Consider the following 60948-nt stretch of genomic DNA (forward strand, 5'->3'; position numbering starts at 1 on the left):
AGAAACATAGTTACCATTTCAGGTTGATTGCCTTACATCCCTCCATTAGTGAAATTATTGCACTTTCAACCTGATATAAATAAAAACAAACCGATAGCTATACCGCATGTATATTAAAGAACAAATACTGTTTACTTGCAATCCTGTTTCTGGTTACAGTAGAACTTGATACCAAACAACAGTAAGAGATGAATTTTTTTTGCATGAAATACAGAGAATTATAATGTAGTTTTATGTGCCTTATGGAATAATTCACCTGAAATGCTTTTGCAATCATATCTATCTTGGAAGTTCAATAACAGGTTTACTCAGAGAATTTTAAATTATAAGATAACTGTCTGTTGTTAATTATAATCACTGCATCAGACTGAGTCTTGCTGCTATAAGGCCATGCATGGATTACATGTTGTTGTTGCTGTTCCTTTTCATGCCTTGTGGTGCATTGGGTGCCATTTTTGCTGTTTCCGTCGCATTTGACTTTTTTTTATTAGGCCAAGTTGCTAGCTCAACACTCAACCCAGCATGGATGGAAAGCAGGCAAGGAAATGGTCAGATTCAAATTTGGGACCACTACACCACCGGCCAGCATGGATCGCATGATTCCAAAAAACGATAATGTGAAGTTCTCGCTGAACAGGTGAGTAACTTTCTGGTGATGTATGTTAAAATGATTGATGGTTAGCTGCTCTGTAACACAAATGAGAATTCTCGATAAGGAAATTATTATCATTAGCAGCAGAGAGACAACAGAGAATTTGACCATTACCTAAAAACAGCAGTTGGGGAAATTCAAGACTTTGTGATAGATTATGTTTAAGGGTTTCGTGCATCAAAATAGGTTACAATTTTGGAACAGCTGACATTTTCTTGACCCTGAGTCAGAAGGTTGTAATTTCAAGTACTGCACAAAATGTTGCTGCTAGATATATTTTTTCACTAATGTCTGAGCAATATATCAATATCACCGTGGAGTACCAGAGGATGTTGAGTTACAGTTTAAGTGTGTTTTTAGTTTTACCAGGTAGCTATCTTCTAGTAGCTTACTGCAGAGTGTTGTATAGATCTGTGGCCTAACCTTTAAAGGACTTTGCAATGCAGAGCTTCATACTCTAAGTCAGAAACAGTGGAGATAATTGATGTCCTAGGCTGTGCAGAATTTTGTTATGAAAAGACTATTTGAATTATCATGAGTGTGGCTGAGGGGAATTTCTGAAAGAAATAGCTGCTATACATGGCCTGCAAGCAGTGTGTTGTGCACCAAAGGAAATGTTTTCTGTGCAGAACCAGAGAAAGTAGCCATGGTGAACTAATTTTTAAAATATGATTTATAACATATATAGTCATATGAACGCAGTCAAGGATTTCAATGTGCAGTAATTGCAAAAGTATTTCAAACCACAATTTATCTAAATCTGATTTTTACTTCATCTGTTTCTGAAGTAATTCTTCTCCAAACACCAAATGTGACCACCTGCCAATAATCTTTCTGTTTGAGATGGAAATGGATGTCACTTATTAATAATGGGCCTGAAAAACCCTTCAACTTGCTGCAGCACTGCAAGTGAAGTGGACCAAGGGCTTTGTTCTGCTTTCTTTACTGCATTTGACATTGCTGAGGAATTTGGGCAATCGAATTTATATTTTACCATGAATCGGGGAGAGCTGGCACACTGGATTCATAGTTGGCTTGATGGGAGAAAGCAGAGGGTGATGGGAGAAAGTAATTTCTTGGATAGGAGGCCCATCATTAGTGGTATATCCCAGTGGTCGATGCCAGCTTATTATTGTTTGCCATTTATGTAAATGATTTGGAGAAGTTTGCAGATGACACTGGACAGTGGAGAAGGGTATCAAAAATTACAGGGGAGTCATAAGTAGGCAGGGTGATTTAGAGGGCCTTTTGGCACATGGCCTTCAGCATTCATGGCCTTGAATATGAAAATTGGGAAGTAATGATGCAGTTGGACAAGACGTTGGTGAGGCCACAGTTGGAATATAGTGTTCACCCTGCTATAGGAAAGATAGCATTTACAGTAATTGGAAAGAGTGCAGAAAATATTTAAATGCATATTGCCAAATGGGACAAGCTTGGTGGGCATCTTGGTTTGCATGGGCCTGTTTGCCTTCTGTATGACTCTATGAGAGCCCACTCTATATATTTTCTCAGCTGGAAGTTGGATTGTGTTGATGCTCATTTTTATATGCAATATAATTAATTTTTTTAAAAATCAGTTTTCAGTAGAAAATATGAATTTTCAGGCATTCATGAGGTCTGTGTCCTGCATCCCTGATTCTTTGTACATGCAACGTGCTAATTCATAGAACAACTCAAATTTGCTTGATAGGCTGATGGCTTGTCATTCATGTAGAGAGAGGCTTTCAGAAATCTTGTGAGGGATTTTTTTGAACTACTTAAAAGTGTCCTGTCTCTGTAGGCACTTCCATGTGCCCTCCATCTTTAACCCCAATTCCAGCCAATGACTCTGGCCCAATGCCTCCACAACATGGCATCTTTACCCATTCCAGTACCCAGCCCCTGCTGATTCTCAGCCGTTGATCTTCCTTCCCACTCTGTTTCCCTCAACATCATGTTCGACATGTGACTACGCCCACACCTATCTGATTTTCTTTATCTGTAAGACCACCTTGCATGCATTGCGTTTGGATGTCAAAAAATATATTTTTCAGGAGTGTACCCTCAAGAATCTATCAACATCTGCCTGAAATACACCAAACGAGCTGGCCTCCTGTGGCAGCAAACAGAAAGGTTGCTGGGCCACTGGATACTTCCCCAGCCAACCACCTGTGGTAAACTATGTATACCTGTCTGGACACGCCCCTCTGCTGACTGCTCCTGTGTCTCCTCCCAAAGATCCCTGTATAAAGGTGGTTGGCGCACTGCTCCTCACTCAGTCTTCGAGATGTTGTGCTTCCTTTTGCTGTTAATAGATGCCTATTGTTCTCTTCCAGTCTCTGAGAGTCACTGATGGTGCATCAATTTTATTGATGAACCTGCCTTACTCCCTTGAGGAAATCAGGACAATGACCAGGGACTGCCAAGTCTGCGCTGAGTGCAAACCGCACTTCTACCATCCTGAAAAGGCACAACTTATCAAGGCTACCCATCCCTTTGAGCGACTGAATCTCGACTTCAAGGCCCCCCTTCCCTCCACCGACCGCAATGTGTACTTTCTTAACATAATCGACGAGTACTCGCGGTTCCCCTTTGCCATCCCCGACCCGATACCACTGCCACATCTGTCATAAAAGCCCTGCGCCAGCTCTTCACTCTGTTCGGATATCCCTGCTATGCCTACAGTGACAGAGGGTCCTCGTTTATGAGTGACGAGCTGCGCCAATGCCAGCTGGCTAGGGGTATTGTTACTAGTAGGACCACGAACTATAATCCCCAGGGGAATGGACATGTGGAGAGGGAGAATGCCACGGTGTGGAAGGCCACACTCTTAGCCCTTGGGTCAAAGGGATTGCCAGTCTCTCGCTGGCAAGAGGTCCTCCCTGACGCACTCCGCTCCATCAGCTCTCTGTTATGTACGTCCACCAATGCCACCCCTCATGACCGACTCTTTTCTTTTCCCAGGAAGTCTGCCACTGAGACCACCCTACCGGCTGAGCTGACATCCCCAGGGCCAGTGCTGCTCTGGAAACATGTGAGGAGCAATAAATACTCCCCGGTGGTCGCGAGGGTTCACCTACTTCATGCGAACCCCCAGTATGCCTACATGGTCTTACCTGATGGGCGGGAGGACACGGTCGCCATTTGCGACCTGGCACCCGCAGGAGCACCAGACCCCCACACCGAACACTCCACGGTGACTATAAACCCTGTACCCGCCGACGGATATACCCACGAGACACCGCACACATCAAGCCCTACACAGAATCCTCACGACACTCCCATACCGGGCACCACGTACATCCATGAGGGGTTACTAATGCCTAACGGGCTGGCACCTCAAGTCAGGCCGGAGCCAGCACAACCACCGTCACCGGTGCAATCACCACCGGCACTGGTACAATCATCACCGGTGCTACGTAGATCGTAGTGACAGACTTGACTGCCTGATAGACTTGACCTGTAAATATACTTGTAAGAAACTTCGCCCCATGGGGACTCTCTTTTAAAACAAAGGAGGGGTGAATGTGGTAAACTATGTATACCTGTCTGGACACACCCCTCTGCTGACTGCTCCTGTGGCTCCTCCCTGTATAAAGGTGATTGGAGGCACTGCTCCTCCCTCAGTCTTCGAGATGTTGTGCTCCCTTTTGCTGTTAATTAAAGCCTATCATTCACTTCCGGTCTCCGAGAGTTATTGATGGTGCATCACCACCTGAACAGACAGATTCAATTTCTTTGCAAGTGGAACTAAAAATAATTAAAGTGCAAAACTTAATATCAAGTCCAATCTCCCTCAATTTTTATTGACATTAATTAAGGAAAGTAGGTTAATTGATCACGTGTGTAATTGGGTGGCACAGCTCATTGATCTAGAAGGGCCTGTTACCATACTGTGTCTCCAAATAAATAAAGTTGCAATTTCAGAACTATCGACAAATTCAATGCCATCAACAACATTTTGTCCGTTTTCCTTTTGTATATTTTGTGTGCTGCAACAGATCCAGTTTACTGTCTATAATAAACTTCAAAACATATACATGGTTTTAATATCTGCTATGGTTTATGGAATGGATAATGTGTAAGCTGAAAATCATTTGTTGAGAAGCACTTACTTTTACCTCAGAAAACAAAAAGCCGATAAAAATTAGCAGCTTCTTATTACAGATTTTGATAGTTTATTAGCTTTAATGGATAGTGCAAGAGTAATTAGAGTTTACATCCAGTGTGCATCATTTTGTAATTCAGGATAATTATTTAGACCATCAGTCTATAAGACATAGGAGCAGAATTAGGCCACTCAGCCCATCGAGTCTGCTCCGTCATTTCATCATGGCTGATCTATTTCCCTTTCTACCCTATTCTCCTGCCTTCTCTCCATAAGTTTCATGCCCTGAATTATCAAGAATCTATCAACCTCCACCTTAAATAGACCCAATGAGCTGGTCTTCACAGTCACCTGTAGGAACAAATTCCACAGAATCACCACCCCCTAGCTAAAGAAATTCCTCATCATCTCTGTTCCAGTTGGATGTCCTGCTACTCAACGGTTGTGCCCTCTGGACCTAGACTCCTCCAATATAGGAAACTCCACATCCACTCTATTTAGGCCTTTCAACATTTGATCCCACCTCATTCTTCTAAATTCTCGCAAGTACAGGCCCGGAGCCATCAAACGTTCCTCATGTGTTAAGCCTTTCATTCCTGGAATCATTTTCGTGAACCTCCTTTGAACCCCCTCTAATGTCAACACATCCTTTCTTTGATAAAGGACACAAAATTGCTCACAATACTCCAAGTGAGGCTACAGTGACACTTCATAAAGCCTCAACATTATATCCTTGCTTTTATATTCTAGTCCTCTCAAAACGAATGCTAACATTACATTTTCCTTCCTCAGCACTGACACAACCTGCAAGTTAACCTTCAGGGAACCCTGCAAGAAGGCTCCCAAGTCCCCTTGCACCATGGATTTATAAATATTTGCCCCATTTAAAAAATAGTCCTTATATAAATAAGCCTTTTTTTCATTCCACCGAAGTGCATGACCATATACTTTCCAACACTGTATTCTGTCACTTCTTCACCCGTTCTCCTAATCTGTCTAAATCCTTCTGCAGCTCTCTACTTCCTCAACAGAATCTACTCCTCCACCTATCTTCGCATTGTCTGCAAACGTGGCCACAAAGCCATCAATTCCATCATTCAAATCATTGACATACAATATAAAAAGGACTGACCCCTGCAGATCACCACAAGTCAACAACAGCCAATCAGAAAAGGCTCTCTTCATTCCCACTCTTTGCTTCCTGCCAAACCGGCAATACTCTATCCATGCTAGTATCTTTCCTGAAATACCATGGGCTCTTATCTCATGTGCAACACTTTGTCAAAGGCCCTTTGAAAATCCAAGTACATAACATCCACCAATTCTCCTCTGTATATCCTGATTGTTATTTCTTCTAACAGATTTGTCAGGCAAGATTTTCCCTTAAGGAAGCCATGCCTTTAGAATATTCCTCTTCTTTGGGATGTATCTATCCTGTGTTTTCCGAATCACTCCCAGTAACTCCAGCCATTGCTACTCTGCCATCATCGTTGCTAGAGTCTCCTTCCAATCAACGTTGGCCAACTCCTCGCTCATGCCTCTGCAATTCCCTTTACACTACTGTAATACAGGTACATCTGATTTTAGCTTCTCCCTCTCAAATTGCAGGGTGAATTCTATCAAATTATGATCACTGCCTCTAAAAGGTTCCTTTACTTCAAACTCCCAATTCAGAATAGTGGATCCCGTCATGTGTTCAACCACAAGCAGCTCTAAAAAAAAGCCACCTCATAAGTATTCCGCAAATTCTCTCTCGGGATCCAAAATCAGCACCAACCTGATTTTCCCAATCTGCATATTGAAATCCCCCATGACTATCATAACATTGCCCTTTTGAAATGCTTTTTCTATCTCCCATTGTAATTTGTAGCCCACATCTTGGCTACTGTATATAACTCCCATCAGGGTCTTTTTAACCTTGCAATTTCTTAACTCTACTCACAAGGATTCCGCATCTTCCAATCCTATGTCACTTCCTTCTAAGGATTTGATTTCATTTTTTACACCATCCCCTATGCCTACCTCCTGTCCTTTTGATACATTAAGCTCCTAACCATAATTTGCTCAGTGTTTCCCACAATGTCATACTTGCCAATCTCTACCTGCACTACAAGCTCACCTACCTTATTCTGTATACTGTGTGCATTGAAATTGAACACCTTCATTCCTGTATTCATCATGCTTTTCGACTTTGTACCCCCGTTACACAGCGACACACCCCACTGACTGCAATTTTACCCTATCATCTGCCTGTCCTTCATAACAGTCTCACTACACACTGCCTCTGCTCGTATACCAACTGCTCCATCCTTCACCCTATCACCTCAGTTCCCACCCCTCTGCCAAATTAGTTTAAACCATCCCCAGCAGTTCTAGCAAACAGATACCAGATAAGCCATTGTCCCTATTCTATTCCTTTGGTGATGCTTTATACTGAACTCTTAAATTTGTTTTAGTCCCTTATATCTGAGCATGAGGGTGTAAATGTCTCATGGTTTGCCACCAATTCCATTAATTTATTTTTCAATTAGCTTGGTCCAAGATTGTAGTGCTACACAAATATCTTCAATCTTGTAAATTTCCTTTCATTTTTCAGTGTCACTTTTGATATTTCTCCCCAAAATTTGGAGTTACGCCTGCTTAAAGACGTGACTGTAAAGGCAGCCTTTCTGTTCACAACATGAGGTAGATTTTGCCCTTTGCACAAAGCCGTCCTTTTTGACCATTACAAAAAAATAATATCCTAAATCCTCGCGATTATTTGGGCATTGCAGAAGCTACAGTTAGTCTTTGGTTGGCTGGGGGTTGTTGGTGTTGAAGTGGGGAGGAGGTGGTATGGTGCTACAGTGGATTGCAATGATTACTAACTCACAGTACACCGAAGTCATCCTGGCACACTGCCAGCAATATCTGAATACAGCACACTCTGATGATTCTTTTATTGTCACTTTTGAATTTTCTTGTCCTTAGGACAAGACATATCATGAAATTGTTAGCTCCCAGTTGTATTCAGCTTGTAACCATGTCTCTATGGTTACGTTATCCTTTTGTAAGCTCACCGTTTTACCTCACTTCTTATGCAATCCATTCCACTCTCTCATACAGTGGGACAAAGAGTAACTTCCTTTGCAATCTCCACCTTGATCGATTTTGCTCTTATAATCTTGCTATCCAACAGCGATATAAATCTTCTCCAAAGAAAATGAGAAAGCTATCAAGTTGTATCAGTTTTTCACATCACCAAACTAAGATGAGAATTGATACAGCTAACTTATAATTTTGAACAAAATTAGTCAGTAAAGCTATTTAGATAATATGCTATTTTGTTGATCAATTGTTTACTTACCTTCATACAGGACAGAAATAGAGTAATACTCGTCAATGTGAGCCTTGTGGCACAGACAAATTTATAGCACTTAATGCATTGGAAACAGACCATATGGATAGTAGCACCTTCAGATCTTAACCAATCTTGGCAACAATCATTTTAACATGAAGAATATTAAGTATAAGATTATGCGAGACATAGATAGAGTGGACAAGTTAATATCAAATAGTAAAAATAAGAGACACTGTGTATGCAGACCCCCCCCCCCCACCCCGCCTTTTATTCCGGCGTCTTCCCCCCTTCCTTTTCAGTCCTGTAGAAGGGTCTCGGTCCAAAATGTCAACTGTTCATTAACATTGAAGCTGACTGACCTGCTTAAGTTCCTGTAGCATTTTGTGTGTGTTACTCTTGATATCAGATGGAATGTTTGCCAATGAATGTAACAGAAAAAGAAAAAAGTTGGGGAAAAATTCTCTAATTGTATTTCTTTCCGGTTTTGAGCCGCTGACAACGTTAAGACTCCAGGCTGGAATAAAGGAGAGTGCGCCTCTCATTCGCCACCAGATGGTGGTGCTTTCAAGTGGAGCGGTTCTGCAAGAAGCGGTACAGTACTGTATTTTTTTTGGTGTTTATTGAGGGGCTGTTTACCAGCAGACGGGAGCCATGGCCGTATGGCATCTGTTTACAGTGGTCTTGCTAGCTTGGATGGTGCACCGCAGCCGCTGCTACGTGATCGTCAACTCCGTGTCCTGGGCTGTCACGAACCAGGAGGAGACGGTGTCCACCGAGGACGAGGAGGAGGAGGGGGAGGTCCTGCCCAACCGCCTGTTCCAGAGCAGCAGCAACGGCGGCAGCATCTGGAAAGCCCCCTACCCCGCCGCGGTCTACCAGCCGCAGCCACAGCAGCAGGGTGACAGCGGAGAGCCCAGAACCGTGGCAAAACTGCAGAGTCACAAAGAAGCGCACGGCTTCCCCTCCAGGATGTTCTCCTACCGCAGAGATGCGCTGAGTGTGAAGGGGTTCGGACAGACACCCTCCGAGTCGCCTCATCGGAGGAGAGCACGGGTCGCACGCCACCTGCTTCAGTCCAGTAACTGGGGCTTCCTGGCCACCCTCTCCAGCCTGGAAAAGGTAGAGGCAGCTCCCCGTTCCCCTCGTACCCTTTCATGCCGAACAGATTGCGTTGCTTTTCAAAGTTATTTGACAATGCTGATAGACACAACCACGACCACGCTGCGGCAGAGTTCGATAACTTTGAAAGATTATTCCCCTTGAATGATACAAAATGCAGTTAGTTTGAGTGTTGTACCCAGCTTGAAAAAAAAACTACAGGTTTCCAACACTGCAGTTCCCCGCAGATTTCTGCACGGTTGGAAGAATTGTTTTAGCAATGTTGTTAAGTGTGGAGGAATGAATCATATCAATGAGAGGCAGATACAGAGCCAATCATCTATCTCGAGTACAACTGCTGCATATTATGTTAGTAAAAAGGTGCAAGTACTCACTGGGGAGAGAGATTTCAGCACCTTGTTTCAGGGAAAAAACATTTTCACATACAGATAGTTTGGTGTATAGGAAAGACTATTGGCCATCTCATTTGTTTAATTTGTGGAGTAATGGTTTTCATAAACAGAATAAGGCCAAGTACAACGTTAGCCTGTATAACATACAATGCAGCCTTTAAACACGCATTTCAGACAAATTGGTCCAATCCTACTAATGTATAACCTCTTTGGTTCCAAGAACATTTTTATCCTCAGTAACAGTGGGGTCCAATATTTGTGTTCTGAAGATCAGGCTGAAACATTCAACCAGAAGTGAGCCATCTCAGATCCCCATCATCACAAGTTGATCTTCAGTCAATTTTAGCTCATTCCACACAACTCTGAGAAAGCAGTCCTGACACTCCATGGGACCAGACAACATCCTGGCTGTCATACTGAAAATTTGTATCTATGAATTAGCTTTGCTCTGGCCAAGTTGTTCCAGTATCATCACAACACTGGCTTCTCTGACAATGTGGAAAATTGCCCAGGTTTGATCTGTTTCCAAAAAGCAAGACCGTTCCAATCCAACTAGTTATCACCCAATCAACATTAACAAAGTTATGAGAGTTATCACTAACAGTGCTGTGAAGCAGTGCTTATTCACCAAGTAACTGCTCAATCATGCCCTTTCTGGGTATTGCCAGGGCTCACCCAGACCGCAAGCCTTGATCTACACATAAACTATTGATCAACAGAGTTGATATGAGAATGACTAACTTTGACATCCAGGCAATGTTTGACTATGGTAAAACAGAAGTCAAGGGGCATCGGAAAGAAAGTAGTACAGTAATTGGAGTCATAGTTCGCACAAGGGAAGATGATGTGGTTGTTAGAGGTCATCATCCCAGTCCAATATGTCACTGCAGGAACTTCTCATAACAATGTCCTCGTCCCAACCATCTTCAACTGCATCATCAATTATCTTCCTTTAGTCATATGGGCAGAAATGTATATGTCTGATAACAATAGCAAAATATTTAATTCCATTTGCAGCAGCTCAACAAATGAATAGGTCTCTGCCTGCATACATCAAGATGAGACAACATTTAATGCTTAAGTCCACAACTGTCTACAACAAATGAGTCTTATCACTTACTCATGGCATTTAATGGCATTACACTGCTGAGTCATTTATCATGAACATCCCAAGAGTAACCACTTACCAAAAACTCAAATTGGGCCAGTAAAACTTGAGCAGGCAGAAGCTTGGCACATTGTAGTGAGGATCTCACCTCCTACTGACCCAAACCCTATGCACTATCTACATGTCATGAATCAGAAGTTTGATGGCATCCACTTGCCTTGTTGAGAGGGAGGCTCACAGTTGGTCAGGGTTGACCATGGATGTCATGCCCCAGCATGATGCACAAGCCAGGGCAGTATGATATGAAGAGCAATGAACAGACTCCCTCTCTCCACCCAGCTGATGAATCCAAATAAACAGTGGAGACCGATAGAGTTTGGCACCAGCAGGAGTTTCCAGTCAGCATTGAACTCAACATGGACTGCCTTAGGGACTCCAGCTTTTGATTTTTCTTGGGGTTTGCTCCCAAACCCTTCTCCCTGATTGGGGATAACCGCAGGGCAGCAAAGGGATCTGAGTTTTCCTTCTCCTAGATGAGCTACCAACCACTGCTGACGAGCCCATTCTGCCCGAAGCAACTGGTTTTCAGGTATCAGTAACCCGCTTTTTCCCTTCATCTGTCAGTAGAAATGGTTCCGCCTGGCTTAGTAGCTAAGCCACACATGAAGGCCAGGAGCTGGACTTGGCTTTCAGAGACTATTTGATGCAATTGGGAGCATTTAATAGTTAGTGGGAGCTTATCCCCACTACCACCCCAGCTATAGCAACCTTGAGGAATTCTGTTGAGAACACCGGCAAAAATGCATAAAACTCAATGCCATTCGTAGACAAGTGAGCCTGCCTGAGTAGCTTCCCACCCATCATCAGAATCATTAATTCCCCCCTCTACCATTGCACAGTAACTGCAACTTGTGTCAATTGAAAACTCTGACAACATCTCCCAAATTCTTGACCTCTATCATCATAGATGGCAGGTCCTCTTAACACATCACCACCTGCAGGTTCTCCTGTAAAACACTCCATCTTGCATTGGAAATATATGGCCAATCCTACACTGAGACTTGGCATAAATTCTGTAATTCTTCACTTAAAAGCAATGTAGAATTATCTCTTCCTTACCTATCTCCTATGGTCCACTTTTCTGTCCTATCAGATTAATTCCTCTCCAGCGTTGTACCTTTCCTTCCCATCAGGTTTCACTTATCACCTTCTAGCTATCCTCCTTCCTCTCCCCCCACCTTTTCACTCTGGCATCTTCCCCTTTTCCAGTCCTGAAGAAATGCGTCAGCCCAAAATGTCGACGTTTTTTTCATTTCCTTGGATGCTGCCTGACCTGCTGAGTTCCTCCAGCATTTTGTGTGTGTTACCTTATTTGAAGTCTACATAATTTCAAAAATCTCCCACCTCCTTCTCAAGGGCAGGTTGCAATGGGCATTAATTGCTGGCCAATAATGTCCGCCTTTTATTTATCCATTATTCATAAAAAATCTCAGAAGCCAACAGTCTCATCCCAAGAATTAACTGAAGGAATCTATGCTGCACTAATTTCAAGACAAGTTTCTTAGCTAGAGACTGAAATTGAACAGAGTATTCCAAGTACAATTTCACTAAATCCTTGTAACATTATATCAAAGTGTTTTGTTCTCCAACTTCTTTGAAGAAGAGTCTACATACCATTAAAACCCTAAGTGTTTTGTGACACACAACACCCAACATTTAACAGTTATTGTTACTTAAGAAATATTTTGTTCTTCTCTTCATTCTACTAAAGCGAGTAACCTTGTATTTTGTCATATTTTATTCCATCTGGCTCTTGCAGACTCCTTTAGCTGGTCCATGGCCATTTGTGAACCTTCACATCAGAATTTCTACCTAGTTTTATATCATTAACAATCTGAGATATATTATCATTTGCCTTTTATTTAAGTCCTTGATTGTAAGTAGCTGAAGACTATTCCCTGTGCCACTCTGGAAACAACTTGCCAACTTAATAAAGAAACAAATTATTCTGACATTATGTTGTCAATTAACCATTCTTCTATCCATTTTGATAACTAACAAACATTCATGTCATTATTGATCAAATATGTTTTACAAGCTACATACACCGTATCTCTGTTAATTATCATAAATAGTTTTTAGATTTGTTATAGGTAATTTGCCTTTCATAAAACTACTTTAACTCTGCTTAATTGTAGTGTGGATTTGTTAAATTATAGAAAAGTTCTTAAAAATGGAATATAGCACGTATATGGAAACTGATCACAAAGTAATTGGCCTGTACTTCCATTTTTCTCCGTCCATTCATAAGACCATGAGGTATGGGAGCAGAATTAGGTCATTTGGCCCATCAAGGCTGCTCTCCCATTTCATCATAGCTGACCCATTTTTCCTCTCAGCCTCAATCTTCTGCCTTCTTTCTGTATCCCTTCATGCCCTGACCAATCAAAAGTCTGTCAACCTCTGCCTTCAATATAAATAAGGACTTGGCCTTTTCAGCTGCCTGTTGCAAAGAATTCCACGGAGTCACCACGCTCTGGCTAAAGAAATTTCTCCACATTTCTGTTCTAAAAGGATTCCTCTATGTTCTTAACCTCTGGTCTTAGACTCTCCCACCATAGGAAACATCTTCTCCACATCAGCTCTATCAAAACCTTTCACCATTCAATAGGTTTCAGTGAGGTCACCCCTTATTCTTCTGAATTCCAGTGAATACAGACCTAGAGGCATCAAATGCTCTTCATTAGACAAGCCGTTCAAACCTGGAATCCTTCTCATGAACCTCCTTTGAACCCTCTCCAGTTTCAGCACATCCTTTCTAAGACTGGAGAGAGTCTGGAGGAAGTTCACAAGGATGATTCCAGGAATCCTTGTTACCATATGAGGAGATTTGGCAGCTTTGGCCTATATTCACTGCAATTTAGAAGAGGGGATCTCATTGAAACCTAACAAATGATGATAGATAAGATGGATGTGGAGAAGATGTTTCCAATAGTAGTGGTGTCCTGAACTAGAGGGTACAGACACAAGATTGAGGGGCGACCTTTTAAAATTGAGGTAAGGAGGAATTTTTTAGTTAGAGAGTAGTGAAATTGTGGAATGCTTTGCTGCAGTCAGCTGTGAAGGCCAAGTCCATGGGAATATTTAAAGTGAAAGTTGATAGTTTCCTGATTGGTCAGGGCATCAAAGGATATGGCAAGAAGGCAGGTGTATGGGGTTGAGTGGGATCCAGGATCAGCCACGATGGAACGCTGGAGCCCAATCAAAGCTTCTATGTCTTAAGGTTTTACAAGGTGCTCATTGTTTGCATCCTGCCAGTCAGCCACTGCTTTATCCATGCTAGAATCTTTCCTGTAATACCATGGGCTCATAGCTTCGTAAGTAGTCTCATGTGTGGCACCTTGTCAAAGGCCTTCTGAAAATCCAAGTACACAACGTCCATTGATTATTCTTTGTCTCTCCTGCTTGTTTTTTTCTTCGAAGAATTCCAACAGATTTGCCAGACAAGATTTTTCCTTGAGGAAATTATTCTGGCTACACCCTGTTTTATCATGTGCCTCCAAGTATCCCCAAATCACATCCTTAACAATTGACTCCAACATCTTCCCAACCACCGAGGTCAGACTAACCAACCTATAATTTCCTTTCTTCTGTCTCTCTCTCTTCTTAAAGAGTGGACTGGCATTTGCAAATTTCCAGTCTTTTGGAACCATTCCAGAATTTTGTAATTCTTGAAAGATCATTACTAATGCCTCCATAATCTCTTTAGCCACCTCTTTCAGAAACCTGACCTGTCCACCATCTGGTCCAGGTGGCTTATCTACCTTCAGACCTTTCAGTTTCCCAAGAACTTTCACCCTAGTAATGGTAACTTCATGCCTCCTGACACCTGGAACTTCTACCACTCTCCTCATGTCTTCCACAGTGATCCAAAATACTTATTCAGTTCATCTGCCATTTCCTCATCCCCATTACTACCTCTTCAGCATCATTTTTCAGCTGTTTGTTATCAACTCTTGCCTCACTTTTACACTTCTTGTATCTGAAGAAACATCTGGTATCCTCTTTAATATTATTGGCTAGCTTACTTTCGTATTCCATCTTTACCTTCTTAATTACTTTTTTAGTTGTCTTCTGTTAGTATTTAAAAGCTTTCCAATCTGCTAACTTCCCAGTAACTTTTGCTCTATTATATGCCCTTGCTTTGGCTTTTATGTTGGCTTTGACTTCTCCAGGTAGCCACGATTATGTCATCTTGCCTTTAGAATACTTCTTCCTCTATGTGATGTAAATATTCTGTGCCTTCCGAATTCCTTCCAGAAATTCTGGCTGTTGCTGTCTGCCATCATCCTTGCCAGTGTTCTTTTCCAATCAGTTGTGGCCAACTCATGTGTTGTGCCTCTATAATTCCCTTTACTGCACTGTAATACTGATACTCTGACTTTAGCTTCTCCTCCTCAAATTTCAGGGTGAATCAATCATATAATGATCACTTCCCCTAAGGGTTCTTTTGCCTTAAGCTCTCTAATCAATTCCAGTTCATCTCACAACACCCATTCCATAATAACTGATCCCCTTGTGGGCTCAACCATGAGCTGCTCTGAAAAGCCATCTTGTAGGCATTCTAGAAATTCCCCCCTCGGGATCCAGCACCAACCTAATTTTCCCAATCGATCTGAGTATTGAAATCCCCCGTAACTATTGTAACATTCCCCTTTTGCTAGGCATTTTCTATCCTCCATTGTAATTTGTAGCCAACATCTTTACTACTGTTTGGTGATCTATATATAACTCCCATTAGGGTCTTTTTACCCTTGGAGTTCTTTAGCTCTATCCACAATGGTTCAGCAACTTCTGATCCTATGTCATCACTTCCTAATGATCTGATTTAATTCTTACCAACAGAGTAACGCCACCCCCTCTGCCTTCTTGTCTGCCCTTATGATACAATGTGTATCCTTGGACATTAAGCTCCCAGCTATAGTCTTCTTTCAGCCATGTCAATGATGCATACATGCCAATCTCTAACTGTTTCACAAGTTCATCTACCGTATTCCATACACTGCACACATTCAAATATAACACCTTCAGTCCTGTATTCACCTTTTCAACTTTGTCCACCTTTTACACTGCAACTCATCCTGTTGACTGTAATTTTGCCCTATCATCAGCCTCTCCTTGCTAAGAGTCTCACTACGATCTGCATCTGTTTGTAAACCAACTACCTCATCCTCAGCAGTATCACTCTGCTTCCCATTCCCCTGCCCAATTTTTTTAAACCCTCCCAAACAACCCTTGCAAACTGCCCGCAAGGATATTGGACTGTCTTGGATTCAGGTGTACCTATCCTTTTTGTACAGGTCATACCTTCCCTAGCAGAGATCCCAAAGATCCATAAATCTGAATCCCTGCCCCCTGCAGCAGCCACTCATTCATCTGCCAGATCATCCTATTATACCCTCAATGGCGCTTTGCAAGGGCAGCAATCCAGAGATTACTACCCTGGAGGTCTTGCTTTTCAGGTTTCTACCGGGCACCCTAAAATCTCTCTCTTTAGAACCTCCTCACCTTGTTTACCTATGTCATTGGCTCCAATATATACCAGGCTCACCCTCGCCCTTGAAAATGCCATGAACATGATCAGAGACATCCCTGATCCTGGCACCAAGGAGGCAACATACCATCTGGTTGTCTCTATCGCGCCTACAGAACCTTGTCTCTGTTCCTCTGACTATGGAAACTCCTATCATCACTGCAGTCCTCTTCACCTCTCTGCTCTTCTGAGCCACAGCGCCAGACTCAGTGACTGAGACTCAGTCACAATGGCTCACCCTGGTAGGCCATCCCTCTCAGTAGTGTCTAAAGTTGTGTACTTATTATTAAGGGGAATGGCCACAGGTGTACTCTACACTGGCTGTACATTTCCCCTCCTTCTCCTGACAGTCACCCAGTTACCTGTCTCCTGCAACTTAAGGGTGATTATCTCCCTGTAGCTCCTATCTATCATCTCCTCATTCTCCTGTAGGAGTTGTAGGTCATCAAGCTGTAGCTCCAGCTCCAGTTCCTTAATATAGTACATTCTCTCAGGAGCTGCAATTCTGTGCACCTGGTGCAGATCTGTTTATGTGGGAGACCTCCAGTCTCCCAGACTTCCCACATCCCACACACAGAACAAAATACTGCCCCTAGAGCCATTCTCCCTAATCTACCCCGCCCTAACAGGTGAGGAATGAACAGGTAAGGACAGGAAGAGGGAGAGAGAGAGAGAGTAACTTACAAGACAGTTCATCTCCCCCCAAGCATGATGAGCCACAGCCATTCTAAACACCGGCACACTCCAAAACAATTGCTGCTCCACTTGCACTTGAATTATTTTTATTGGCCCTTTCTCATGAATCTCTCTTGCTGACTGTTCGCTCCTCAACTCAGAGGAATTGCAGTGAAACTCTGCCTTCAAAATCACGATCACCCTCCTGAATATATGGTATTTCTTTTGATGCGCCCCTTACATGGATTGTCCAACTCAGAGAAAACTGGCGTGAAGATTAGCTTTTAAATCTTGATCGTGGATCTGACTGAAAGGTAATTCTTTTCATGAGGGTACTCATGAAGTAGCAGAGAGAGTTACAGAAGGTAGTTCTATTCATGAGTAGTAGTGTTACATTTACTAACTTCCAATCACTGGGAAGATTATAGAAAATGAAGAACTCTGATGCAATGTTACTAACACATTCACTTTCCAAGTAGGCTTCTTCATTGGAACATCAGGTCAGATCCATAGACTTGTTGGATTTTAATCCTTTTAATTTGCTCAGGACATTTTCTTTAGTAGCTTTAGTTACTTCAAATTCTTCACTATCACTATCAGAATGGTCATCGTGTTGCTAAACTGGAGTGGTACTACCAAATGTACCCATGATACATTAGACAGGGTCCACCACTCTCTGTAATTTCTTCATTCTTGCGCTTTGGAAGTGCTGCACCTGACCATCCCAGTCAGGGTATTTTCAACAGTACATTGGTTGCATTGTTTTAGAGTGTTCAGTTTCCATAACCTCCTGAGGAAGTAAAGGCCCTGGTGGACCCTTCTTGTAATTACATCTATGTGCTGGGCCCAGGAGAAGTCATCTGATAAGTGAACACCCAAAAATTTAAAGCTGCCGACTCCCTCCATCACTAATCCCCTGATATCGACTGGCAAATGTTCACCCCCCCCCCCCCGCCCCTCCCCTACTTGAAGTCAACTGTTTGCTCTTTAGTTTTGCTGATGTTAAACGAGAAGTTGTTGTTGTTACAGGACCTCTCAAACAGGTGACTTTGTTGCTCCTGTACTCATTGCCACCTGTGATTCACTCCGGCAACAAATAACGTCATCAGCAATTGTAAAGATAACTTTGCATTTATGCTTGCCACACAGTCCAGTGTGTATAGAGAATCGAGCAGGGGGCTAAGTATGTGGCCTTAAGGTGCACCTATGTCAGTAGAGAAGAGATGTTGTTACCATTCTTCACTGACTGAGGTTTGCCAATGAGAAACTCAAGTATGAAGTTGCAGACAGAAGTCCAGGTCTTGAAGTTTGATGATGAGGTTGGATGGGATCATTGTGTTGAGCTGTAGTCGATGAACAGGTTCATCTGATGTCTGAGTTCCTGTTGGCCTGATAGTCCCGAGCAGAGTGAAGAGCGAGAGGAATCGCATGTGCTCTTGACCCATTTTGTGGTGGGTAAACTGGAGTGGACCAAGGCCACCTCTGAGGCAAGAATTGATTCATTCGATAACTAACCTCTTGAAGCACTTCATTATAATTCATTACCTGATGGTAGTCATCCAGGCAAGTCAACATGCTCTGCTTGGTTGCCTGCCACTTCAGACATTTTTGTGCATTTTGCATGGTGCATACCAACTATTAGTTTGGTATTTTAAATGATTTCTTTATCTCCTACTATAGATGACCTTAAAAGGCCATAAATTATAGGAGTAGAATTATGCCATTTGGCCCATGGGATATGCTCCCCCATTTCATCATGGCTGATCCACTTTCCCTCTCAGCACCAATCTCCTGCCTTCTCCCTGTATCCCTTCATGCATTTGGGCTACCCACTACCCATCAGGAATCTATCAACCGTCCGCCTTAAATATATGTAAAAACATGGCTTCCACAGCCACCTATGGCACAAATTCCCAGATTCACCACTCTCTAGCTAAAGAAATTCCTCCTCACATGTTCTAAAAGAACACCACTCTATTCTGAGGCTGTGTCCTCAGGTTCTAGACTCTCCCACCATAGGAAACATCCTCCCCATCTCCACTCTATCGAGGCCTTTCAACGTTCGGTAGGTTTCAATGAGGTCACCCCTCATTCTTCTGAATTTTAGTGAATACAGGCCCAGAGCCATCAAATGCTCTTCATATATTAAACCAATCCTGAAATCTTTTTAGTGAATGTCCTTTGAACCCTCTCCAGTGTCAGCATATTCTTTCTTTCTTTTTTTTTTCAAATTTTTTTTATTAGTTTTTCAAAAAATTTTACAAATTAAAAACCCCAAATCCCAATGAGGAACATTAAAACAGTGCAAAATTAAGCATACAATAGCAATATGTTACAAAGGAAGAGAATTTAGCAAAAAAAAAAGCACCTAAATTAAAGACAAGTAAACTCAATGTCCTCCCCAAGCCCCACAACACAAGAAAAAACAACAGCAACTCCAGACCAACCACAACACAATATAGAGAGTATAAGTCAGGACAGCCAAGCTCCCAGACTGTGAATACACTCAGCAACAGAGGATAATAATGCCTTCTACCAGAAAAAAAAAGGAGCTGAAAGCAAGGGACCGAAGAGAAAAAAAACCCTAGTCAAGAGGAAGGTTATGAAAGTACTCGATAAAAGGTCCCCAGACCTTATGGAACTTTAGATCCGAATTGAGAACTGAATAATGAATTTTTTCGAGGTTCAAACAGGCCATGATGTCGTTAAGCCATTGAGCATGAGTGGGCGGGGCAGCATCTCTCCATCTGAGGAGGATCAAGCGTCTAGCCAGAAGAGAGGCAAAGGATAATATTCGGCATTTGGTCGGACCCAGACATAAATCTGTCTCGCCCCAAAAACCGAACAGAGCAATTAAGGGGTTTGGTTCTAGGTGCTGATTCAGAATACACGATAACGTAGTGAAGACATCTTTCCAGAATTTCTCCAAGCTAGGACAGAACCAGTACATATGGATGAGAGAGGCCACACCCCTCTTGCATTTATCACAGAGCGGACTAACGCTAGGGTAGAATCGAGAATGTTTAGATTTAGACGTATGGGCTCTATGAACAATCTTAAACTGTAAAAGGCAGTGGCGAGCACAAAGAGAGGTTGAGTTAACCGATTTGAGAACTGAATCCCAGCTCTCCTCAGATAAGGAGATATTTAAATCCTGCTCCCAGGCCATTTTGATTTTATCCATGGGGGCCTGTCGTAAGGCCGCTAGTTTATCTCGGATGATTGATATTAAGCCTTTACCTAGTGGATTCATGGAAAGAAATAGGTCCATAGCATTTTTCGCAGGCATTTCAGGGAAGTTAGGAATTAAAGGAGCAATAAAGTGTCGGATTTGGAGATATCTGAAAAAATGAGCATTGGGCAGATTGAACTTAACAGAGAGCTGCTGAAAAGAAGCGAAGCGATTATCAATGAAAAGATCTTCAAAATGTCCAATGCCCTTCCCATACCAAACCTGGAATGCTGAATCGTATGTAGTAGGTAAAAAAAGGTGATTATGAGCAATAGGGCTGGAAACGGAAAACCCCTGGAAACCATAGCATTTCCTGATCTGAGCCCATATACGCAAAGTGTGTCTAACAAGAGGATTAGCTATTGATCTGGGCAGACTACTAGGGAGTGCAGAGATAGATAATTCTTTGGTGGAGCTCAGCTCCATCGCCACCCAGTTAGGGCACTCGGGTTGGCCATGGAAGAAAGACCAGAAGGTAGCACAACGTATATTAGCTGCCCAATAATATAAATGAAAGTTAGGTAAAGCCATGCCACCCTCTTTTTTAGATTTTTGGAGATGGATTTTATTAATTCTAGAGCGCTTATTCTGCCACAGATATGACAAAATAATAGAGTCTAAGGAATCAAAAAAAGATTTAGGAATAAAAATTGGGATAGATTGAAATAGGTATAAAAATTTGGGGAGAACATACATTTTAACAACATTAATACTACCTACCAAAGACATAGATAGAGGTGACCATTGTACCAGACTCTGTTTTATAGCATATGAAAGGTTGGCAAAGTTTTCACGAAAGAGATCTTTAAACTTCCTTGTGACTGTAATTCCAAGATAAGTAAATTGATTATGGACTACTTTAAAAGGGAGATCATGAAATGTTAGTTCTTGTGCTTCTTTATTAATTGGGAGAAGTTCACTCTTATGTGAATTGAGTTTATAGCTAGAGATCTGGCTATACTGGTCAAGAAGTGAAAACATTAGAGGTAAGGATGTAGATTGATTTGAGAGAAAGAGTAATAAGTCATCAGCATAGAGAGAAACTTTATGCTCAACACCCCCTCTCCAAATCCCAGTCAATTCAGGGCAGTTTCGAAATGCTATCGCCAGAGGTTCCATAGCCAAATCAAAGAGAAAGGGACTTAAGGGGCATCCCTGGCGGGTGCCACGTTTGAGTTTAAATACTTGGGATTTCTGAAAATTGGTTAAAACAGAGGCAGTAGGACACAGGTACAGCAATTGGATCCAAGAGATGAAACTTTGGCCAAGGTCAAATTTTTCTAAAACATCAAAAAGGTAGTTCCACTCTATACGATCAAATGCTTTCTCCGCATCGAGGGAAATAACACATTCAGGAGTCCCAGTTGGAGGTGAGTATAAGATATTAAATAAACGCCGAATGTTAAAAAAAGGGAAACGGTTTTTAATAAAGCCTGTTTGGTCATCAGAGATAATGGAAGGAATGACGGTTTCTAATCTATGAGCCAAAACTTTAGCTAAGATCTTTACATCAACATTGAGCAGAGAGATCGGCCTATACGAGGAACACTCTGTTGGGTCTTTGCCCTTTTTTAAAAGAAGAATAATAGATGCCTCACTGAAAGAGGGTGGCAGTTTGCCGTAATTAAACAAGTCAGATAATACTGAAAGTAACTGAGGAGAAAGAAGAGAAGAGAATGATTTATAAAATTCTACAGGGAACCCATCAGGTCCAGGAGATTTCCCTGAGGACAGTGCAGAAATTGCAGTAGATATTTCTTCTAATGACATAGGCGCATTGAGTTTGGCTTTGAAGTCAGATGAAAGTGAGGGGATATTCAGATTCTGTAAAAATTGATCAACAGAGATATTGTCATTCAGAGATTCAGAGGAATAAAGCCGAGAATAAAAATTTTTAAATGCGTCATTAATTTCTAAATGATCCGATGTAAAGTCTCCATTCTTCTGGATCTTTGTAATATGTTGTTTGGCTTTGGAACGCCTCAGCTGATTGGCTAGGAATTTACCAGACTTATCCCCATGAATGTAAAAGCGACTCTTGCTTTCGAGAAGTTGGCGTTCGACAGGTTGAGTGGACAGAAGGTTAAATTTAGTTTGGAGTTCAACACGCTTCTTGTATAATTCAGGGTTCTTAGTTTTGGCATATATTTGATCCAATCCTTTAATCTGGTTAATGAGGTCTAATCGATCTACACGGGATCTTCTGTTGAGATTTGCTGTGTAAGAGATTATTTGCCCCCTCAGATATGCTTTCATGCCATCCCAGACAATCTGGGATGGCACTTCAGGTGATGTATTAGTGTTAAAATAAAAGGTTATCTGATCCTTAATAAATTTTAAAAAATCATCATCCGATAGTAAAGTTGAATCAAACTGCCAGTGTTTATTCCTCTGAGGGAGACCAGGCAAATTCAGAGAGAGAGTAATTGGGGCATGGTCAGAGATCAGTATACTCTGATAGTCACAAGAGTGGGTAAATGGGATAAGTTGGTTATTGAGTAAGAAATAATCAATTCTAGTGAAGGTATGGTGAACATGTGAGAAAAAAGAATAATCTCTCTCCGTAGGATGGAGGAAATGCCATATATCAGAGATACCATAATTAGAGAGAAACGATTGGCTAGCTAAGGCAGATTTAGTAGGTGGTCTAGTAACAGAGGACGATCGATCCAAATTGGGATCTAACCAACAATTAAAGTCACCTCCCAGTATAAGAGAGTATGAGTTTAAGTCTGGTAGTGAGGAAAAAAAACGTTCAAAAAAATTAACATCATCAAAGTTGGGGGCATACAGGTTTGCTAGTGCAACTTTAGTGTTATATAGTTTACCAGAAACAATAATAAAACGGCCATTTATATCAGATATATTATTATGTTCAAAAGGAATATTTGAGTTAATAAGAATGGAGACTCCCCTAGCTTTAGCGGTAAAGGATGAATGAAAATGCTGACCCACCCACCTTGACAAAAGCCAGGAGTTATCAGAACAACAAATATGAGTTTCTTGAAGGAAAGCAATGTCAGCTTTGAGTTGTTTGATATGTGAGAATACCTTCCTCCTTTTAACAGGGTGATTCAATCCCTTTACATTCCAGCTCACGAATTTAAGTGCACTAGCCATTATCGATTACTAATGCATAAAAGGCAGAAGGCATATAAAAAGTCAAGCAGTACAATAGCAGTCAGGGAGCAGAGATGTAAACATAAATTCGTAAAATCAAAACATATACATGTCCTGAGCAATAAAGAGATATAATATATACAGTGAGTGATGTTGGAACTAGAAAACCCACCCCACCCAAACGACCCAAAACTAGACGGCTACCAAAACAAGTAGCTCGCTCTACCAAAAAAATTAACCCAAATACAACTTCCAGATCTGTGTCATTAACAGCAGTTCCGTGTAAATACTATAACAAATAGTAACTAGTTTATGCACTAAAAAAACATAACTACAGATTAGAACACCTTCTGCAGGAATATAAAACTTAATACAGAGAAAATCGGAAGAGGACCAAACCTAACCTTCCAGTGAAAAAATTATAGAAGAATAAAGTAAGAGAAAGGAAAAAAAAGGGATAAAAAAAAGAGAGGAAGGGGAAAATTATAAATTCAAGACGAGTATTTATCAACCACGTACAGAGAGGAGAGAAAAAAATTCAGAAATTGGAAAAAAGGGGGTGAAGAAAAAAAAGTATAATAAAATAAATAAATATAAAAAGAAGGAAAAATAGATCGGCAATTAAACTGTGAACCAACAAACAGGAAGGCCTTCACTGAAGACTTCAAACCTCCAAAACAAGTTAATGTCAGTTGTAGAACTCTGTAGATAAAGCTGTACAACAATAAAAGATAGATTACACACACACCAAGTCCAGGGAGAGATTGTCAACAGCCCTTAGAGTTTCGATGAATAATGTCTGAATGATTCAAGTAAAGTCTGAGTCCAGAAAAAGTAATTTTACTACGATAAGTACTTATCCACCATTTTAGGAGGTCTGATCGGGTTCCGAAGATGACTGGATAGCCGGAAGACTTACCACAAATGCTTCAGCTTCCTTGGCTGACTTAAACCATTTGTATTTCCCAGTGTTAAGTTTGATTCGTAGATCAGCAGGGGAACGAAGAGAGGGTTTAAAACCACGATCAAAAAGCACTTTCATTGCACCTTTAAACTCAGCGCGCATCTTTAAGGTCTGGGGTGCAAAATCTTCCACAAAGCGAATGGTTGTATCCTGGAAAATAAAAGAACCTCTGCGACGTGCCTCTATGATCAGACGGTGTTTTACCTGGTATTGATGGAAGCACAAGATTACTGGTCGCGGGCGGTTGCCCAGAATTCCGGAGGGAACGTAGACCCGGTGTGCCCATTCGAGCTCAGGCAGGTTCGGGAGCAAATCTTTCCCGAATATCTCACAGAGAAAATCGGCGAAAAACTTCACTGTTGATCCCTGTTGGGTGGCCTCTGGCAATCCAAGAATTCTAAGATTGCAGCGTCTGCTGCGATTTTCGAGATCCACCGTTTTGAAAAGGAGTTTGTTACACTTTTCCTCCAAGCTGGAACAGAGAGTCTCCAAGTATCGAACACGACTTTCTAAATCGTCAGAAGTCGAATCGATGCGAGATAAGTGTTGGGCATGCTTGCCCACCTTGTCGTTGATTTGATCAATCTTGACCTCCAACTGTTTGAAAGCGATTTTGAATTCCTTTAAAATTTCGTCTCGGAGCTGACCGAGCGCAGCCAGGGTCTCGTCTGAGAGAGCCGGAGCTTCCCTTCTCCCGGATTTAGAGCTCTTGCTAGACATTGTAAGTTAGAGGTGTTCACAGGCAAGTAAGAGGTACCGAAAAAGTTCCCGACTAAGGTTTAAAAAATGGAGACATTTAGTGCAAAGATAGCGACAGTAACGGAACAGAAGTTCGGAGCAGCTAAGCAATCGCCATCTTACCGGAAGTCCTCCAGCATATTCTTTCTAAGATGAGAGGCCCAAAACTGCTGACAATGCTCCAAGTGAGGCCTCACCAGTGCTTTATAAAGTCTCAACATTATATCCTTGTTTTTATATTCGAGTCCTCTTGAAATGGATGCTAACATTACATTTGCCTTCCTCACCACCACTCAACTTGCAAATTAACCTTACAAAAAGAAAAGCTTACAAACGGTTCAGAGAGCTAAGTAATGTTAGAGATCCAGAAGATTATAAGGCTAACAGGAAGGAGCTTAAGAAGGAAATAAGGAGAGCCAGAAGGGGCCATGAGAAAGCCTTGGACTTTTCTCCTTGTAGCGACGGAGGATGAGAAGTGACCTGATAAAGGTGTATAAGATGATGAGAGGCATTAATCGTGTGGATAGTCAGAGGCTTTTTCCAGGGCTGAAATTGTTGCCACAAGAGGACACCAGTTTAAGGTGCTGGGGAGTAGGTACAGAGGAAATATCAGTGGAAAGTTTTTTACTCAGAGAGTGGCAAGTGCATGGAATGGGCTGCCAGCAATGGTGGTGAAGGCGGATACGATAGGGTCTTTTAAGAGACTTTTGGATAGGTACATGGAGCTCAGAAAAATAGAGGGCTATGGGTAAGCCTAGTAATTTCTAAGGTAGGGACATGTTTGGCACAACTTTGTGGGCCGAAGGGCCTGTATTGTGCTGTAATTTCTATGTTTCTGAGTTTAGGGAATGCTGCACAAAGACCCTTTGTACCTCAGAGTTTTGAATTTACTCACCATTTAGAAAATAGTCTACCCTTTTATTTCTTCTACCAAATTGCATGTCATACACTTCCTGACACTTTATTCTGTCTGCCAGCTCTTTGTCCATTTTCCCAATCTGTCTCAGTCCTTCTGTAGCCTCTCTAATTCCTCACAACTACCTTCCCTCCATCTATCTTTGTACCATCCATAAACTTTGTAACAAAGCTGTCAATTCTGTCATTCAAGTCATTGACCTATAACATAAAAATAATCGGTCCCAACACAGACCCCCTTGTGGAACACTACTAGTCACCAGAAGCCATTCAGAAAAGGCTCCCTTTATTCCCACTCTTTGCCTCCAACCAATCAGACACTGTTTTATCAATGTTAGTATCTTTCCCTTAATACCGTGGGCTTGTTAAACAGCCTCATGTGTGGTACCTTATCGAAGGCCTTCTGAAAATCCAAGTAAACATCATCCACCAATTCTCCTTTGTCTATCCTGCTTATTATTTCTTCACAGAATTTCAACAGATTTGTCAGGTAAGATTTTCCCTTGAGGAAACCATGCTGACTATGGCCTATTTTGTCATCTTCCCAACCACTGAGGTCAAACTAACTGGCATACCATACCAGCCACTTTCTCTAACTGCCTGTACAATATGGACATTAAGTTCCCAGCTATAATCGTATCTCAGCCATGATTCAGTGATGCCTACAACACCATACATGCCAATCTGTAGCTGTGCTACAGCACCTCGTCCCATTGACTGCTGTTCTATCCTGCCATCACTTCTCCTTGCTAGGAGGCTCACTACACACTGCCTCTGTTTGTAAACCAACTACCTCATCTTCAGCACTAACACTCTGCTTCCCATCTCCCTGCCAAATCTGTTTAAACCCTCCAGAACAACTCTAGCAAACCTACCCGCAAGATATTGAACCCTCCCAGGTTCAGGTGTAACTTGACCCTTTTGTATGGGTTGTAACTTCCCCAGAAATGACCTAATGATCCATAAATCTGAACCACTGCCCCCTGCACCACTTCCTCAGCTACACATTCACCTGCCATATTATCCTATTCTTACCCTCACTGGCATGTGGCACAGGCAGCAATCCAGAGATTACTACCCTGGAGATCCTGTTTCTCAGCCTTCTACCTAGCTCACTAAAATCTCTTCTCAGGATTTCCTCACCTTGTCTACCTACGTCATTGGTTATCTTCCACCTTACCCACTTTTAATCTTAATTCACTTCTCCGATAGGTATTTTTGATTGCCCAATACTTGTTCTAAAATGCCAACCAACTCAAATGTGCCAGGTTTCTTGGCAAAGATGGATATTGTTTTCTGATTCGCTTTTTAAATTCATTATTATATTTTCCTGTGCTTTGTGTCTCTCCATGGTGAAGGTCAGTCCAGACTTTATGACCTATGGTAATTGGTACACGCCATTGAAAAGGAGCACCCAGAGGTGTGGTGGTCTCCGTGAACGACTCCTTTTCCAACACTCACTGTTGCTTTAGTTCACAAGAATGTGCTGAATATGAAATGATGATCACACAGCAAAGCAGGCGAGAAAAGGATAGTTTACAACAAATGTTTTAATCATTTAAAAGGCCACTAACTGAGGATAGGAATATAAATATATAATTTAGGTAGATGCTGAAATATAAATCAGCAATGAATGAAACTGAGCTTCAAAATCCATTATTTTTATGTGGGTGGATTGTAAGTAGTGGTGTTGGTTTACTCAGTAGTAATTATGGATAATATTCCATTAAATGCTCACTTAAAGTATCAAAGCATTAGATTTTCATGATACTTTACAGTGAAATAAATTCTTAAATAGCTTAAGTCCACATCAGTTCAAGTGCATTCTCTTGATTCTGTTGGAGATGACTTTCACGGTCCATCTATGCAGGAGAACTGAATTATTGATTGTGATTTCTGCATTGAACTATGTTTCTCAGTAAATACTGAGTTACCATCTGCTTAGTGATACAATCAGTACAAATACAAGGAGTTTTTGCCCCTATAACAGTGCAAAATTCTGAGCTAGTGTACACTCAATGCAGAAAGTTGGGTACACAAGTCTAAGTTGGAGGTCCAGAGGAAGGTAAAAAGATACAATCAATAGAGCTGTACCTCCTTGGACCCACCTTCAATTCTGAACTCCTCTATGTTCCCTCTGGGTGCTACTGTACCCCTAAAGTACTGTATGTGGGTTTGTATGTTAACCTATAAGAAGCCTATAGTGTGTAAGTGAGAGGTGAAATTTGAGGGTAGCTAATGGGAACATGTGGAGACTAGACAAAGGAAAATATGTAGGGGGGATTGGAACCCTTTGTGAGTTGGCATTGACTCGTTGGGCTGGAATGCCTTCCATCTATGTCGTAAGGAAATAGGGAGATATAAATGGAGAAGGCATCTTTCAGGTAAGATGTGCAACTAAGAGTTCACTGGCTGTCGTTGGTGCACGTATATTTAAGATCCATAATACACAGAAGTTCAACCCATGTTGAAGTTTTAAATTAGAGCATGGGTCTTATCCCCGGCATGCTTGTGAATATTCATCTGCAAGCAACAAGTAAGAAGTTAAGAACTGACTTGTCATCATAGTCTCTTTGTTGTTTGTGGAAGCTTGCTGTGTTTTTTTTAGCTGCCATTAGTAACTACATCTTAAAGTACTTTAGAATGTGCTAAAGTGGTAAAAGGAGTAGTTTGGACAAGACATTGCTGAATAAACCAAGCTGCTCAGGGGCCAGTCATACGGTGTAGGGCCACAAGGAGGCACAGAGGAGCGACAAAGCACAGTTAGACCATTCTTTTCATGGGGAGTGTGAGTAGAATGCTCGATGCTTTGAACTCACAATGTGGAGTATCACAGCCATAAACGTACGTTCCATTACTTTGTGGTGAATCGCCATCATATGTATAATAAATAATAATAATACGTAAACGAGGGCAATCAGATCTAATAAAACAGATTTCCAGCTTCATGCTTATATTAGTCCCTAATAGTGCCTTGAAAAATATATTTTTTGAGTAGTTGGCAAACATTAAAATTAATGTATTGTGTAGCAGACAAAAATTAAAATTGTAAAAGCATATTTAACAAAAAAGTCCTGATGTTTTACAGTGAAATGTGATACTGTACTCTCCCCGTGACACTTGAATTGATTGCTGCTGCAATGACTCGACGGGTGCTTTTATGGGCAGTGTTTATGTTTCAAGTTAAACATTACACAAGAATAGAGCATTGGTATGTCCAGTTACATCTGAATTCATGATTAGGTGTTTGTTCAACCCTGGTTGCTATTTATTTTATTATGACCTTGAGCAGTTACCAGTGTGGTATATGATTAGGATAACAGTGGGATGTACTGTTTAGACATCTTAGAGACAACAATTTGAAGTCCATGCAGACGAAAACAATCCTTTAAAGAAATCTTTGATTTTAAGCATCCCTTCATGAAATATTGTAATTATTCCTTTAGATTATTACCCTTCATTCCCAGTGTCACACACAGCTGGCAAACATCCATTTAAAATCAGATACTATAAATAGCTTGTCAGCAGAATGTCATTGTTTAAATTGATTTGTGGCAGGTTAGCTGAGTCATTGAAAATAAATTTAACTGTCAAGTTGACCAAGTGAGTTTCACTTTACAGGACACAGGGCTTGGAGCGAGAGTGAGAGCGTTTAAAAGAGTTGGGCCTAGGGGCTTGCTTGTGAATCTCACTTTATGAGACAAAGGATGGAATGAGAGCAGTAGATTTTAAAAGAGGTAGTCTTGGGGCTTGCTTGTTGGTTTCACTTCTTCATTCTTTTAAATTCCAATGGACAGTGGCATAACCAACTCAAGCTTCTCTCATGGGATGACTTTTAGCAAAGGAAGCAAACTAATGGACGTTCTCTGCATTTCCTCCAATATCTTCAAGTCATTATCGAATCTTCTTTTGAAGTTCCTGCATTTGCCACCCAATCTATTCCAAATCCTGACCTCTCCCTTTGGAAAAACATGGTTCTTATGTCACCTGTTGTTCTTACACAAATTATTTTAAATCTGCTTCCTTCGCTCTCATTTCATGCCATCCCCCATAACTTGGGGAAGGGAAGGAAAAAATTGAACAATTGTTTTTTTTTGTTCTATTCATTCAGTCAGAGAGAAAATTCCTTCCAGTTATTAAAAGACAGGTACAGGTGTCCCCCGTTTTTTGAATGTTCGCTTTACGACACCTCGCTGTTACGAACGACTTACATTAGTTACCTGTTTTTGCTAACAAAAAGTGTTTACATTGTTACGATAAAAAGCAGCACGCAAAAAAGGCAGCGTGCGTAAAAATTCCAGTGGATTAGGGTTCCAGGGAATCCCCTGGAACTGCATTCTAGCCGCCATTGCTTAAACACGTGCTTGTGCGCATCTGTGTTTATTTTGTGCATCCGTTAGCAAGATGAGTTCTAAGGTATCGGAAAAGACTAAAAGAATTCATAAGGGTGTTACACTTAGCATAAAACTAGACATAATTAAGTGTTTCGATCGTGGTGGATGAAGTAAGGACAAAGTGAGTTTGGTTTGTGGAAGCTGACAAAAATGATGTTGAAGAGGTTTTGGCATCCCACAACCAAGAACTGATAGATGAAGAGCTGATAAAGAGGAAAGGATAACAATCGAAACCGAACACAGTAGTGAACGAACCAAAAGTGAAGTCATCCAGGAGTTGAATTGAAGCAACTGCATGAGATTCTTGCTGCGATTGACAACGCTGCAATGATTGCAGAAAAGTACGACTTTAATTTTGTAACGGTACCTAGGTTTAGGGCATATTTGCAGGATGGTTTGAGTGCTTACAAAGAACTATATGATAGAAAAATGCACGAGGTTAAGCAGTCAAGCATAATGTCGTTTTTCAAGCCTTCCACATCAGCCACAGCAGACGATGAACCTCGACCTTCGACATCGAGGCAGGCAGATGTAGAAGACGTTAGTGACCTGCCTGCCCTGATGGAAACAGACGACGATGAGATGATACCCCAGTGTCCCACCACCCCAACCTCTGACAACTCAGCCTAACACACCATCATCAGTGTGGTCGCTGTCTTCCCGATTCAGTAAGTGATACTACACTGTACATACATTATTTCTACTTTACATAGGCTCTGTATTTTAATGTGTTATTTGGTATGATTTGGCAGCTTCGTAGTTTAAAGGTTCCTGGAAAGAGTGTTTCTGCCAAGAGTGCTTGCGCCGAGGGCTTCTGCCGAGAGCACTTCATTTGCGAGAGATTTTCGCACGGTGGACAGCACTGCAATAATTGCAGAAAAGTATTCCTACTTTATATAGGCTGTGTATTTATCATATCATTCCTGCTTTTACTATATGTTACTGTTATCTTAGGTTTTATGTGTTATTTGGCATGATTTGGTAGGTTAATTTTTGGGTCAGCGAATGCTCACAAATTTTTCCCATATAAGTTAATGGTAATTGCTTCTTCACTTTACGACGTTCCGGCTTACGAAACATTTCATTGGAATGCTCTACCTTCAGATAGTGGGGAAAACCTGTGTTCCTACTTCACAACCTGTAGACAGGCAGTTCAAAGAATGACCTACACAATGTCACCTTGGTACTCTCTTCTCTCTTGATCAGTAAATTTGCCGCTGACGCAACATTAAGAGTTGGTTTTGATTGTGAGAAAGGTTATCCTAGATTACAGGAAGATCTTGATCAATTAAGGTAATGGGTCAAGGAGTGATGGTCGGGCACTGCTGAGTGTATTGGAACAGAGGGACCTGCATTGTTAGTTGAAAGCAATACCACAGTAGACAGGGTGGTGACAAAGGTATTTAGCATATTGGCATTCATCAGTCAGGGCATCAAGGATAGGAGTCGGGCATTACGTTGCAATTGTATAAGCCGTTGGTGATGACACACTTGCAGTACTGTGTACAATTTTTTCTTGCTCTGTTGTAAGAAGGATATAGTTAAACTGGTAAGAGTGCAGATAAGATTTACAAGGATGTTACTAGGACCTGCTTTATAGGGAGAATTTGGCCAGGCTAGGTTTTGTTCGTTGAAGAATAGGAATATGAGAGTCGACCTTACACAGTTTTATAAAATCATGAGGTGGCATAGTTAAGGTAGCGGTCTTTTCATGGTAGGGGAGGGCATAGATTTAGGGTGGGGGGAAACAATTAAAAGGGCCCTGAGGGGCAACATTTTCCAGAGAGTGGTGAATATATGGAACAAGCTGCCAAAAGAGCCAGGTATAGTAGCATCATTTAAGAAGCACTTGGATAGGTACATGCTGGAGTGCAGGTTAGAGGGATATGGCAGGAACATGGGAAATTAGGACTAGATGAGAGGGCACCATGGTTGGTATGGACTCATGCACAAGGGCCTTTATCTGTGCTATACAATGATTGACGTCTATTATGTAATGGAGGTATTAAAATACTTGACAGTACCAAGAGCATTGTATGTCTGAACATTTAGTCAAAGCCTTGATATGCTAAACAAGTCCACATGTAGAAAGGAGCACTACCATTACCATGTTTGCTGAAAATGATGGCATTTTCTGCAAAATTATACCTTAGAGCACAAAATAATGATGCACAGCTCACTGGCACCATACAAAAGAAATGCTTTAAAAGGTCACATTAAGAAGAGCTGTCTGATGACTAACTCAGAGTTGTTAAATTTTACCAACAGGAGATTCAATGTCTGAGAAAATAGGGTTGATCCCCTAGGAATATAAATAAGGAAATCGTCTCTGATACAAACTTAAAAATAAGAGAAAATCTGCAGATGCTGAAAATCCAAGCAACACACACAAAATGCTGGAGGAACTCAGCAGGTCAGGCAGCATCTGTGGGAACGAAGAGACAGTCAGTGTTTTGGGCCAAGACCTTCAACAGGTGAATAGAAAATGAGGAGTTGGAGTTAAAAGGTGGGGAGAGAAGTACAAGATGATAGGTGAAACTGGGAGGGGGAGAGATGGGAAGTTGGTGAAAGAGATGCAGGGCTGGAGAAGGGGGAATCTGATAGCAGAGGACAGAAGGCCATGGAAGAAAGAAAAGGGGGAGGAGCACCAGAGGGAGGTGATGGGCAGGTGAGATAAGGTGAGAGAGGGGAAAGGGGATGGGGAATAGAGAAGGAAGGCAGGGGGCATTACCAGAAGTTCGAGAAATAGATGTTCATGCCATCAGGTTGGAGGCTACCCAGACGGAATATAAGGTGTTATTCCTCCAGTCTGAGTACGGCCTCATCGTGACAGTGCAGGAGGCCGTGTACTGACATGTCGGAATAGGAATGGGAAGTGGAATTAAAATGAGTGGCCACTGGGAGATCCCGCTTTTTCTGGCAGACAAGCTTGGTCTGTTTTCAAAGTCGGAATGTATTACAACTCTTTCCTGATAACCACCGTATCCTGTAGGCTGGATGTTCACTTCTCTATTCTTTGTTTTTGTAAATATAAATTGCAGGTCCATTCCTCATTTTCCTATTTTCCCAGTTTCACTGGGCCTGACTTCTTTCTTTATAAATTGCTTTGCAAGTGTTTTTACAGATCTGTATCCTGGCAAGAGATAGGGAGGTATTCCTGGTGATTCCAGGAGAGGATGGGAACCAGGACGGGAAAGTAAGTTATTCCTGCTTTTCCATGCCCACAATGATAACCTTAAAAAGATGAATTGTGTTAGCTGGCCGTTGTTCCAAATCACAACAGTTGACTTGGTTGTGGTTAGTTAACAACACTGAGCACCAATTTTGCAAACGCATAGGAGACACAAGAGAAATCTTGAGCAAGACATAATCTTCTATATGGCCCGTGCACCAAGAGCATTTGTGGAAGCAAGAGGATAGAGACTATTTTAAAGCAACACACACACAAAATGCTGGAGGAACTCAGTAGGTCAGGCAGCATCTATGGAAATGAATAAACAGTTGATGCTTCGGGCCGAGACCCTTCATCAGGATGGGAAAGGAAAGGGGAAGATGCCAGAATAAGAAGGTTGGGGGAAGGGGAAGGAGGACAAGCTAGAAGGTGATAGGTGAAGTCAGGTAGGTTGGGGAAGAGGGATGAAGCAAGAAGCTGGGAAGTGATAGGAAGAAAAGGTAAAGGCCTGGAGAAAAAGAAATATGATAGAAGAGGAGAGGACCATGGGAGAAAGGGAAGGAGAATGGGACCAGAGGAGGTGATAGGCAGGTGAGTTGAAGAGATAAGAGGCCAGAATGGGGAATAGAAGAAGAGGGAAGAGAGAGGGGGAAAATTGATGTTCATGCCATCAGATTGGAGGCTACCTAGATGGAATATGAGGTGTTGCTCCTCCAACATAAGAGTGGACTCTTCATGGCAGAAGAGGAGGCCATTTATCGACATGTCAGAATGGGAAAGGGGATAGGAATTAAAATGGTTGGCCACAGGGATACCTGCTTTTTGAGGATGGAGCGGTGGTGCTCGGCAAATCGGTCCCTCAGTCTATGTCAGGTCTCAGTCATGTAGACGAGGCCACATCAGTAGCACCAGATGCAGTAGACAGCCCCAGCGGATTTGCAGGTGAAGTGATGAATGGACACTTGGTGAAAGGAGAGAATGGGCAATGTCACCCACTCCTAAATATATCCACTGAGAAGCATAAGAGCACAATTCCAGGGAGGGACTGGTCTCTGCGGAAAGTGGAGAGTTGGAGTGGGGGAGGTAAAGATGTGTTTGGTGGTAGGATCCCACTGAAGATGGCGAAACTTGCAGAGAATAGTGTGCTGTCAGTGTTTTAGGTTGGACCTGTCGATTATTCAATGACCTCCCCAGGTGCTGCTTGACCCACTAATTTCCTCCAGCAGTGTGTTTTTCTCATTTGTGTGTGAAGTTCTCGGGTGTGTATGGAGTTCTCGGGTGTGTATGGAGTTCTGAGGTGTGTGTGAAGTTCTCGGGTGTGTATGGAGTTCCCAGCTGTGTATGAAGTTCTCGGGTGTGTGTGAAGTTCTCGGGTGTGTATGGAGTTCTCGGGTGTGTATGGAGTTCTGAGGTGTGTGTGAAGTTCTCGGGTGTGTATGGAGTTCCCAGCTGTGTATGAAGTTCTCGGGTGTGTGTGAAGTTCTCGGGAGTGTATGGAGTTCTGAGGTGTGTATGGAGTTCTCGGGTGTGTATGGAGTTCTGAGGTGTGTTTAGAGTTCTCAGGTGTGTATGGAGTTCTCGGGTGTTTATGAAGTTCTCAGGTGTGTATGAAGTTCTCGGGTGTGTATGAAGTTCTCCGGTGTGTATGGAGTTCTCGGGTGTGTATGAAGTTCTCGGGTGTGTATGGAGTTCTCTGGTGTTTATGAAGTTCTCCGGTGTGTATGGAGTTCTCGGGTGTGTATGAAGTTCTCCGGTGTGTATGGAGTTCTCGGGTGTGTATGAAGTTCTCCGGTGTGTATGGAGTTCTCCGGTGTGTATGGAGTTCTCGGGTGTGTATGAAGTTCTCCGGTGAGTATGGAGTTCTCCGGTGTGTATGGAGTTCTCGGGTGTGTATGAAGTTCTCGGGTGTGTATGGAGTTCTCGGGTGTGTATGAAGTTCTCGGGTGTGTATGGAGTTCTCGGGTGTGTATGGAGTTCTCGGGTGTTTATGAAGTTCTCGGGTGTGTATGGAGTTCTCGGGTGTGTATGAAGTTCTCGGGTGTGTATGGAGTTCTCCGGTGTGTATGGAGTTCTCGGGTGTGTATGAGGTTCTCAGGTGTGTATGAAGTTCTCGGGTGTGTATGGAGTTCTCGGGTGTGTATGAAGTTCTCGGGTGTGTATGGAGTTCTCGGGTGTGTATGGAGTTCTCTGGTGTTTATGAAGTTCTCCGGTGTGTATGGAGTTCTCGGGTGATGACTTCACATGCTTCCTGAAACGTCAAAATTGAAGTGGGAATTGTCAATATGTGGAATTAAAATCAGGGCTCATGATACATGGTGGCCTCTTTTTAATTCCCTTTTTCCTGAAGCTTTGTTGCCTTACCCTCACTTATAAGCTTTAGACAGAGTGACCAATTGGAGTCATGCAGGTTTTGAAAAAGCTATTTAATTTTTTAAATTATTTGTTCACAAGGTGCTGTCCTGAGCAATTGCTTGGAATCTTTAGAAAGCACTGTTGTGTGGCCACGTTCCTTGTCAGGCGGTGTTAGCAAAGAATTCCAGTGTAGATCAGTGATAAATGGTTAATCAAAATTGACATAACAACACACACAAAATGCTGGTGGAACACAGCAGGCCAGGCAGCATCCATTGACATGTCCAAGTTCCCCTCTTGGACATGTCAACTTCAATTTGCCATTTAGCTATGATCTTCACTGCTTCATCATTATACTGGAATCCTTTGCTGCTTACAGCTCTGAAATGGCTGAACTCTGGTATCTATCATGATAGGGATCACAGTTTTGATACATCTGAATAGGAAACCAAGCAAAGATTTAAACTGTCCCTTACACCCACTTTTTGCTCATATGATCCATGATCATACGGATATCACTGTGATATTTTGGTTATTAGATTGTTTATTTTTGCCTCTAATCACTATTACTGGCACATAGCTTTGTTTTAGTGGCAGTGGAAGGAAGACCAATTCGTCACATTCTGTTTTTGGCACTATAATTTTGTGGGACTGTACAGGAGGACATTGTACGACTTGGCATGCTTTTGTACAATGCCCTGCTCTGATAAACCAGCATTGGATTGTTCAAAAATCCTGATGGTCAAGCAACTGGCTCACTCATCAGTGCAGAACGTGAGCCAGGAGCCCCGAGCATAATTCGCTTACTGAATTCACAAGGCATGAACTCCATTCAAAGGTTCTGCTTCAAGAAGGCCCTTGTGCACCTCATGTTAAACCAGGCTTGGTCTCCAAGGTTAATGGTAAACAAGGACTGTGCTATGGAGATAAATACTTACAGCAACATTAAACTTAACCACTGATAACGATACATACTTCTGTGATGATACTGGGTTTGCTGACCGCAAAGTTCTAAAATCAAATTATGTTAAGCTCTATCCAATATAAATAACCACAAGTACCCTCACTAAAGGGAGATTGTACTGTAACTATCCAATCTTCAAAGAGTAGCTCACTTCCCTGTTTATTCTCTATGGCAAGTTTAGCTACTATTTGAGTGGTGGGTCCCCTTCCCATTACTACCAAGGAGAAGATACTTCCAGCTAACAAAGTAATCACAGTTCATTTTATTTCAGTGATACACAATTAAATCCAAACCATATTCTTACAACACATTTAAAAAGTCACAGAGGATTTCTACCTTATGAAAGACTAACAGATTACAAACCATTTCGAACACACAAAGGATTTCCAAATCACAGCTACATTTTCTATAAACTAAAAGAACATGCCAATGATGTAGACAAACCAGTCGTTTGTCACAGAAATCAAAGGCAGAGGAGTGTTGTGTAGTTTACCCATGTTTCTTTCATGCTTCTTGATGTTCCTCAACCACTCCTAATAAGCCTGTACTGCTGTCGACATTTATAGTGTCTTTGCCACTTGGGTAACTTCACGCATATATGATATTGTTTCAAGTACCTTTTAACATAAATGTTCTAAAAACTTCATGGAGGCAGGGTTCCCAGGCACCCACAATTAATGCTGTGAAGAAGACTCCATGGATACAGAAATATCATAACATTAGTACATCAGTTATTGATGTGTAAATGACTGTTGCTTCCTTGAATTAAACAGCCTAGCCAGCGTTGTCTTTTGAAACAAGTCAAATTAAGTAACCCATTGTCTAATAAACTCTTCAGCAATAGGACAGGAGCTGTGAGCCAGCAAGTATATTATATACAGTGCTTCTGTTTGCAAAGCTGTTCGTTTCAACTTCAAACTGATTACTGTCTTCTATTTACATTAAGAACTGGTTGGTTTATTAGAGTTTTGACATACAGCAAGCCAAGTTGTACAAATCCCTGCTGTAGAATACCACAGAATTATAGAATCCAAAACAAAATGATCAAATTGGCCTCCTTTCCATTGTCTCTTAAACTAAGTTATGAGTGGAGCTGAATTTTAATTGAGAAACATCAAATTACTCAAAGCCATTGCTAAACCTACAGCCTTAAATGCTTCATGTGCACCATGACTGACTATTGGATTTTTTAATCTTTTCTGTAACATTTTTGCATTTGACCATAAAATTATAAGATATAGGAGCAGAATTAGGCAATTTGGCCCATCAAGTCTGCTTTACATTTGCTGACTTATTTTCCCTCTCAACTCTATTCCCCTATCTTCTCCCCATAACCTTCTTGTCCTCACTAATAAAGAAACTATCAAACTCCACTTTAAACGTACCAAATTAATTCTGCAGATTCACCCCCTTATGGCTAAAGACATTTCTCTTCACCTCTTTTCTAAAAGGACACATCTCTTTTCTGAGGCTGTGCCCTCTGGTCCTCGACTCTCCCACTATTGAAAACATCCTCTCCATGTCTCCCACGTTCTTCTAAACCCCAGCACGTATGGGCCAAGAGCATCAACCCTTTCATTCCCAGGATAATTTTCATGAACCTCCTCTGGACCCTCTCAAACACCAGCACATCCTTCCTTAGATATGGGGCCCAAAGCCTTTCTCAATATTCCAAATGTGGTCTCATCAATGCATAATAAAACCTCAGCATTATATCCTTGTTTTTATATTTTAGTACTCTCAAAATGAACGCTAACATTGCATTTGCCTTCCTTACCACCAAATCAACCGCAAGTTAATCTCTAGGGAATCCTGCATTAGGACTCCCAAGTCCCTTTGCACATCTGATTTCTGATTAGAAAATTGACTATGCCTTTATTCCTTCTGTCAAAGTGCATGTTCATTCACTTCTTTACCCTGTTTTCCATCTGCCACTTCTTTGCCCATCTCCAATCTGTCCAAGCCCTTCTGCAGACTACCTTCTTTGTCAACACTACCACCTGTCTTTGTAGCACCAACTAACGTAGACACAAAGCCATCAATTCCTTCATCCAGATCATTAATATGTAAAGAGAAAAGTGGCAGACCCAACTTCGAGCCCTGCAGAACTCCACGAGTCACTGGCAGCCAACCAGAAAAGACTCCCTTTATTCACATTCTTTGCCTTCTGCTCGTCAGCCAATCTTCTATCTTGTAAAACCATGGGCCCTTAGCTTGTGAAGTAGCCTCTCATGTGGCACCTTGTCAAATGCCTTCTGAAAATACTAGTACTTGTTGACTTATGAACTGCGAATCATAATTAGCTCATTTCTGTGGCTTGACTCTGGAGAGAGCCATATGTTCTGTCCGGCTCAATAACCACCTAAAACTCTTGTTATTGGTACAGGAAATGAAATGTTCACTCGTATCCTCTCACAATCTGTTCATAGTTGAAATTTGGAGTCAGTTTTAAAACCTTGATTATAATCTAGAGGTATGTATTCTGCAACGGTTGATTAGTTAAGCTCAGCCTAGACAACAATCAAAATACAACTGCAAAACATTGAGGTAGGTATTACTAGAGCAGAATTGCATATCAATATACCCAATTATGGTATCTTGCTCCAAATTTTCACCATTGCTGCTGTCTTGATTTGATGAGTTGTTTGACGTGTCTGTGGAACGGGAGATGTCAGAATGAGTTCCTTGTGAACTTTAGATACCAGTTTTAAAAAGAGAGTGGGGATCGTCAAGACTTGTTTGCAGAGTGGGAGATTGCTTGGGTTATTATTAACTTAGCAAGGGCCAATAAAAACAAGTTGGGTTTTAAGTGGAGCGACCATTATGGAAGTGGCCATTGTTAGAGTGGGCCAGGGATAGAGCAGAAGGCTTTGACTTAACCAGCTTCGACGAGAGCTGGCAGAGGCAAGGGAGCTGAGTCACTTAGAATCATTTATTTGATTCTAGAACTTAAATGTAAGTTAGAGCCAAAGGTATAACAAGCTCAGCATGCAGAGGCTGAGTAAGTGACATAGGTGAGTGTGAAGTTCATAGGTTTCAGAAGAAGGCACAGGTAAGAAGAGGTAACTTTTTTTGTTGTCTGTAGACAACAATAGTCCCTAATTCAGTGTAGGCAGGATGGTTGTTAAGGCAGTGCAATATTCCTCCTGTATGATGTGGGTACCCTGCTATCTCCCTGATGACTACATCTGTGGGAAGTGCACCCAACTTCAGCTCCTGATTGTACAGGTCAAGGAATTGGACTGAAGTGTTGCAGGAAGGCAGGGTTTCAGGTTCTTGGAGCTTTGGAATCTCTTTTGGAACAAGGATGACCTGTGCAAGAGAGATGGATTGTACCTAAATTGGTGAAGAAGCAATATCCTGGCTGGAAACCACCTCAGGAAGGTTTAAACTAGTTTTGCAGGGGAATGGGAACCAGGGCACCAGAAAGCCTTGCTGAGTACCAGGACAGGAAGTGGAGGGATGGAGAGAAAGGTAGATATCAGAGCCAGTAAAAAAGTAATAGATACGATGGGACGGATGGTTTGAAGTTTGTGTATTTTAATGCTGTGAGTATTATGGGTAAAGATGATGAGCTTAGAGCATGGATCACTGCATGGAATTGTCACGTTGAGGCCATTATAGAAAGTTGGTTGAGAGAGGGTCAGGATTGGGTGCTTAATGTGCCAGGGTTTCAGTGTTTCAAAAAAGATGGAGAGGGAGGTTAAAGTGGAGGGGGGAGGTTGCACTATTATTCAGGGACAGTATCACAGCTGCACTTAGAGGGGACATAATGGTGGACATTTATGTGAATAGAACTCAAAAATAGGAAGGGTGCAATCACTCTGATGGTATTATATTACAGAACCCCCAATAGCCACTGTGATATTGAGGAACAGATATGTAGGCCAATTAAGGAAAGTTGTAAAAACAATGCTATTGTCATGGGGAATTCAACTTCCCTAAAATAAACTGAGACCTTCTTAGTGCAAGGGGTTTAGATGGGGCAGAATTTGTTAGGTACATCTAATTTCTAAAATAAATATGTAGATAGTCCATCAAGAGGAGTGATGTTGGGTAATCAACCTGGCCAGGTAACGGACTTTTCAGTGGGTGAGCAGTTAGGGAACAGTGACCACAACTCCTTAAGTTTTAAGATAGTTGTAGATAAGCGTAAGCATGGACCTTGGAGCAGAGCAAATTACGAGAGCATTCAGCAGGAACAAGGTAGAGTTAATTGGGAACAGCTGTTTTTGGACAGGTCTACATCTGACAAGTGGAGGGTGTTTAAAGACCAGCTGCACAGAATTCAGGACAGGTACAGAACTGTGCAAAATACTCAAGCACATAAATATAGCTTGGATGCCTAAGACATTTGAATTACTGCAGTAATTTACTGTATTGCATTGTAATGCTGCTGCAAAAGAAAAACAAATGTGAGTGATGATAAACCTGACTCTGATATGGGTCTCTTGTGGAGTGAGAGTGGGAAGGGGCAAGGAGAGGGGAATCATGTTTGGGAAAGGGGAAGGGAGATGGGGAGAGAGGAAAGCACCAGAGAGACATTCTGTAATGATCAATAAACCAATTGTTTGGAACCAAGACCTTGCTTGGTGTGCCAGGACTGGGTGCGTTTGCACCTGTGCTACCTCCCCACCCCTGGCACTCCTTCACCTCCTGTCCCACACCCCTCCTGCGGCACAGCCCCCTCGCCATTCTCAACTTTGCTGCCACCAGAATTACAAACTTGCTCTCCACTCCACGTTGGCAAATACAGGCAGTCCTTGGGTTACGAACGTCCGACTTATGGACAACTTGAACTTACGAATGGACTGCCACAAAGCCTATTATATTAAAAATTCATCGGCTTGAGGAAGGAGAACGCCGTCCGCCATTTAAAATCAGATCATGTTGCCGTTAACACTGTGCTGAGTGTGTAACTTTGTATTTGGCTTAAATTTTTCTTAGCAAGATTCACCCTGACCCCCTTTTTCTAGTCAGCACCACCCTCACTTGTCCCATTTAACCTGTCTCAGTGCGGGTGGACTTTAGGACCGGGGGGTGCTCAGGACCTGCCGTCCGCGGCTGCTGCTGAATCCACAGTGTTTCTGTTCCATTGACAGACGCGGTAAACGAGTTAAAATTATGGATCAATAATTCCCATCTCATGTTTATTTCACTCTCCGCACAATTATATTTACTATGTGTGTGTAACCATGCCTCCAAAGCGTAAATCCACTGCAAGTGCTGGTGATGCATCAAAGAAAAAGAGAACGATCACAATTGAAAACAATTGGTTTAATTATTGAAATACATATGTTTCTTAAGTGTTTTACATGCATAGAAAGGTAAAATATATACCATATACTAAGACAAATGTTTGACTAACTGACACTAAATAAGACCAGATGTACCTGTTCTCACTTACGTACAAATCCGACTTAAAGACAGACTTAGGAATGGATCTCATTCGTAATCTGGGGACTGCCTGTACAATTGAGTTCAGAAGTCATGAAGTTATGTTGCAGCTTTATAAAACTAGTAAGGCTGCATCTGGAATATTGCAATCTGTTCTGGTTATCCCAACATAGGAAGAATGTTGAGACTTTAGAGAGGCTGCAGAAGAGGTTTACCAGGCTGTTGCTGAGCTTAGAGGGCACATACTACAATGAGAGGTTGTAGAAACCTGGGTTGTTTTCTCTGGAGCAGTGGAAGCTGAGGGGTGATCTGACTGAAACTTGTAAGAATGTGAGAGGCATAGTAATCTAGTAACCTAGGCTGAAGCGTCTGTTCCTATGCTGTACGGTTCTGTGTGTTCTGCTCTCAGGAAGGACAGTAAAAGCAGGATTTTTCTTTTTGGGAATATTACATCCTGGTGAGATTTTGCTTGTAAACTGCATTTTCCAACCCGAATTCAATCTAAGTTCCTTTTCAATACTCCACTTCACACTCAATTTTCTCGATTCCCATACCAACCAAGAGCAAAATGCACAGGGTTTGTAGGGAGGTGTGGGGTTTAGTAATTACAGGAATCACTAATAACACACAATTAATAGAGCCTCTGTTTCCTTGAAGCTTTGGAAGAGCAGTGCTTTTGTGGGCTGAGAACATCATCCCAGATAGTGTGCGGTAGAAGCTAAATGGTGCTGGCTGCAGAGTTCTGTTGTCTTATCTGGCTGGTTTTCAGTTTCTGGTGGTGAGTAAATGAATTTTGACAGTACCAAACACATCCTCTATGCCACTTATTCCTACTTGGAAATCACTCCATTCAGTAATCTAGGAAAAGTGATTGCAGTCCAACGTCTGCATGGCGACTTTGTAAACTTCTTCCAGGACCAGAGTGCAGGCATAACCGGCTGTTGTGAGAGTTTACCCAACATGCTCCAGGAAGTGACTGATTCTCTGTTATATTGCAGAATATTATTGCTATGTCAGATGATGCAAAACAAGGTTGCCCATGATGCCTGTTTACGCTTTAGTTAAGTTCATTTATTCGTAAAGTATGTGTGCAGTGTACAATTCTGACATTCTTCTCCTCCAGATAGCCAAAAAACAAAGAAAATCATGGAGGCCAGTTCAAAGAGCAAACCCACAGCCCCACCCACCACAAAAACAAAACGGCAAGATATTCATCAAATCTCCAAACTCTCCCCACAGAAAACACGATAAGAGCATCGGCCCCCAAATCCTCCTTCTCCACACAAAAAATGAATAAAAATACAACAAGAACCTCCAATCCCCCTGCCCCAGCACATAAAAAAATGAGGAAGAACTGCCAGAAAACACAGAATATAAAAACCATAAGACTGAAAAAGTCCATTGTCCAAATCCATAGACACAGAACCCTGGTAATGTCATCGAAAGAACAAGGCCTACCCCTGGGTCACAGGGAGTTACCCCAAAGCGATAGGCCACTCACAGGCTCCTTCTCTGGCAATGATCAAAAGGCAGGTAGTCAATGCCGATTGCAAGTCTTCCAGTAGCTGGTTTACCACCAGCAAAACAAATAGTTTCACTTCCTTACACAGGTTTGATGTGAATCACAGTTTTACTTGTTTGGTACGAATGGAATACACAACTGCTTTCTCCAAGAAACTGTCTTGCTCTGTCTTCTTCATTTTGTTCTACCTTCTTCAGCTGCTGCCTGACCTGCTGAGTGTTTCTACCTTCCTCTCAGTTACTTTATTTAGGATTTGTCAGCTGCACTAGACACCTGCAGAAAAGAAGTGAAACAACAAGGCTTGGGCTGGAATTAGGAGACAGACGTAGTATTTTGCAAAGTGAAGTAGTCAAGTTACGTAGCTGAATCTGTTCTTCTGATTAATCTAAGCATTACATAATTGTCAGAAATTCTGTTCTGTACTGCTTTTAGCTGCAAATGGATATTCCTGTCAATTCATGTAGGACCATACGTTTCCTCTGCTTGCTGGATGTAAATGGTTTCCCAACTGCTTCTCCTTTTATCTTAGACTTACCCTGCTTATTATTTTATTTGCTATCTTGACCTAAAATAGGTGAAAGTGAAAGGAAAATGTTGCCATGGGCTCATATAGAGCCTGTAAGTAAGATATTTAGTGTATGTGTGCGGTAAGAACAACAATTGGTGTAATTGCTCTATGGTGTGATGAAGAATGTGTTGGAGAGAAGGAAGTTGTAAAAGTGCCTGGGGTCTGCTGAAAAGCTCCTCTTTAACACCAACATTGCAAGTTAAGCAATTATTTTTATAGCTCATGTTCTGGAATCTATTTTGCATGGCAGATCTTCAAATCAAGAATCAACTTTATTCACCATATAAATGTACATATATTAGGAATTCACTGGGATGTTTTGGCATGATGTGCAACAAAAATAACATTTAATGATTATAAGAATAAAGAATTATATAAAAAATAAAGTTAGAGATTAAAGTACAGATATGGAATAAAATGAGCATAAATACATAAATACCAGCATGTACATTCCACAAATGTAAAAAAGGATTATAAAAAGTGATTTAAAATGTTTACAAAGCAATGCAGTGGCTGACGTAATGTATAGAGGGGGCTGGGGTGGAAAACTAGAATGGTTCATCAGGTTAACTGCCTGAGGGGAGAAACTTTTAAGATGGTGTGAGGTTTTTGTTTTAATAGCCCTATAGCACTTTCCTGAAGGGAGATTTTGGAAAAGGTCATCTCTGTTCCAAAAGTACTATGTCTTGATATATTCTCAACAGCTTCCAATGGTTTTCCCTAAATCTCCATGGTGTTTTTTTCTATTAATGACATAGATGCAAGTTGCTATTGGTTATTTGTACTGGCGACTTACTGCATCAGGTGCCAGGAACCTAACCAGAATGGTTGTTGCAGTGTTGACTTAAGAATAAATCTTTTCTCTGAATATAACACAGATGAAAATTTATTTTCAGATCAAAGGTCTGCCTTTTGGAAACATTTTTTTGATTAGCGATGGCTCCACAGACAACAGTACTGGTATTCCATTTTTCTACGTCACTCAAGCAGACAGAACAGTTGCAGATCTGACGAACAATCCCAGTGCTTCTCTGACGTTGTCAGAAACTGAGCCAAATTACTGCAGGTATGTCCAGCTCTTTCCCTGTTGAACAGATAAATTTCTATCTTAAGTTAATTGGATAAACTTGCCTTTCTCTGTATAAATCACAATTAAGGCATATCTATTCAGGGAAGAGAGTGAATTAACTTCCTACGACTTTTTGAGGGCCACAGCCAGAGCAAAACTGGAATGGTAATGAATGCAACTCAGTTACATTTTCAAAGGGCTTCAGAAGAAGAGAACCTGAAACCAAACTAATTTATTGTCTAAGCGATTCCAGTCAAGAAACTGTTCTGGTTGACTCTTAACTGCTTTCAGTTTTATTTGATGAAACAGAGCTGGGAAGTAAGTGACAGCATTCTCACAGACTTAGAGTGAATTTAATAATTAAAATGTTATTGTGGTTGCTGTGCAATTGTTTCCAATGTCTCTTTAGCCAGTATCAAGCAGGTTGGGTCAACTTGTCAGAGGAAGACTGCAGTTAAACCAACTGGTTCTGGAGAGATTACAGTTAGAGTTCTGGATAATATTTTAATGCTAGCTGCCATGTGGGAGGGTGGGCCTGGGTGTGAGGGGTGAATCTTTCCCAGCATCACTATCACCTGGGGTCATGCAGACCTGTAAATGGCAATTGCAGGCCCGTCATGTTACTCCGAGGTTTCTCATAAATGGTGGTCAAGTTCCTCTATAGTTGTAATTTTAAGGTAAAACTGAGCAAAATGTTTGTCACTCTCCTAGTATAGGAAATGTGGAAGCCTGATTAGTGGACTTTAAAAACACAGACATCCTTAAGGGAGATTTTTATGCTACTTGGAATTCCACCAGATTCCTCACCGCTGGCCCACGGTTCGTCTCCTAGCCCAACCTGGAGGTCAGCTCGGCACGAGGGCTTCTTAAACACATCACGAACACAAAGTAGTCTGGTTCGTCACATACAGTAGCAAAATACAAGATTCTCTGCTACCCACCCCAATCACTATCTTTTAATACAGCTCAGAGCTGGAACTAATTTAAATTTGCTTTTGAATTTTAAACAGCATGTTTTGAAGGATTTGCCCTCACTCCCTCTTTCCTATTGAGAAATTAATCAAAGACTTTGTTTCACAATTCACCCCAGCAATGATGTTATTCCCCCCCCCCCATTGTTTGCCATCGAACTGTGTGGCCCCATTAATGACTTAAGGAGAGAAATTAAATCAACAGGGTATGACCCCTAATAAATAGCACACTGTATGAATTAAAAGAATATGGTTGAGATATCATTATTATATTATGAATTGCCATTGGTTCTGTAAAATTTATTGCCTCACAGCCACCCCAACAGCCCCATTTCAGTGGGATCCTGAGGCCTATGTCACCGCCCACCCAGCAGAAAAAGTGAATGTTTTCTAGTAAGTGGCAGTGTATATGAGTCCTGATGAGGGTTCTTAGCCTGAAATGTTGGCTGTTTAATCCCCTCCATAGATGTTGTTTGACTTGCTTGAGTGTGTTGCTCAAGATTTCTAGCATCAGTGTGTTGGAATGTATCTTTAAGGATAGTGACTTATTAAATATGGATGTATCAGTTTTGGTATTTTTGATGATGTCTGATCAATCTTCTACCGGAAGTTTAGCACCCGCACAGCAACCTTGTAATGGTGTGCGTTCTCCTAAATGTCAAATAGCAAAGTGGATACTAATTTCAGAAAGATGTTTTATTTTTAGTTTCATTTGGCAGGGATTTGGTAAGACAGTAATTTGTAAAACAGAACCCTGCATATTCTAGTTAAAGTACACAATATATCAGAATCGGTACATTCTCCTTTATGGTGCCTTTAACATTTAAATATGTATTTATGGCTCTTCACAGATTATTTACAGTGGGTAGGGGCAAAGGTCAGTCAGGAAGTGGAGGAGAGGGGAGAGCAAAGTGGGAGGGAGAGCAGATCCCTGAGAACTGAAAACACGCCAAACCATGGGGAGCACGTGAAGCCAGTCAAGTGCAGTATCCAGAGATAGAGAACTGATGACATTGACATATTTAAACACATTGGATACAATTAAGATTTTGTTCTGTGAGCTAAGGTCCATCCATAGTATAAAACTGGTGGCAGTTAAGTCGAGAGAAACTTCAAAAGAATATAGATCAGCTAAGTGGATGGGAGAAGACACGAAAAATAGAAAATTATTTAGAAAAATGTGATGTCATTCACATTGTTAGTAAAAATTGGAATGGCCTTTAACATTGAAATATATATCATTGTCACTTCACAGGTTATTTTCAAACACTGAGATCAGATGGACTTGGCTGTTCTTGTACAGTTTTGATTGTATGGGTACAGCAAGCAGTCAGGAAGGCAAATGGCACAATGGCCATCTTTTTCGCAAGAGGACTTGAAAACTAGAGTGAAGCTATCTTCCTGAAGTGGCCACTTTATTAGGTGCACCTGCTCATTAATGCAACTATCTAATCAGCCAATCACGTGGCAACAACTCAATGCATAAAATCAAGCAGACATGGCCAAGGGGTTCAGACGAAACTTCAGAATGGGGAAGAAAGGTGATCTCAGTGACTTTGACTGTGAAATGATTGTTGGTACCAGATGGAGTCGGTTGAGTATCTCAGAAACTGCTGATCTCCTGGAATTTTCATTCACAGCAGTCTCTAGAGTTTACAGAGAATGGCGTGAAAAACAAAAAAACATGCGGTTCTGTGGGCAAAAACGCCTTGTTAATGAGTGGTCAGACTGGTTCAAACCGACAGTGTAGTGGTAGTCAATAGGTTATACCTCTGCCACGCAGTTAGCCGCTCCCACATGGGAGGAGTTCACGTATTGTACAAGCAACATTATCAATAAGGTTGGGTTGAATAGCCTGCATGGTGCCATGCTGGTGTGCTCTGCACTCTCTCTTAATATCAAACGTAGCATTTTGTCAGGAGTGGTTGGTCGTCAGTGAACTCGGGCTACAGACCGAAGGTGGTCCCCAACAACAAAAAAATTACAATAAGAATGTTCTTGTTCATATACGTCTATGAAAAATATCCAAAGTCTTATCAAACTAAACTGCCTATGCAAGTGGATGCATTGTTACTTCCTGCGGGCCACAAGACTGGGGAAGTACACAGACACAGACACAGCGGAGAGTCAATCAAACTCTCATGGAAAAGAAAGAAAAGCAGACTTGTGTAGTCCAGATCAATAAAATAATAAATAAACAAACAGGTAAATGAAGTGATTACCTGCAGTGTCTACATCTACTTACCTAATAAACCCCCTGAGACATTTGATTTCAGTCCAGGGGACTTTGAGAGATGGCTCACATGCTTTAAGAGATTTAGAGTTGCAAACAATCTCAGTCAGGCTTTAGAAGAGCATCAAGTCAGCACACTGATATACTGCATAGGTGACAAAGCCAATGACATCATGGGTGGATTAGGACTGAGAGATGCTCAGAAAAGGGAGTACAAAACAGTGCAGGACAAATTCAAAGAAAATTTCACAGGAAAGCAAAAGGTAATGTATGAGAGGGCAAAGTTTTGCTTGGGGCTCTAGACTCAAATGGACAAGGCTGGTGTTGCTATGGTTCAGTTGCTAAGTGAGGCAGTGACGTTCAAACTGGACATTGGGGCAGATGTCACAGCCATCACCGAATGTCTGTTCACAAAACTGTTGAAGAAAACAGGCATTGCGCTAAACCCAACAAAGAAAGTACTCATGAGGCCAGGGAAACATAAGCTCAGTGTGAAAGGAATGTTTACTACTTCCTCCCATAAAAATGAGCAACAGTTAAAAGAAGATGTCAATGTTGTTCAGAATATTTTATGACCACTACTGGGATGACATGCCATTGAGAAGCTGAACCTCTTTGCAAGATTGGGTTTGCTAAACAATGTTCAGTGGCAGAAGAAGTACCTGGAGTTGTTCACAGTCCTGGGGGTACTGAAAGAAGAGTATCCTATCCAGTTGAGGCCACAAGTGATGCCCTACTGTTTGACCACAGCCAGGCTTATACCAGTCCCATTGATGAGCAAAGTCAAAGCTGAACTTGAGAGAATTGAGGCATTTGACTTCATAACTGAAGTGAATGATGTATGGGCATTGTTTCTGTTCCTAGGCCAAATGGCACAGTGAGGATCTGTATCAATCTAACAAAATTGAATAACGCAGTAAGCTGGGAGACGTCAATCCTGCCCTCTGTTGAGCACAAATTGGGTATACTGGGTGGAGCAAAGTTCTTCACCAAACTAGATGCAAACTCGAGTTCTGTCAGATCCATTTAACACCTGAGTCACAGAAGCTCATTACCCCTTTTCATGCCATGTGAATGCTATGCCTTCAAAAGAGTCCCTTTCGTCATCTTATCTGCCCCTCCCTAAGCTCTTACAGGTGAGGATGAACCAAATTTTGGAGGGACTGGAAGGAGTAGTCTGCCACGTTGATGATATACTCATCTTCGGAGCCTCAAGTGAGGAACATAACAAAAGAGTGAAAGCTGCCTTGGAGAAGCTGAAGCAGGCTGAACACAAAGAAATGTGAATTTGCAAAGTTGGAGGTAAAGTTCTTGGGCCACCAACTGTCCTCAGAGGGAGTGCAACCAGATTCAGATAAACTGGCTGGAGTTAAGAACGTGGAACAATCTACGAATATATCAAAGATCTGCTCTGTGCTTGGCATGGTAAACCAGCTGGGAAGGTTCATTCCAGATTTAGCCAAGAAAACAAAGTCATTATGTGCCCTGCTTTCTCAGAGAAATGTGTGGATCTGGATTGCACCACGGGAGAAATCGGTCTCACGACTTAAAGCAGAACTTTTCTCACCACCAACATTGGTATTCTTCGATCCAAACAAAGCAACCAAGGCCTCAGCAAATGCCTCTTTCATTGGCTCATGCAGAATAGCAGTGGCGCATGGAAACCAGTGGCGTTTGCATCAAGAGTACTGACTCACTGAACAGCATTACGCCCAAATTGAAAAGGAAACATTTCCCTGGCAAATTTTTCACAACACTAGACACTCTGTTGAGGATGCCATGCAAAAGTGAGTGGACGGAAGCTGACTCTGCTGTCATGGAAGATCGAACATCTACTTAGCTCAGGTATGTGAAAGCTGGCCTGCATCACAGAGTAAACTGGATAAAATTCTCACTGAGTTGAGAAGTCTGCAGCAAGCTCATGCAGTACTGTGAATGTGGATGGTCAGCCGTTCGAAAGGGAACTCATGAACTCAGGCCTTACTGGCTTGATAGAGATACACTCACCACTCTTGATGGTTTGCTGCTAAAGGGCTCCAAACTCATCATTCCTGCTTCTATGCACGCTAAAATCCTCAGTCAAATCCACCAAGGACATCGAGGCATCGAAAAGTGCCGCTTAGAAGCAAGGCAATCCATATGGTGGCCAGGTCTGAGCACATAGTTGGAGGTTATGTAAGACAACGTGAAGCATGCAGGAAACTGTACAAAAATCGTGCTGAACCTCTCTGTCCCACAGAATTCCCAGATTTTCCATGGCAAGTTGCAGGCACAGACATTTTCAAGCTGATTGAGACACCACCACGTGTGAAAGTGAAGAGCATGCATGATCTCAGACACAGAGCAAAATCTTTGTTGCCGCTCAGGAGTGGTGAAGCTGTTTGGGTTTCAGACCAATTCACCAACGGAGCAGTAGTCCAGCAGCATGCACCATGATCGTTTGTGATCAGAGCATCACAAAGTGAAATCGGGCAGAACAGGTGTGTGCTCATCAGCCCTCAAAGTCCACAAAAGGTAGAGGAAGAAATACAGTGGTCTTTATGACAAGGCCCATTTACTTGAGGTGGACGTGTCTGTTCACCTCCATCTTCTCCAGAACTTTCAGGAACCTATGCCAGCTATGGCTGTTCATCTGTCCCATCACAGAGATATACTCCATAGCCTAATAGTTTAGGGCAAGTGACTAAAGAGACAGAATAATCCTCTCACTTTGCCGGAGTGTTCAGGTAATCTACCCCGACCTCCATTAGATTTAGTGTCTTTTAAAAAGAGTTCAAATGTTGAAAACATTTCATGAAATTAGAATGTTCTTAAAAAAAGGAGGAAAACAAAGAGAGAGACGGACCGTTAAAAACAAAGAGAAAAACAGCTACAATGTTGGCAATTCTTTTTTATGTTCATGTAAGGAGCATAGTTTCGTGCTATTGGTAAAGTGAACCAAATCACTCAGATTTAGTGACCATAATTTCAATGCAGTTCTATAGACAGGAAGTTCATACCTAGTTCTTTTTTCCAAGGAGGGGAGATGTAGTGGTAGTTAGTAGTGTTATTCCAATGCCACTCCCACATGGGAGGAGTTCACATATTGTACAAACAGCGCTATCAATAAAGTTGAGTTGAATAACCTGCATGGTGCTGTGCTGGTGTGTGTTCTGCACTCTCCCACAATATCGACAGAAAGGTGACGTTTACTCAAATAACCATGTGTCACAACAGTGGTGTACAGAAGAGCATCTGAGAACACACAGCACATCAAACCCTGAAGTGGGTGGGTTATGGCTGTGAGTTCCACTCCTGTACCTGTTAAACTGGTCACTGAGTAAATGTGCCTGGTGAGATCACATCAGAAATATTGTGTTTAGAATTGTTCTCACTGGCTAACGATAGACTGATCAGAATCAGGTTTATTATCGTTGCCTTATATGAGGTGCAATTTGTTGTTTTATGCCAGCAGTACAATTCAAAGACATAAAATTACCATAGATTTCAGAATAAATAAACAGTGCAAAAAGGAGGAATCATGAGGAATAACAGAGGAAGTGCAACATGGTTTACTAGATTAATATTGACATTGATTTATTATTGTCACATCTTGTACCAAGACCAAGATACAGTGAAAAGCTTGTCCTGCATACTGACCGTACAGCTTAGTACATTGAACTAAATAAGGTAGAATAGTAACTATGCAGAATAACGTGTAAAAGCTACCAAAAATGTGCATTGTAGGTAAATGATAAAGAGTAATATCATAGCGAGGTAGATTGTGAGGCCAAGCGTCTTATTTTATCACACAAGAGGTCCATTCAAGAGCTGCTGGCCAGGAATTTGGATACCCTTTGTCACCAATCCATGTTGCTGGACTTCGAATGTGGAGAGGAGGCCTAACTTTTTATTCTTCCATATCCATGTCCCTAAACCCTAACCTGACCTCTAGCTACTCTACATCACTGTTTTGAAATCTTAACCTGACCCCTAACTCGCCTCTATCTCCCCAAAACCACTCCTACAAATTTAACAAAACAAATAAGTCTGAGCCACAATTTCAAGAGACTGCAGCTTAGCACCATCTTGAATTCAGTGTGTCCTCTCTGTGATCAACTGTGACATTTCCCATTATCTCAAGTGTAGCCCCTCCACATCTTCACCCCCTCCCTTTCTATCATGTCTAAAACAACAAAATCTAGGAACGCTGGCCTCATGCAACCATGTCTCTGTAATGACAACAACATTGTAATTCTGTGTACTAATCCAAGCTCTTAAGTTCATTCTCCTTATCCATTATACTCCTTGTGTTGAAATAGACAGATTTCACCCTCTTAGCCCCACCATCTATCTTTGTTTGCCCATTGCTGTGCCTCCATTCAGTCTTACTTGTCATGCCATCTTTCTTGTCCTCAACTTCACCACCTATTGCCCTCGTCTGTGGTTCTCATCCACTTACTTGCCACTTTAGCAAATCTCCCAGCAAGGTTCCCTTCCAGTTCAAATTGCAAACCATCTTGTTTGTACAGGTTCTACCTCCCTTGAAAGAGCCCCAGTGATCCATAAAACTGGAGCTCTCCCTTCTGTACCAGTTCGTTTGCGAAGTATCAAACTGCACTATTTCTCACCCCGCAAGCAGTGGCATGGGTAATAATCCTGAGATTACAGTGATGGAAATCTGGTTTTTTAACTACCCACCCAGCTCCCTAAAATCCCTTGCAGTATCTCATCTCTGCTCATACCTATGTCATTGGTAACCTGTATTTTAGAGCTACACTCGGTGCCCAACGAGTCTGCACTGCCCTATCACAGCCATGTGACCAATTAACCTAAACCCTGCACATCTTTGCAATAGAACAGTACTGAACAGGAACAAGGCCTTTGGCCCACAAAATTGAACCAGCTAAAAAGTAAATCGAAAAACCCCAAAAACTATTCCCTCCTACCTACACACTGCCCATATTCCCCCATCTTCCTCATATTTATGTGTTCGTCTAAACATCTCTTCAAAACCTCTAATGTATTTGTCTCTGCCATCATACCAGGGAACTGGACCAGCCAGACGATATCCATGTGGTCACGGGGGAGAACATACAAACTCCCTGTAGACTCCGGCAGGAATTGAACCTGGGTCACTTGTGCTGTAATACGATTAACACTATCCGCCATACTACCATGTCAGCCCATTTGGACCGCAACCATTGGCTACTCACCCTTCCCTCTTAGAAAGTCTGATAACGGTTGCGAGACATCCTTGCCCAAGGCACCAGGGAGGCAACATTCCATCATGGAGTCATGATTGCACACAGAGAAGCCTACCTGCATCTCTTACTATTGAGTCCCCTATCGCTATCACTCTGCCAGAGCTCATCCTCCCCTTCTTTGCCTCATAGCTGGGCATGGTGCCACTAACCCAGCTACTGCTGCTGGCCTCTGATGTATCATCTTCCCCAACAACCTCCAAAGGGATGTGCCTGTTACTGAAGGGATTGCCCACACTGACTGTTTACTCCCTTGTTGCTCACCTATTAGTAGTCTACACCGGAGGTGCGATTTCTCACGATCACAATGCTCATCAATGATACCCTCAGCCTCCCAGATGATCCACCTGCACCTCCAGGACATTGGCCTGGTCTGTCAACACTTCATACAGATGTAGTTGTCAGGGAGGCCATGAGCTGCTTTGACTTCCAATATCTCGCAGGAGAAGCATTCCACTGCTATTTTGTCAACTTTACCTAAGACAAAGTTCAGATCAACAGGAAAATTAAAAACTAACCGATTCTTACCTTCTGCCCCTCTTTGACAAAGGTTCAGTGCCCCACTCTTACACTTCTCCCAATGGCTACTCCAAAGAACGATTTGACAATATTCCAAGGAGCAATATAGTGAATGTCAAAGGTTTGGAGCTGCAAATCTTCCATATTCTGAGGTTGCTGATGTTTACCTCTCCAAACAATTCCATTGCAAGACGGCTGAGGCATCCTGGAGGATGAATGGCAATAGACTGTGAGCTGGAAGAAAACCAGCAGAACAGATCAAAAGCAATCCCAGATTCTGAAAAAATCCAAGCTCATTGTGTTGCTTATGAAGTACTTACATGTTTTTAAAATAAAAAATGTCTGGATTACCTAGAATTCACTGAAACGGCTGAAGAGAAAAATGCAGGAAATCTAACTACTGTCAGGCTGGGTCTCCCATCAAAAAATAGAATTTGGACCATATATGAATTGGCATTTTTTTTAAGACAATCAGGAATTCAATATCTCTGGATCTGTAATGCATCCAAATGATAATCTCATGAAGCAAAATGAGTTAGTCCCACACCAAATGTGTTAATCTTGGTTAATCTGCTAGTTATATTTTTCCTATATATTCTTTTCTATATCTTTATCTGTGCATAGGCAAAATGCCATTAACAGCGAGGATCCGAGATGTAGCAAGCTGACTGTTACAGGCCAAATGGTGACTGTGTCCTCTGACGATACTGAATTTGCAAAACAAGCCCTCTTTTCAAGGTTTGTCATTTAATCATACTGACCACTATAATTTATCTGTAAATTAATGTCTCTGACATGAACTTCATCCAATTAGGAAGTCAGAGTAATATGAATTGCACGTCTTCAAAGTCAGAATGTTTCAGCGTTATTATATACTACTAAGAATAATTCAAAACTGAGTCTTATGTGCCTTCTATGAAACATCTGTTCTGATACTTTTACACATCATGCCAGCTGAGTTAGTTTCTTCAAAAATTAGAAATAAGTAAATGGCATGTCTTGGTTTCTTCAGACAGAAAATCTTTCATGAGCCAAACTTTGTTGAGTCTTAACACTTGATCTAGATCACAGTTCCATCTAGTTACTATTATAATCTATTAATTGGGAGAGATTTTTAAATATTGTTTTTCCATAATGGAAATGTCTGTTATATCAGTTTCATAATACAGCAGGTTCTTTTCCCAGGTGGAAGCTAAAAGGAATTAGACCATCAGACATTGGAGCAGAATTAGGCTATTTGGCCCATCAGGTCTGCTCCACCATTCAATCAGGGCTCCAACCACTAACAAGAGAAAATCTGCAGATGCTGGAAATGCAAGTAAAAATCAGGGCTGTTTTGTTTAACCTCATTCTCCTGCGTTCTCCATGTAACTCTTAATCCCTTTACCAATCAAGAGCCTATCAATATTGGCTTTAAATACATGCAATGGCTTGGCCTTTACCACTCTCTGTAGCAATAATTCCACAGATTCACCACCCACCGGCTGAAGAAATTACTCCTCATCTCAATTTTAAAGGAAAAATCTCTTTATTCTTAGTCTGTGCCTTCGGATCCTAGATGCCCGCACTAATGGAAGAATCCTCTCCACATCCAGTCTCTCAAGGCCTTTTAGTATTTTAATGAAATCCCCCTCATTGTTCTAAACTCTTTCAAGTCAGGCTCATCAACCACTCCTCATATATTAAGTCTTTCATTCCTGTGATCATTCATCTTCAAATTTTACTTATTCTTCAATGTAAGTAAAATTCCTAATAAACTCTTCCAGCCTTACTGCTGATAGCAATGCTGATAAATATCATTGTATATGATTCCCTCGGGTTTGTGAGAAGAGGTTGAGGAATGTCTGTAGCAACATGGATGATAACAAAATTATATCAGAATCCTGAAACCAGTCTAGGATATGACTCATTTCGCCTAGCGGCTTAATATAGGGGGTGATACTTAAAGAAATCTCGTTTGGGTGGATGCTGTGTGATGTATCCCCTGTTACAAATCAGTATCCCGAAATAACAAACAGTATACAATATGTGATTAAACAATTAAGCTTTATAGCTCTTACTTTGACTATATGGTTAGTAGAGAAACAAAATATAAAAGAAAAAGGGCCCAAATCTTATTAAGCAGTCTGTGCACAAAGTTGGAGTTCACTTCTTCTACCATCGGTCTCCTCCGAGCATTGCCGACCTTCGGACCCCCGCTCCGAGTCCACCCCATCCGGGAGTCTAACAAATCTCTCCATTCACGTCGTCTCTCTTCATCTCTCTCTCTCCCTCTCTGGCAAAAGCCTGCGACATCAACTGCTTCCAGAATCACAAGACAGGGAAAGAAAATCCTGATTGGCTCACATGTGTCCACAGTCCCATTATCTCCAGCCATAACCCAAACATTGCTGCTACAGAGAAACCGTTACTGCAGCAGTGAACATTACAGACAGGACATTACATTAGCAGTGCACCCTTACAGCACGTTATAGATACAAATTTCCCTGGGTTCATTTGGATTTTGGCAGAACTCAATAGGGATAACCGAGTTCTGCTACAAACACTATTGGGGCAGATATTTTATTTTTCTACCTGCCAATTTTAAAAAAATCAACATTGAGTTAAAAATCCCTCCTGTTGAAGAGAGTACTTGACCATGAAAGGATGGTGACTGAAACCTGAAGTTGGGGCCTGAGTTAGGGATGGAATGAAAGCAGTGATGAATAAAATGGGCAATAATAATTAAGGGGATGTCCTAAGGAGATTCATAAAGGCAAGGATTGAAATGATAAGGAAGAAAATTACATTGGATGGAAACCCCAGAGAGGACTGCAAAAGTAAGTGAAAGAATGCAGACAAAAAAAAACACATGGTGTTGGTGGAAGAAAATATTTATTATTATCAAGGGCAGCATTGATTATCCATCCCTAATTTCCCTTGTGAAACATTGTGCTAAGGTGCTGAATTGAATCTATAATGCTGGTTCCAAACTTCTTAGTCAAAGGAAACATCCTCACTGTATCTACTCTTTATTGTATTCTAACAATTTTGTAAGTTTCATTGAGGTCACCTCTCATTCTTCTGAACGCTGGAGGACTCAGCCTGTTGGATCACTTCTCATTTGTCAGGACTGCCATTCCAGGAACTAGTCTGTTGAATTTAGTTGCACTCCGTTGAGAGCAAGTGTGTCCCTTTTTAGGCAAGACCAAAACTATAATCAGAACTCCAGGTGTGTCCTCACCAAGGCTCATTACAATTACAGAAAATGACTTGTTTCTGTATAGCACAAAGTTTGTCCGGGCTATTCCCAGGTAATGAACAGTGTGTTTTACAGATGTCCGTAAGCTGATTTTGTCCAGGAACCAAAAAATACACAAAAATTACTCAATATGGTAGCTATACATCCGTGGTGTTTGTAATGAAAGGCATCAAAAGCATGTTTGACTGGTAAGAAAGAATATTACTAAAAATGGAGAGGGACAGGAAGCTAGTTTTTCCATTCATTGGAATTAATGTGTGTACAGACATTGGACTTTTGAATATTATGGGAGCTCATTCATATAAACAGATGTCCATCAGTCAGACCTTCTAAATCCAGGAATAGAATGTATGTGAAAACCATTTTTAATAGTCTCATCCCCTGTTTTGCCCTTCTGTTCAATACTGCCTTGCTACAACAGATAACAACAAACTGCTATGGACTTTTATAGAACATAGAATAGTACAGCACATTACAGGCCCTTCAGCCCACACTGTTGTGCCGACCCTCAAACCCTGCCTCCCATATAACCCCCCAACTTAAATTCCTCCATATTCCTGTCTAGTAGTCTCTTAAATTTCACTAGTGTATCTGCCTCCACCACTGACTCAGGCAGTGCATTCCATGCACCAACCACTCTCTGAGTGAAAAACCTTCCTCTAATATCCCCCTTGAACTTCCCTCCCCTTACCTTAAAGCCATGTCCTCTTGTACTGAGCAGTGGTGCCCTGGGGAAGAGGCGCTGGCTGTCCACTCTGTCTTGTCCTATGGGATTTTACTTCTTACTAAACCTCAAGGTCCTCCCCCTTCTCTGTGTTTTGACCCTTTCTGACATTGCTGCCTCAAACTAACATAAATTTGAGATATTACTTTCTATTTAATAAGCACTATAGAAGTATAAGGGCCCAGAAATATTTTTTTCATTGTTAGTTTATTCTCTATTTTCATTGCTCATAAAGTCCATGAGGAGTTTTGCTATCTGGTTAAGAGCATAACTGCAATTAACAACATGGTAAATTTAATCAACAAAGGCATCCTCTGAAGAAGTTTTGTTTTGGCAGATCTGCAAATACAATTATAAAATGTTTTAAACGTAAGTAAAACTATGTATAAAAGCACAGTTGTACAGTTGAACTTGGTATTTGTTGAAACATTTAACTGTTTGTACCAACAGACATCCAGTGATGAAGAAGTGGTCTCAAGAACATAATTGGTTCTTTATGAAAATGAATATTCAACAAGTATGGCTCCAGAACTGGTTTGGAGGGGTTACCATAATCCCAGTAGAAGATTATTTCAAAGCCAACCCAATGAGGATTGAATAGGTTTTAAAAGAGCACACAGAAGAGAATAAAATATTGTTTACAGTTTTTCTGGGTATCCATTTTGTATCTTCAGGGTGGAAATCCTGTATTTCATTATGGGCATACTGGTTGGGTATCGAAGGAACAAGATATTTATTACTTTCAAGGGCAGCATTGATTGTCCATCCCTAATTTCCCTTGTGAAAATAGTAATTAACCTTCTTAAACCCCTGTGTAGTTCAGGTGGTAAAGGTACTACCATGGTCGTGTTGTTCAGAAATTCTGGGAACTGGGAGGAGATACAGCATCTTTGCATCTTCTCCTTGCAGTATTCATTGCTTACTCCATTACTAATTGCATTGATGTGCTGTCATATGCTGCAAAGAATGGGTAGCTACATCTCAATTCTGTAGTTGATTTTGTCCATAAACCAAAAAATACACAAAAATTGTGTTAAGTGCTTACACAAAAAGATTGTGGTTTGGAACTTCTCATTATTTTAACAAAATCCTGCGAACTCCTATGGGATTTCAAGTTTGCTTTTCTGCCTTGAGATTAACCCATAACAGCATGCAGCTTCCAGAATTTAATTACAGAATACTATGGCTTGAATTATTTATTCCGCATTAGTGTATATTAGTATATGTTAACCATACTGCTTGCTTGAAATATTTCAAATTTCAGGGAAGTACATTAGTTTGTTGTAGCATTTTATGATTGTTTGTTATCAAATGTCATGGATTTTGATATAATATTGTTACAGAATGGTATTTTATCCCAGCAATGTATTTACATGTCATATGTTGAAAAGCTATGATGTGTAGAACAGGTACAGACAAGAGAGTGTTTTGTAATAAGCTTGGTATTTGTTGAAACATTTAAAGGTTTGTGCAAGCAGACATCCAGTGATGAAGAAGTGGCCTCCAGCAGTTTCTGTGTACTGCGTGGCCATGGTATGAAGCCCATGCCTAAAATCATTTCAAATGTGCAGGGTGCTTTTGACTCAACTACCTTTTGGGTACAGCTGCTATGTTGAATAACCTGTGGTGATTCACATAATTTGTAATGGAACAAAATGTTGTACATTTGTCATCTTACGTACAAAACTTTTCATGCAAAAACTTGCCCAATTTGATTTCTTGGAATATTTAAAAAACACATGAAAGGCTTTCTGGGACTAAATAATGGTTAAAGCATTATGAAATGAATTGATTTCTTTTCCCTGTGTTTGTTAATAGTTAACTAAACCAGATAAGTTAATTATTAATTATTATTGACATTTTCAAGTTACAACAGTGGAATTTCATGAGAATATTGCAGTGTCTTTTGTCTGTGGATCGATGACTCATTCTTCTGTGCTATGACTCTGTCTCTCCACCTAGAAGATTCTTTTTCAAAACCTCGCCCTTTGACAAGCCACTTCCAGCCACGTTGCCTTCCAATTCCTTCATGTTTCTATGTAACACTTTAAAAGTTTTTATTTGATTAAAGGCACTGTAAAAATACATTGTTATAGCTCCTGTTGATACAGTTAGTATTGAAAAATTTAAAACTTTAAAGCACTTTCTTTAGAGATACAACTTGAAATGTTTGGCGATTTCCAAAGAGTAGATTCTTACGTGAATTTTAGTGAGAAATGAATGTTACGTACACATGAAATATGCTAGTGAAATGTTGCTAGGTGTTTATAAAACCAAATGGACTATATGGGCTATATTAACATATCTGAATCATTTAAAAAGGATATTGCCATCAAATAGTCATTGTAGACAGTAATTGATCTACTAATGAACTTAGTGGCAAAATAACCTGGAATATTATTGATTCTGTGGCTAAGAAAGAGCTGTTTTTTAACATATATTTATTGTACACTTCTCTATCCCTGAATATGGGGAAGCAATGTTTCTATCATCATTCTTAATACATAGCCTATATTTCTCAAACCCAGTTTCCCCACCCAGAACATAATCTAAATGCTCCCACTATAGGGATAGGGATTGAGAAATTAGTTTCATTGATACAAGTGGAAAGAACCAATGCACGACTATCTATTACTTTTCA

The 60948-nt window shown here is 41.3% G+C and overlaps 1 protein-coding gene across 1 annotated transcript; it reads left to right on the forward strand.

Moving 5' to 3' along the window:
- Window positions 1-8667: 8667 nt before the first annotated feature.
- creg2 (cellular repressor of E1A-stimulated genes 2) lies at window positions 8668-60397 on the forward strand. Its single transcript, XM_059964433.1, has 4 exons — window positions 8668-9201; window positions 45204-45373; window positions 54967-55080; window positions 58758-60397. Exons 1-4 carry the CDS (start codon window positions 8734-8736, stop codon window positions 58906-58908), a joined length of 903 nt encoding a protein of 300 aa, XP_059820416.1. The 5' UTR covers window positions 8668-8733; the 3' UTR covers window positions 58909-60397.
- Window positions 60398-60948: the final 551 nt, after the last annotated feature.

This window comes from Hypanus sabinus, chromosome 3 (genome assembly GCF_030144855.1).
Source record: "Hypanus sabinus isolate sHypSab1 chromosome 3, sHypSab1.hap1, whole genome shotgun sequence".
In the NCBI taxonomy this organism is placed as follows: domain Eukaryota; kingdom Metazoa; phylum Chordata; class Chondrichthyes; order Myliobatiformes; family Dasyatidae; genus Hypanus; species Hypanus sabinus.

Bases quoted from the DNA above. Each gene is read 5' to 3' on its own strand.
- creg2 (XM_059964433.1), top strand. From the start codon at position 8,734: ATGGCCGTATGGCATCTGTTTACAGTGGTCTTGCTAGCTTGGATGGTG. The intron at 9,202-45,203 runs GTAGAGGCAGCT...ATTTATTTTCAG, and splicing joins CCCTCTCCAGCCTGGAAAAG to ATCAAAGGTCTGCCTTTTGG. The intron at 45,374-54,966 runs GTATGTCCAGCT...ATCTGTGCATAG, and splicing joins ACTGAGCCAAATTACTGCAG to GCAAAATGCCATTAACAGCG.